We start from the raw sequence: 53,748 nt of genomic DNA on the forward strand, positions 1-53,748 counted from the left end.
TGAGTATTGTGAGTAAAGGTAGCATTTTATGCAAATATAGGGCCCTGAAGAAATTTCATAACAATGAATAATCTAATCATATATATTATTTGTTGAGTGTGTCCTAAACCACTCTGCTAATTGGTTTACATATATTACCTCATTTGATGTTCATTACAACCCTATATGTGGTATTTATCATTACTATTTGCCAGATGAGAAAACGGGGGCTCAGGGGAAAAAAAGTTAAATCACAAAAGTAACACATCTAGCAAGTGGAGATGCTTATGACCTTTTTTTTTTTGGGGGGGGGGGGAGAGGGTTTACATTTATACTAGACAATAAGAAACTGTTATGATTACATGGTGTGCACCAAGTTGGAGGGGTAGTCTGTAATATTATGCTCTTGGAGCTTTTTAGTGGGCAGTATCCATGCCTGTCCTTCCATTCTTTATCAGCCCAGTCTGGCTCCAAACATTAAACCTGGTAACATGATGCTCTGACAACATAGCATCCATTAAGAAAGTGCAGATTATCTCATTTTGTTTTTTCTGTTTCTGGTCACAGGTGGTGATGCAAGAAATCATAGTGATTATTTGAGGCATTAACCTCTCACCTTAACAGAATGGACAGGCTCAAGTAAACAACGCACTGCTGCAGTTCTGAATAATAGGGTAGAGGAGGATGGTTATTTTCTTAAATGTACAAACGGCATGATTCACTTCTTCCCTGCCCTAATCTTTTCACTCGTCATTATAACACTCCCATACATATGCCATTTTTCAGTTTACCTGGCACTAAAGGAACCACACTAACTCTAAAGCAAGTTAAACCAGGGCTCACTCTTACCTCCTTACCCACCATTCTTCCCTATATTGAAATCTTTGGCTCAATGGAACTAGGAGGAAAGGCAACTGTTAGATAAAATCATGTATTAGCTTTTTGTTTCCTTTAAGAAGATTAAAAGACCAAAATGACAGTTTGGGTTGTTTTTTAAGCATTTTACCTTTTCTACCAGCTTCTTTGCACTTTTCATAATGGACAGTCTTTCATCAAGTATTTCCACACATGCTGGCCAGGCTGTGGCCCTCAGAACCCTGAAAAGAGGCAGGGTATGGAGGCTAGTTGGGACTCACTGTGACATGCCAAACTGAAAACCATCTCCTTAGAAGGGTTATTATCTTGCCTAAAAAGCCCATTCCTAACTGAACTGGGGAGAGATTAGAAACATAGAATTAGATCTCTCAGATAAATGTCTGCAATAAAAGGACACTCTTCTGATTCATTGCTTCGTTCTAGAAAAATAATTCTTTCAGTCTTGCTCTGTATAACACATAGAAAATGGATGATTTTACTTTATCCTGGCTAATTCTACAACCTATGGCAAATCCCTTAAGTATTTTATACTGTTCCTGTAAGCATCCAATTGGATAGATACAAAAATGGTTCAAGAAGTGGGATCAAACCTAGTAGAAAATGGTTAAAGCAAAAATGGCACATTTCTAGTATTGTTACTTCCTTCTAGTTACATGGTTAAATATATCAATAAATAAAGCAAGTGAATTCAGTAATGTACACTTAAATAGTTACAAACATACATGTAGAAAAAAGGATACAATAGTGCAAAAAATAAATTATTAAAACCAATAGGAGTATAAATATTATTTTATACAATGCTTTATAAAACCTGAACTATTTGGAATAGGACCTCAAGTCAGTGAAATAATGCAGCAACATTATTAGTATCTTTGCTTCACATTTCAATCACACAGTCATTCACTGATGAAAGAAAGAGAATTCAAGCAAAACCACTTCAAACTTTCAGAAAATTTTATGTCAAGAGCAATTTTTTTCTGCGCTCTCTAACACCTCTGCTGTGGGTATAGTTGTGCAGCGTGTCAAGAAGTATCTTAACACAGAAAGTTTCTAACAAGTCACATTATTTGGTCTTTCAACTGAATTTCTCTCTGTAACCAACAGCAGGGTAATGCCTCTATTTGATACTTCCTTCAGTTAAGCTGTTATTGCAATTAGATATATTTACAAGATGACTCCCCTAGGCAGTAGAGAGGGTAAAAATTCCTCTTCATCAATCCACTCTCACTAGTTTTGGTTTCGTGCTATAAAGGCGAGGATGCGCCGAATGCCATTCAGTCTATCCTTCAAGGACCTCATTGCTAGGAACGGAAGCTGAGCACGGCTTTCCAGTGGCAGAACTGCTAATATCCACCAGCACCAGGCTGGACCATTTGGGTTAATCTGCAACAGAGAAACAAAATGATTTCATCTTATTCCTGTGCAATTGACATCAGTGTGCAGGTTTTCAAAGTAGCAAAGTAAATATCCCAGGTGAAACTGCTTCTGTGTGTAGCAGAGACTGATAATTGTTCCTGTACCTATTTCCCCTTATCTTAGCTGGGTACATAGCCACCCAGAAAAAGACAACAGTTTTCAACCTCCCTTGCAGCCAGGTGAGGCCATCAGACAAAGTTGTGGCAAATTAGATGTAAAGGGAAGTGATATGTGTGACTTCTGGGTCATGCATGCCCTAGGAAGGGGGCACATGCCCTCCACTTTCCTCTTCTCTCCTTTTCCCCTAGCTAGAACATGGACATGGTGGTCAGGAGGACTAGGGGAACAGTCAAAGGGTGGTAGAGCTTTGTGAGGATGAAACCTGTAAGGATGGAATGACCTCATAGAACAGAGCTGCCCTAGGCCTCCTGGACATATATGCCTGCTATCTTGTTTAAGCTAGTTATTTTTGGTAGTTGTAAAGGAAGCAAATCAGTATCCTAACAGATTCACTATACTTCCTAGCCAGTGTGATTTAAAAAGCTGGAATATCCACTACTCAGTCTCTTCCATTTCTAAGATTCTATTTAAGATCCTTCAGACTGATATATGCAGCTTGTGGGCCTTCAATTTCCATGATCCCTTAGGCTTTGCATGTCTCTTAACTCACTTCATTTCCCTGCTTCTGGCTGAAGGCACTATAGTCCACATATGCTATGTCACTATATAGGGCCACAGTTACAGTTAGCTTCTCTCCTGAAACCAAGCCTGTGGTGCATAGCCCCAAAGCCCAGCAATCTCACTTCACAAAAATTTCAAAAAGGGGACATCTGTAATACTTTCAACAACAAAGATAATACAAATAATAATAAAAATAAAACACATTCCCATAAGAAATGTATCCTGTGCCCAGGATACATTTAGTGAAATGGATCCTTTCACTAAAGACTTTCCCATCCCACACAAACCTTTCACCAAAATTCTGTTTTTCAGCAGCTGCCCAGGAATGCATTTTAGACATTAGTGATTTATCTCCTACTAAGCTCGAAATGAGCTTTCTGCTCCCAATTTTCTGAAGGCTGGTTTGGGGACTGTAGTGAACCACATTCTGGTCAAATTACCTACATGTGGGATTATCTGTCTCCAAACTGGTTCACTTAATTATGCCCCAAACCTCACTGCCCTCTTGGCTTCTCTGTGCCTCCAGCTTTAGTTGGATTAATTTTTGTCCCTCACTGCAGTCTGTAATATACTCTCCCTCCTATTATCAGTTTTGAATATTAGATGGACATATTCTGAACTTTCTTCCCTAGGATAGTTAACGAAGATATTTAAGCTGATGTTAATATCTGACTATTTCTAACAAGCCTTCTCCCAAAGCTTAGAACATTTTTATTAACGTTACCACTGGCACTGGCGCACTGTCTGGATCAAACTGGATGTAATTTTGGCTTTTTGTTTGTTTGCTGTTGCTGCCAAAGCAACACGATAACAGTCCCAATAAAAAAGGAAATGAAACCCCAAGTTTCAGCTTTCTGTTACGTATTGAGCCCTTATGAATCACTCTGTAGCATCTGTTTTTTTTTTTTTTTTTGGTAGAAGATGCTGTTATCATTGCTGATCGCTATTTTCTGCCTGACCCGTGGAGAATGCTTTCCAGAAGGTGAGTGAAAGGGAACATTAAGTTCTATCATGAGCTTCCTCAGAGCTCTGCTGTAGTCCTGAGTCACAGTGTCCCAGAACGCGGAGCTGGGTTATTTATTGGGAAGCACTAATTGGCCTTTCTCCCTTCAACATTCATGATGTTTTTTTATGGGGAAAAGTTGCCACCTTTGTGGTCTGGAGAGAGCAAGACGTTTCAGCCCAGTAGGAACAGGCTGGTTTTTTAAAGCCTCAGAATGCAAAAGAAATAAGAGAATTTAGAGATCTCTTAATCTATCTGCTTCAGTTCAAAGATGGGAGAAAAATGGAGAAAGGGGAAGGGACTTACCCAAGCTCACACAGCTAGAGAGGTATGACTAGTCTTTTGGCAGGGATGTCAGAATACACATATTCTATTTTATTATTGTGAGAGAGTCAGGAATGTGTGTAAGCAAAGAATCCAGAAAGTTCTGGAGGAGGTGATGATATAGGAGAGCCAGCTCAGAATGTGGGAAAGGTGACTGTGGGGAAATATTTGGATATTTAGGATAGTTCCAGTCTTGTCCTAGAAAAAGAGTGTCCTCTGATTTATACCAGGCAAGCAGAGCTTGGTGAATTTTAACCATCTCCAATTTCCTGGAGAACTTCTGGTCTGCAGCTTGATTTCTCAAAGGGAACTGTCCCCCTAAGAAATAGACTGACTCAGTAGATCCCAATGAACTGCTTTCTAGTATAACTCAGCCAATGGTAAATTTAATTACTGTGTCCATTTTCTCAGGTCCTGTTCACCCCTGATGAGGACAATGAAAAGGGTCTAGATCCACAGGACTAGGCATGGAAAGACCCAGGAGTGAAAAGTTTCTGTGGACTTGCAGTTGGAATGTGTTAAGGTAGCTGGCCCTATTTCCTAGCTCCTGAAACAATGTGTGTGGGGGGAAGGAGACAGATATGAAACTCACTGGAAGTGGCAGCCTTTGATCTCAGCTATCAGGACACCCTTCTCTCAAGCCTGGCCTTTATGTGAATCTTGTCACCTGAACACATTGCCATGGTGTGAATCTGGACTCCCACTCGAGGTTCTCCTTTTGATGGTGTCTATGTTCCCATCTCTCATCTGACTTATCTATCAAAACCTGTCTTGGACCCACGTTCTTCTGCTGTACTTTAGTTCCTGGAATTCTGACCTGGGATCCTTTTGGTCTTACCCCTGATGCCTAATGCCCAGCCACACAATACCAGATTAGATTTATCTTGTTCCATGCATTTGATTTGCTAGATGACCACACATCCATCTAATCACAAACCCCAGATTCTTTCATCTGCTGGGGGCAACCAATTAAAAAGAGACACATTATATACCTGAGGATCCGCATCTTTGTCTGGCATTGGACCAAAGTGATTGATTATCCGATTCCTAAGAGAATTTTTGAGCGAATGAAACCATGATGATGCTTGTTCATAGACACAGTTATGTAATCCCATGAGTTCATCATAATCCTCTCCTAGAACCTGAAAGTATCAAAGTGAAAGTGAAACATTCTGTACCTTCTCCATCACTCCTAGAGCCACTATTGGTACCTGACTCTTTCTGAGCATCCATCCTGTCCCCCCTATGGAAAGGCTCACCCACCCAGCTTTCTCTTGTGTGGAATGTGAAAAGCTCCTCAGCCAGATGATGGACTGTGTAAATACTGCTGAGGGTGGAGGAAGGAGAAATATTTGGCTGGGCAAACTGGCTGAAAGAGCAACACATATAGAAAACCAGAAATGCAAACTGGCCTGAGTGGAGGCTTGATCTTAAACTAGGTTATGATGGCTTATGCCTCTCTCCTTTTCATTTTTTACACCTGCTTTCTCGTTGCTTACTGGTAAGAGCGACACGAATGTGCCTGTGTCTCACTTTATAACTTTATCTTCTAAGTTGAATATTTTTTTCATTGATCAAATACTTATTAATAGTGTCCTACGTACTGACTGTAAGTATAAATGAACACAAGTTCATCTCCTCCTCTTCTGCCCATTAGTCCAGAAAACAAAGGATTAAATGGACATGTCATCTTGCTACCTTAGCAAATGATGTATTATTGGGAAGAGCTCTTAGCCAGGTTGCCCATTTTGAAATACAAATGCATGTGTGAATCTCTATGATTATCTCAAAAGAAAACATTTTAAAATATAAATAAATTGATAAAGCAATACACATGTGTAGACCCTGCTCCAGCTATATTCTTTGGTACCCCTGGCAGAGACCTGACTCTTAGCTGAATGGGCCCAAGGGTTGGTCTGGCTTGGCATTTATCATCCACGAATATAACTCAGCAACTAAGCAGGGAAAACCAGGGCAGGGGGAGTGCTCTCACTGCCACTCTACAACCCAGTGACAATCAGGCAGCATTCAATGTTGCGGCACCAATTTGATAAGAAATCCCAAGGCCCCCAAATATGTTAAGGGATCTTTTTGCAACCAATCCATCTGCCAAGCCACAGGAATAACCTGGCTTTGGGATTCTTGGCACTAGCCACCCTTACCTTTTGGTCTTCAATATATTCAATATCGGCTGTGTTGTAGCCATCCCGCTGGCCCTGACGAAGGACCCTAAAGCGCCTCTTGCCCACACTGTCAATCACTGAACGGCCATCGGCAAAGAACTGAACATTTCTGATTTCTAGGATGCAGCCATATTCTGCAAACCTGTTTATTGGAAATAAAGTCAAGAAACTGAAATCTTCATGAGTTGTCTCCCTGGCCTCACCAAGCCATTTCTACACCATACTGTGCCTCAAGGGACTTCTGCCTATTCACCTGTCCCAGGATCTATAGCCACAGCTATACAACAGGCAGTGCCTGTGTGAAAGTTTTTTTTAATATATTAATATGACTGCTGGTATTTATTGAGTATATTCTATGTACTACGATATTATGCTCAGTGATTTTTGTGCATTTTTAACTCACAAACCCAATGATGTAGGCATTCTTATTGTACCCATTTTACAGATAAGGAAACTGAGTCACAATCAAGGTTAAGTAACTTGCCCAAAGTCAAACTTGTTCCAAGGCTGAAGCCAAAACATAACTCAGGCAATTTGACTCCAGAGCCCACCCTCAAAAGAAGTTTTATAGTATATGCCACCCACTTAACAAAGGAATTATCCTGAGGTTCCTTTAAATAGGCAGCCTATCAGAGAGAAATCAAGATGGCGGCATAGGTAAACCCCTAAACTGCTGCCTCACACAACAATTTCAAAACTACAACTAAAAGACAAAATGAACATCATTCAGAACCACAGGAAAGCTGGCTGAGTGGAAAGTCTACAACTAGAAGGAAAGAGGAAAGCACACAGAGAATCAGAGGAGCTGCAGAAGGCTGAGGTACCGAGACATACGTGCAGGCGGTTGAGTGCCTGGTTAGCTTTCTCTAGCGGGAAGGAGACAAAAGCTTCTAAATGTGCTGAACCCCACTTCTGACTGCACTGAACCCCAGTTCCAGGCAAGACTCTGGGGACCCAGGCTTATACTGGGGGAATCTGGACTGTCAGGTGGAAACTCAGAGGAGCCATGAAAGGCAGAAGTCTGGAGGCACGCATGTGTGCAAAGAGAGAACTGACTGCCGAGTGCACTACTGGCTTTCTCTAGTGGGTGGGAAATGGAAGCTCCCCACTGCACTGAACTCCAGTTCTGCATGAGAATCTGGGAATCCAGATTCCTTGGGGGATAAACTGGACTGTCTGGCAGCGGCTGAAATTCAAGGACAACTTACTCTTAGAGGTGCTTGCAGTGATTACTGAGAGACACTGAGACCCAGGGGCCTCATAGGGAAGGGCTGGCTGGAAACCAAGACTGTCTGATCAGCCCTGAGACTCTGCCCCATATAAGCTGAGCAAAGAGGCTTTTGCAATTTTACAAGTCTTGTCTCATAAAGCTGTCTCCAGCACAGAAGTTCTCCCAGCATAGACACAGCTGATCCTCACAGGCAATTGGTCTGGAGGTCAATTTCTCCCAGTTGATACCAACAACAATCAAGACTGTAACTACAACAAGGCTGTAAACAATCCACAAAGGCAGTGTTTCCCAACCTTCTCTCATGATGAGAATCACCTGGTAGAGTTGTTAAAACACAGATTCCTGAATCCCAACTAAGAAGTGCTAAACTAGAATTTTTGGGAACATATAGGTAAAAAAATTGCATACCTAACTTAGTGCTCTGTATATAACATCTGTCTTAGAGCACTAGTTAAGTATACAATTTTACCTATATGTTCCCAAAAATTCTAGTTTAGCACTTCTTAGTTGGGATTCAGGAATCTGTGTTTTAACAACTCCACCAGGTGATTCTCATCATGAGAGAAGGTTGGGAAACACTGCACAAAGGGGTGCACCAAGAGTGTCCACCTCAGGTAACTGGGGAGGCCGAGCCACTTGGCCAAATAGGACACCTAGCATACAAAGCCACCCTACCAATTCAGGGAAAGAGCAAAAATGCGGGGACAAAGAAATAGATGACAAACAAAAGAAATGGAGGAAACCAAATGACTGGATAGAGAGTTCAAAACCATAGTTATAAGGTTTTTCAAGAATTTTTAGAAACCATTGATAAATTTAGTGAGACCCTCAAGGATATAAAAAAAAATATCAATTAGAAATTAAACATACACTGACTGAAATAAAAAATATTATATAGAGACCCAACAGCAAACTAGAGATTTGAAATACAAAGAAGCAAAAAACACTCACTGGGGAAAGCAAAAAGAAAAAAGAATCCAAAAAGTTGAAGATAGTGTAAGAAGCCTCTGGGACAACTTCAAACATACCAACATCAGAATAATGGGGGTGCCAGAAGAAGAGAGAGAACAAGATACTAAAAACGGATTTGAAGACATAATGACCGAAAACTTCCCCCACCTGGTGAAAGAAATAGACTTACAAGTCCAGGAAGCACACAGAACCCCAAACAAAAGGAATCCAAAGAGGACCACACCAAGACACATCATAATTAAAATGCCAAGAGAGCGAATATTAAAAGCAGCAAGAAAAAAACAGTTAATTACTTACACGGGAGCACCCATACAGTTATCAGCTGATTTCTCAACATAAACTATGCAAGCCAGATGGGAGTGGCAAGAAATATTCAAAGTGATGAATAGCAAGAACCTACAACCAAGATTACTCTACCCAGCAAAGCTATCATTCAGAATTGAAGGTCAGATAAAGAGCTTCACAGATAAGAAAAAGCTAAAGGAGTTCATTACCACCTAACCAGTATTATATGAAATGCTGAAAGGTATTCTGTAAGAAGTGGAAGAAGAAAAAAGTAAAGATAAAAATTATGAACAATAAATACATATCTATCAACAAGTGAATCTAAAAATTAAGTGAACTAAAAATATGATGTACAGAATAAACTGGTGAATATAATAAAATGAGGGACATAGAAAGGGAAAGGACTGAAAATTCTCAGGGGAAAAGGAGTGTGGGAAGAGACTGGACAAAAATCATACACCTATGGATGAGGACAGTGGAGGGGGGGAGATAAGGGCAGAGGGTGGGGTGGGAATCAAGTGGAGGAGAGCTATGGGGGAAAAAAGGAAACAATTGTAATAATCTGAACAGTAAAGATTTATTAAATAATAAAGAAAAAATAAAATTAAAAATAAATAAAAAAATAAATAAATAAGGAGGTAAGAAAGTAAATAAGCAGCCTCTCACATACTAAACTGGGAGCTAGAGGGATCCTGATCCTTACAAATGCCTATGGTCATGACCTGGCTAAGTCTCCTGCGTAGTACCTCCCAATCTCCTGGGAAAGTCCTAAGGAAAACCAAAAGCTTTCACCACCCACCTTCCTTGACTCACACAGCTCCTCACTTACCCCTTGACAGGATCTCCAAGGCACATGCCGAACTGTCTTGTGCCTGTCTCAATGCATCTACGAATCATCAGACGGTAGCAAGGCTCAAATATGTGTAGGGGACAAGGAACGGTGGGATAGGCCATAGTACACACAAAAATAGGCACATTCTTATTTAAGCTGTAAGGAAGAGTAAATGACATGATTCTCAATGCAATGGAGCACAACACAGAAAGGCTGGTCACATGTCACCACGTGGTTCCTCCACAGGAAGGTAAGGAAACATTAAGTGTTTGTTGTTGTTGTTTTAAAATATATATTTTTATTGATTTCAGAGATGAAGAAAGAGGGAAAGATAGAAACATCAATGATGAGAGAGAACCAATGATCAACTGCCTCCTACACAACCCCCACTGGTGATCGAGCCCACAGCCCAGACATGTGCCCTGACCAGGAACTGAACTATGACCTCCTGGTTCATAGGTCAGCACTCAAGCAGTAAGCCATGCTGGTCAGGCAGAAACATCAAGTTTTTATGGCTGATAAAAAATACTGAAATGCAACTGATGGTGTGGGCTGAGTCTCATGATGGGGTTACCCTAAGGGCTGAGGTAAAAATGGACATTCTACACAATCTAATTTGGCTAAAGTTCTCTATCTAGTACATTAGCATGGTAAGTGACAGTGATACTTCATATTTTTTTCTTCTTTCATGCTGTCCACTCAACAATCTCTCCAGGTGTCTTGCTGGCAGTATGGGGAAGGGTACTGGTGGTATAAGTGGGCCCAGATCTCCAGAACAATGGTGGGGTATTCCCTACATTTTCTGCACCTCAAATTTGCAAAGCCCCTAGAAATCTGCATGGCAGGTTCAGCTGGGAGGAAGAGGGAGGAACGGAAGGTGGGAGTAATTTAGCTTAGTGATGCTCAAATACACCTGTGCAGCAGGATCACTGAGGGCCCTTATATCCAGACCAGCAGGCTACAATGCCCCCTGAGACTCTTGTGCACCAGCTATGGAATCAGGACCCAGGAGTTTGCCCTTAACAAGTGCCATGAAGGTTCAGACACAAAGCCTGAGGGGGTTCCACCAACTGGGCCAGCTCCTCCTAGACCAGGGGTCCTCAAACTTTTTAAAGTGGGGGCCAGATCACGGTCCCTCAGAGAGCTGGAGGGCCGGACTATATGAACTACTAATTCCTACTGTAACACCTCGGCTGCGCTCACTGCCCAAAAAACCTGGCGGGCCAGATCAGACTCCTCTGCGGGCCGCATGTGGCCCGCGGGCCGTAGTTTGAAGACCCCTGCTAGACCCTGTTCTCATATGTGTCTAATAAATCCAATATAGGAACAGCTAAACCTATCAATAGGTATAAGACCATTTGTCCAAATCTCAAAAGGATTAAATTTAAGATGCCTTTAAATAGAAATGTAATATAGTTCTCTATAGTATATTCCAGTTTTTGTTAATAAGACGTTAAATAATATGTGAGAGGAGGGCTCAGAGAGATTCAAGACAAACTTAAGAATCAGAAATAAAGATAAAGATGCCCGGAGTAGGGGGGGGGGGGGCAATGGTAAGATATGTTCACATATAATACCTTAATAAAAAAAAATGCCCTGAGTAGATGTAATATAAGTCAATGAGGGGGGGAAAAAAGGATTTAATTTCTAGCTTCCCAGGAAAACATGTTCAAAGTGAGAGGGACATTTAGACAGTATAAGCTGGTGGCAGTATATAAATGGTTCTCTACAGGGCAGGCATAAAACCAGAACAGTTTTTGCCACATGGAACCTCATTCCCAGAATGCTGTGAGGATTCCATTGGAGTTGAGACAGGAGGGCAGCAGTATGAGAGGCAGAAATCAGTGACTGCCTCTTGCTTTGTCCGCTAAGTGAGCTGTTCTTCCAGCCAGGCAGAGAACCTGGAGCCCTACTTGCATCCCCATCCTTACCTTTCACCTCTCATCACCTGTACATGGCAGAGGACACAGCACTCTTACAATTACCATTTATTAAATACTTACTAGCCACTAATTCATTTGATTTTCATAACAAGTCCATGAGGTAAGAACTACTATCATCCCCAAACTACCGATGAGGAAACAAGGCCCAGAGAGGTGAAGTGACTTGCCTAGAGTCATGAAATACATTCACTTTGTGGCAAAACTGGGTCATAAGTCCAGGTTTGGCTGACACCAAAGTTCTTAACCTCATAGCACTTCCTTATGTATTTGAAAACAGTCTTCTGGACACTTAAGCTACTTCAACTGACTCCTGCCAGTGACACCTAGTTACTAGTGCCAAAATCTGACCTGGCAGTGGTTTGGCTTATGCTTCTTCACCAGTGTACTGGTAAATGTTGAACAACTGACTTTCTGGGGGTGGGGGAATCCCTGGTGTATAGCATTTGCCAATTTCCATAGTGCAGATACTCTCACCACGGCCAACTTCAAGCTATTGATATGGTATCACTGAATGAGAAGTTAGGATGAAATGTGCATTCAGCTCTATGAACTGATATAAGTAAAACTGAAAATAGAAACATGCATATACATACTTAGAAAGTTCTTCCATTTCCTCTTCATAAAGCCTCTTTCGTTCACTGAGTTCTTCTGGAAGGAATTTGGCTATTAGCTCTTCCATTATAACGTTTTTGTTGTACTTTCTTGATGCCAAGCACTATATGAGGAAGGAGGCAATTGGATATTATGCAGTCATCAGAAAAACACAAAGCACTTCTTATGCAATCAGTAGAACAGTCAAGTTACCCACATATTGGAGTAATTTGGGCCCACACATTAGCAGCTCATACTACAATATCATAATGTATGTATTCTCTGCGTGTTAGAACAGTCAACAATTGGGTGATTACCAGAGGGGAAGCAAGGGTGGAGGAAGTAAAAAAGGGTAAAGAGTGGGATAAATGGTGATGGAAGGAGACTTGACTTTGGGTGGTGAACCCACAATACAATATACAGATGATATAGAATTGTACACCTAAAACCTATATGATTTTATTAACCAAGATCATCCTGATAAACTCAGTGAAATTGATTATTCTTATAATTAGAAAAAAATATTCTAACAAGGGAAAAAGACCTGCATTTATGTTTTAAAAATCTCACTGCTTTCTCAAACACTGAAATTGAGATCATGTTCTTGTCAAAAGAGGGGAGAAATCCTTCCCTTTCCATTTTCCGATTATTGTGTTTATAAGCTCACAGAAACAGTCTCCATCTGAGACATGTGAATGCCTATGGTCAAAAGGTTCAGGGAACTAAAAAGTAATTTTTAATCATTGATACTTTCCTGCCCTGCCCCACCCCCATCTCACCCCAATGCTTGGCTTCTGGATATTTCAAGCCTAAATATTTTTTTGTTCTCTATCTTAAAAAATACACAACTAAATACTGGTGATTTTAAAAAATATATACCATCTAGTTATCACTGAAGTTATGTTATAAACCATGATTTCAGAACTGAACTCAGGCTCAATTGTCACTATTTCTCTCCTCCCAAACATCCCTATCACATGCAAATCCAGGAATCTGTAAGTACAGGGCATTAAACTGTTTGGACCTGGCAATAAAACATCTGCCGAGACTTGCTCACTATGGAAGCTACCCACACATGCCCAGCAGTGGGAGTTCCTGAGTATAAAATTGTTACCTTCAGACAATTTCTCCTTTCCCAGTATGGGCTATTCTGCACTGAATATGATTGAAATAAGATATTTATCTCCCTGGGAATGGTGTAAGTGTGACCTTTGTGAAAACAAAGTGATATATGATAATATCTTCTAGCCCCTAAGTCTGGGACCCCACAGCATCTATCTCCAGGATGTCTTATCAGCCACTGCCATTGTGTGACTGCAGGAGAACCACCTGCTTTGCCTAGTCCTGGTCTTGGGGAAAAGCAATGACTCAGGAGGTAGCCAAACCAAGAAGGAGGTGACTACTGATGCTCAAACAAAAACCAGGAAGGGCATATACTAAACCGTTAACAATAGTTTTCTCCAGGTGAAGAGCATAATGGTGGACTTTTCTTTTTTCTGTTTATCTGAGTGTTGCAGTGTTACCGTAACACAAACATATCACTTAAGTATAAGGACCATGGGCTTCTCACATACAATATGGCCAGCAAATCTCACCCCTTTATCTAGGCAAGGATGATGCTGACCCTTCCTCCAACCCAATCATGCCCTCAGTACTGTCCCACGTGATTATTTCACTCTATTCCCTTCATTTAAAAGTTGGGGTGTTGGGAAAGCTCAACATGTGATTTCTCTGGACCTACGTTCACCTAGAGGTAGTCTTGTGTCTCCACCCTCTCCTCAGGGATGACAGGGGTCAAGCAACATTAATGCTGATTGTAAAATGTGGCATACAAGTCCCTGAGGGAGGGAAAACAAGTTGGACTCCTGGATGTTCTTTTTCTAAAGAAAATCCCTTCAGGCCAACTTGAAAAACAAGGTGGCAATTTGTGTGATTCATTTCAGAGAACCTAGATGCTTCAGAGTTTTTCAAGTAGCCAAGGATCTGCTAATAAATATAGCAGCTTCTGAGGGCAGAACGAGGACCATATTGAAAGTCCGTGAGGTTTCTGCAGCCTTAGGAGTGATCTCTTCAAACCACAGTATATGAGGGGCAAGAGTAGGCCGGGAGAGGTCAATGGGGGGAAAAGGAAACATATGTAAAACTTTCAACAATAAAGAATTTTAAAAGCACACACAGTATAAATGTTGACAATAAAGGGACATCAGGGGTTGTCTAAGTGCAAGCCTAAAGAGAACATAAAATTCACACATTACAGTGAATTGGGTGCCATGATGGGATTAGAACAAGGATCCGTTTATCACCAATTTAATACTTTTGTTTCCAACATGAGCTTATTTTATTACCAACAGTTCATAAAAAGCTAGGCATTGCCTCATTTTTCTGAAGGACATAGTGGAGAGGGGAGGAATAGCTATAAGACAGGAGAAAGAGATAGATGGTCTAACGGAGTATTTTGCCCCAGCACAGTGCAGTGGCTTGGGATCCAATAGGACACTCTCTTAAATACCCAATTCCAAATAAGCCAATCTGACCAAAAAGAAATAATGTTTTACCTGTGAAAGACCATCTTTGCACAGTGGACATTTCGCATTGTGGTCTAGGCATCTCTCAAGACATTTCAAACAAAATGTGTGTCCACACGGTGTTGTGACTGGCTCATAGAATAATCTGAAATTTAGAAATCAAAATGGAAGAAAACTGCAATCAGACAAAAAAACAAAAACAAAAACAAAACAAAACAAAAAAACAGGGCTACTGAACATTAGGCTTTTATAGTGTTATTTGGAAAATTCTGTATATTGGGGTGAGGTGTGTGGATTTTTTATTTTTATTTATTTTTTTTTTTTGTCCAAGCTGTTTTTGAACTTCAAAAAGCAATTTGCTTTTTATTTCTGAGCTGAATTGTAAAGTAATGCATTTACTAAAGTTTAGAACATAGTTAGATCATTTTGTAACATTAGTTCTAGCCAATCTCTTCTGGGGCATCCATATTGTTTTCACTGTCCAGAGTGTCTGCATAGATTCTATTCTAAAACATTTAGCCAACCTATTCATCTGAGTGTATGTAAACACACACAGAGATAAAGACACATTTATACCTTAACCCATTTAAGTACTTCATATCACATTACAATGGAAAAACGACTTGGCTTCTTTGTTAACCTTTATTCTATTTTTCACCTAAGCAATGTCTATTCCCTGAAGAATCTTGAAATTGCACCTGTAACAAACATATAACTGCCTTTTTATATGGATGAATCATTTTCCTAGGGGTGGTAGAGTATTATTGTTAACTAGAGGCCTGGTGCACAAAATTTGTGCACAGTGGGGGGGGGGTGTCCCTCAGCCCAGCCTGCACCCTCTTCAATCTGGGACATCCCTCACACAATCCAGGATTGCTGGCTCCCAACTGCTCGCCTGCCTGCCCTCCTGATTGCCCCTAACCACTCACCTGCCAGCCTGATTGATGCCTAACTGCCCCCCCTACCAGTCTGTTTGCCCCTAACTGCCTTCCACTGCAGGCCTGATCACCCCCAACTGTGCTCCCCTGCAGGCCTGGTTGCCCCCAACTTCCCTCCTCTGCCAGTCTGATCATCCCTAACTGCCCTCCCCTGCAGGCTTTATCACCCCCAACTGCCCTCCCTTGCAGGCCTTGTCCCTCCTAACTGCCCTCCCCTACTGGCCTGATCACCACAACTGTCCTCCCTTGCAGGCCTGGTCCCTTCCAACTGCCCTCCCCTGCTGGCCATCTTGTGGAGGCCATCTTGTGTCCACATGGGGGCAGCCATCTTGTGTGTTGGAGTGACAGTCAATCTGCATATTACTCTTTTATTAGATAGGATAGAGGCCTGGTGCACGGGTGGGGGCCAGCTGGTTTGCCCTGAAGGGTGTCCCGGATCAGGATGGGGGTTCCCTTGGAGCGTGGGGCGGCCTGGGCAAGGGACCTGTGGTGGTTTGCAGGCTGGCCACACCCCCTGGTGACCCAAGTGGAGGCTCTGGTACCAGGGGCTTATTTATCTCCTACAATTGAAACTTTGTAGCCTGGAGTGGAGCCAAGCCTTCTGCTTGCTCCGTGGTGGTAGCCATTTCTGTTGGGATTTATGTATCTTCTATCATTGAAACTTTGTAACCTTGAGTGGAGGCCTAGGCTGGCAAGGGCAGGTAGAAAGCTTGGCTTCTTCCATTGCCGGAGAAAACCCAAGCCTCCCTCCTGTTCTCTGTAGCCATAGCCATCTTGGTTGGGTTTATTTGCATATTTGCTCCTGATTGGCTGGTGGGCATGGCTTGTGGGTGTAGTGGAGTGATGGTTAATTTGCATATTACTCTTTCATTAGATAGGATGTGCTTACTAATAGATACATGCATATGTACATATATACATATGCATGCGCATACACTTCAATTAAGTCCTATTTTAATTATTTTGGGAGGCTCTTTTTTAAAAGGAAATTTCAAATATGTTTTATTTTTTATTTTAGAGAGAGGGAGAAACATTGATGATGGAGAACCTCTGATCCATTGCCTTCTGCATGCCCCCTACTGAGGATCAATCAAGCCTGAAACCTGGACACGTGCCCTGACCAGAATCCAATGCAGTGAGCTCTGGGTGCATGAAAATGATGCTCAACCAACTAAGCCCACCAGCCAGGGCTGATCTTTTTAAAAACTATTTTGTACATTGAGAGATTCATGAATTTACTTTGCTTAAAGAAAGGCAGAACCACTGGGTTGGGGCAGCTAAAAATGATGGTTCAGAAGTGGGGCTCCCACTCACAAGAGGACAAAAGGAACAGAAAGATCCTGACCAGACTATTTTGACCTTACAAGTATGTCAGTAGAGAGAAAGAGGCGGCCAACTGCACAGCCCCCTCGTGTGGCCATGGCTGGGAAGTGCATCAGCTACCAGGTCAGAAAATAATATCAACAACCTACCAACCCTAAAACAATTATTGATTATTCAAGTAGAACAGAACATGTTTCTCTTAAGTTAGATACCAATTACTGCAATTAAAAAAATCTATCACTAGCATAAACAAAAATCTATCACACAGCACTAAAAAAGATCAAACGCACGAAAAAGTTAAACTGTATGTAAAAAAAAATTAGAGCTAAGGCAAATTTTATGTATATAATATCTTCTTTTCTAACAATTATGCAGAAGTGCTCAAGTAACATTTCATTGTGCATTTAATAATGACACATCTTTCTAATGAACAAAATTTCTAACCCTGGGTTTCAATATAGTATAACCACTATTTTTCAAGTATGTGAGGGAAAAAAAATTAAACCCACAAAACAGAATGAAACAGATCTAGGAGGGATTCGGTCACTTATGAACATGTACAGAGCCAACTGTTTGGCATATGAAAGGCTCTCCAACTTCTACTTCCAGTTGTGTGCTCTTTCTATTAGAACAGTGATTCTCAATCGTTGCTGTGCATGAGAATCACCTGGGGAGCTTTTTCTTTAAACAGCTTTACTGAGGTATAATTGACATGCAACAAATTTCACACAAACTGTACAGTCTGATAAGTTGTAACATCTGTACACATCTATAAAAACATTTCCACAATCAAATTGTGAATATACCCATTACCCCCAAACATCTCTTCATTCCCCTTTCTAAACTCTTCCTCCTGCTCCTCCCCACACCGTCCATTACCTGAGGGACTTTAAAAAACTACATATGTCTGGCACCACACCTGCAGAGATTCAGGTCAGTTGTTTCAGGGTAAGGGCCAAGCATCAAGACTTTTTAAAGATCCTCAGGTGGTTTTAATGTGCAACTAGGGTTGAGAATCACTGCATTACACACTCCTACTAATCTCTGCTGAGTTGTATATTCTATATTAGTCTCAGGACCTCATTGTCAATATCACCTGTGGAGCTTTAAAAATATGGACATGTCAAGCCTCGCAGGGTAAAGTTTATCATTAAGCAGGTCAATGGGAGGGGCAGAGATTTGATTTTTAAAAAAATACTCACCTGAGGATATTTTATCATTGATTTTTAGAGCAAGTGGAAGAGAAGGGAAAGACAGAGAGAAACATCAATGTGAGAGAAACACATCAATTGGATGCCTCCTGCACACGCCCCAAACAGGGCCCAGGAAGGGGCTGAGCCCTCAACTGAGGTATGTACCCTTAACCAGAATCAAACCCAGTACCCTTCAGTCTGCAGGCCAAAATTCTTTCCACTGAGCCAAACTGGCTAAAGATTTTTATTTTTTTAATATTTTTTTCCTTTAAAATTTTTAAAGTAATTGTGAGAGATTCATACAAAGGGACACTATATGTACACTAATTAAAATGAACAAGCTCTACATACCTGCAGTAACATGGATAATTCATTTTTTTAAAATATATTTTATTGATTTTTCACAGAGAGGAAGGGAGAGGGATAGATAGTTAGAAACATTGATGAGAGAGAATAATCGACCAGCTGCCTCCTGCACTCCCCCTACTGGGCATGTGCCCAAAACCAATGTACATGCCCTTGACCAGAATCGAACCCGGGACCTTTTGGTCCACAGACCGACACTCTATCCACTGAGCCAAACCGGTTTCGGCAACATGGATAATTCTTAATACTGAGGTAAAGAAGCCAGAACAAAAGAATATATTTTGAATAATTCCATTTATATAAAGGTGTTTAAAAAAAAAAAAAAACAGGCAAAACTAAATTAGACTTTTTAGAGATGCATACATAGTGGTAAAACTATTTTTTTTTTAAAGAAGAGATAAAAGTTAAGAGTGTTTTCAGGAGGAGGAAGTTGTGATTTGGAAGTGACATCTGTGGTTCTGACACTTTTATTTCCTGAACTGAGAGGGGTTGCATGAGTATCATCTTTACAATATATTTTTTAAAATATATTTTATTGATTTTTTACAGAGAGGAAGGGAGAGAGATAGAGAGCTAGAAACATCAATGAGAGAGAAACATCGACCAGCTGCTTCCTGCACACCCCACACCGGGGATGTGCCCGCAACCAACGTACATGCCCCTGACCGGAATCGAACCTGGGACCTTTCAGTCCGTAGACCGACGCTCTACCACTGAGCCAAACCGGTTTCGGCATCTTTACAATATTTTATTAAGAGAATGCATTTAACCTGGAGAGCATTATGTTAAGTGAAATAAGCCAGGCAATGAAAGAAAAATACCATGTGATCTCACTCATTTGTGGAAAACAAGAAACATTATAACCTGATGAACAAAAGGATAGATACAAAGGCAGTAAAGAACCAAACAGACTGTCAAATTACAGTGGGAAGGCTGGGGAGCGTTGGGGAGGGGGAGAAAGAGATCAACTGAAGGACTTGTATGCATGCCTATAAGCACAACCAATGGACACAAGACACTGGGTGGGTGGGATGAAGGCATGTGACAGGGGGTAAGGGAGGCTGGGGGAAGGTAAATGGAGGGAAAAAGGAGGTATATGTATTACTAATGTAGTACTTTAAATAATAAAAAAGAGAATACATTTATATTTTTATGTACTTTTCCACTGTGTACATTTCACAATTAAAATGTTTTTCCAAAGTGTGATTTGCAGTCTGATAAGGGAACCATGCTTAATTCTAACTACTAGAACAGTTAAACCAGAATTCTCATTTCCTCAGTAATGTGAGTCTCATGAAGCCAAATGCTTTTTTGTACATCCTATCTAATAAAGAGGAAATATCCTAAATGACCTCCACACCCTCACAAATATGGCAGTGCCCACAGCCAATAAGGAGGGTATAGGCTAATTGACTGTAAGGCCCTCAAAGATGATGGTGCCCACAGCCACAAGATGATGGCACCCAGTCCTCAGCCCCGCTGGGGTGACAGGCGCATGGCAGAGCCTGTCCCTAGGTGGGTCCAGCCACTCTATGCACCTGCCTCCAGGGTCCCCCAATCCCCTCAGCCCCTCAGGGCCAGCCTGAAGCACAGGCAAGCCTTGGATGGCAGCTGCCCAGCTGCCCAGGGCTACTCAAGGAGCAGGTAACCAGGGCTGTGACAGGCTTGCACTGCCAGCAGTGGCAGCAGCAGAGGTGTGATGGGGGCATTGCCTTCCCCTGATTGCCAGGTCACCTCCTGCCCCTGAGAGCTTCCAGACTATGAGAGGGGGTAGGCCAGGCTGAGGGATCCCCACCTCCAGTACATGAATTTTCATGCACCAGGCCTCTAGTTATTCAATAACACTAATGATGAAGATGATGGATAAATCTGCTTCTGCAGAACTATTTTTACAGATAACTTCAAAAGTGGGCCTTTAGTTCATTTAACAATGTAATCCACATAAAATAATAATGATATAGCTGGTCAATTAATTGCAATAAGTTGGGCAATGGGAGATACCTGTAATACTATCAACAATAAAAATATATTTTAAAAAATAATTGCAATTAATACTGACATTTAATGAGCAGATGAGTAAAACAGACACAAAAGAATACAGCAACTCTTTGTAAGGGCTATGATTAAAACACCTCTAATCTGAGTGGTCACAAACAAAAATGCTGCCACAGATTATGCATAATTATTGGTTTGAAATAATTCAAGGTTCAAATGATTAGAATATATCACATTTCAAAACTCAATTCAATATTCAGGGTGACTCTTCTACAAAAGCTAACTGAGTGACATGATTAGGAACAGATGGAATATATTTCTCTTGCTATTCTAGTGTATGTAATACTGTTTTCCACATAAATTAAGTTTGTATATTAATAAGTGGTAAATATGATTAGCTTCATTTTACTACTGAAGAAATTAAGAACCAGACAGGTTAAACAACTTATCTATGGTTCAACAGCTAGCTGGGGCTTGGATGTGAAGTCATATCTGATTTCCAAGCCCGTGTTCTTTTTCCACTATATGACATGGCCAAGACTGTGTGTACCTCTATACCTAGAACAGAAATCATCCATGTACTTGTAGAAGCACACATTCACACATACACACTTTTCTCTCCCTTTATGTCTCTCTTCCTCTTTTCTCCCTTCATAGGAGGGGTGGGAGAAAATTGAAGATTATGTAAGAAACCTCTGGGACAACTTCAAACGATCCAACATCAGAATTATGGGGGTCCCAGAAGATGAGAGAGAGCAAGATATCAAAAACATACTGAAAGAAATAGTGACAGAAAACTTCCCCCACCTGATGAAAGAATTGGACTTACAAGTCCAGGAAGCACACAGAACTCCAAATAAAAGGAATCCAAAGAGGACCTCACCAAGACAAATCATAATTAAGATTCCAAGAGCAAAAGACAAAGAGAGAATATTAAAAGCAGCAAGAGCTAAGCAGGTAGTTACCTATAAAGTAGCACCTATACGATTGTCAGCTGATTTCTCAACAGAAACCATGCAGGCCAGACGGGAATGGCAAGAAATATTCAAGGTGATGAATAGTAAGAACCTACAGCCAAAGATAATCTATCCAGCAAAGCTATCACTCAGATTCGAAGGTCAGATTAAGAGCTTCACTAATAAAAAAAAGCTAAAGGAGTTCATCACCACCAAACCAGAATTATATGAATTGCTGAAGGGGGTTCTTTCAGAAGAGAAAATAAATAAAGATAAAAATTATGAACAACAAATACGTAACTATCAACAAGTGAATCTAAAAACCAAGGAAACTAAAAAAAAAATCTGATGAACAATATTAACTGTTGAATATAATAGAATCAGAGGTATGGAAGGGGAGTGAACTGATGATTCTTGGGGAAAAGGGGAGAGGGGGACGTGGGAAGAGACTGAACATAAACTGTGCACCTATGGATGAGGACAATGGGGGGTGGGGAAAGGGCAGAGGGTGGGGTGAGAAGGGGGGGGGAAGGAACATTTGTAATAATATGAACAATAAAAATTTATTTAAAAAAAAGAAATAGAGAACTGTAGATGCTAGATAGCTAGCTAGCTAGGTAGATAGAGCTAGATATAGAGATATACTTGGATTCCTTTCCCTTTTATTTATAACTTCTTTAAAAGTCCTCACCCCAGGACATGCTCTTATTGGAGAGAGAGAGAGAGAGAGAGAGAGAGAGAGAGAGAGAGAGAGAGAGAGAGAGAGAGAGAGAGAGACATTAGTGTGAGAGTGAAACATTGATCAGTTCCCTCCTGAACAATCCCAGACCAGGATTGAACCTGCAATCTGGGTATGTGCCCTGACCAGGAATTTAACCCGAGACCTTTCGGTGTACATAATTATGAACCAATTATCTGAGCCACACCGGCCAGGGCTATTTACCACTTTTGATAATGATTTTAGAAAACACTTCAGGGAGATATTTATAAATCAGAGTAGGGCCAGATTTTTTAGCAAGAAAGCATTTTACATTGTCATATGAGGGATTAAGCAATAGTAATAATAAATGTTTTCAGTTAGATTTCAGCCGAGATAAAATGTTTGGCTTATTTGAAAATAGCTATCTTTTCCAACCAGTTACATCCTTTTAACGTGTTCTTTTGCTGCTATCAACTTGAGAGCAAAGGGGAATCCGAGAAGGAGGGGAGAGATAGAGAAAGGGAAAGAAAAAGTAAAAGAATAGAATAAGAATAAGAATAAGAATAAGAATAGAATAGAATAGAATAGAATAGAATAGAATAGAATAGAATAAACTGGCTCCCTAACACCCAGGTAGTTGAGTAGTTAAATCTAGGTTAAATATAAAGCTTTATGTTTCAATTGATAAAGAGGTCACTAGGCCATTAGGTAACTGGTTCAAACATCAAACATTCTTGCTCCACATCTCAAAATATCTTGTCACCCCAAAGGTGCTTCTGCACAGCAGCCCCAGAGGTGGCCCCAAAGGCTAGAATATCCATATCAGGCAAATCTCAAGGAAGGATTTTCAGTTACTAAAAATTGAGGGGCAGAGTTCTGAGATGTTGGAATTAGGAAGAAACCTCCATCAGCAGAGCTCCCCCAATCCAGCAAGGGAGACTTGGAGCCTGAAAAGGTCCTCGTGAATGCAGCTGCCAATTATTGTTCCATTCAGTCTTTCCACCCCTTCCCATGAAATTTACAAACTGCTCCTCATTTTCTCCCTAGAATTGGAATAAATTTGCACTCGAATTTGTCTTCTGCCAATGTAACACCACAGGACTGGAGTTCATTCTATAAACTCATATAGGAGATACAAATGTCTAGTTTATGACCTGTCAGATTGTTTAAAAATAACTGTACCCAAAAGACACATGAGGGTCATAAAAGAACCTAATAATAATCCTAACAATAAAAAGAAGAAAAACACTAAAAAGAAGTGAAAACAGGAACTTTCTCAAGACTATAATAACTTACCCGGTTGGTGTGGCTCAGTGGTTGAGCATTACCTATGAACCAGGAGGTCATGATTTGATTCCTATCATGGCATATGCCTGGGTTGCACACTAAATCCCCAGTGGGATTTCCCAGTGCAGGAGGCAGCCGATCCATTATTCTCTCTCATCATTGATGTTTCCACACAGATTATGATTGTAACAGCTTCCCTTTTTGTGTGGGGTTTGGGAGGAAGCATGTGGATGATTTGCCTCTCCAGAGATCTGAGAAAGTAGGAATAATAAGGCACTGGGTAAAGGAAAGATGCTTGGCCGAGTAGTACAGACCCACTACTAATCCTCTTCATGGCACAAAACAAACACTAGGCAGGTCCTCTACTTTGCTTCCATAGACACTAGAGCTATGGCACTGACATTAGCCCTTGAGTTTTGAGATCTTGATCCAGTAGTTGACATTAGTCCCAGAATCTCAAACCTAGATATCTATAAAGGCCAGGAAAGTGATGCAAATGTGAGATGCAGGCTAATGTAAGACAGTGAGCAGGGGAGGGACCACGACCAACTGGAAAGTGTATATCCTGTCTCAATACATTCAAATTTAGATAACAAAAATCCCGTGAGGACCAAACACAAGAAATTCAGCCTGTGGGCTACAGTTTGTGACCTCTGAGTAGACAGTTTCCTTCCCACTGTCCAAGTATTTCCAAGTCAGAAATATAAGGAATGCAATCTGTAAACAAGAGACACCAGCTAGCCTGTGTGACAGGCTGTGTTAAGGTAATTTCCATTCCACTATAGCCATGTTTTTATGTGCTGGTCAATGAAGCAGTATGTCACTGGAAGAAAGATCCACACACCAGAGAGCAAAGGAAGACCCCTCAGGCAGTAAATGACAACACACATCACATACCTCATACATAGGGCACATTCAAGGTCAGTTGCATCAAAAGATGGGAGTGGAATACTGACAGCAGGCAGGTCCTCCAAATCAGAAGGAGGTTCTGTGATTTAGAAAACAGTAAGTCAGAGCTGGACCAACCTTGGTTTCACAGACAGAACTTGTGAGGCAAAACACACACACACACACACACACACACACACACACACACCCAATTATTTCTCTTCTGGGGGGTTGATTTATTGGCCACCTGACCCACTGAGAATGGGATACCCTGAATTAGACTCTTGAGATGTCTAGAAGCCCCACAGAAAGAGAAGTGCAAGTCAGGGAATATCCAGAAGCCCGGTGGACTTCATTCAAATGCAACAGGCACCTCATGCAGCAGGAGCAGCAGTGACAACTCCATGGACTGAGCCAGGCCTTCAAAGCTGATAGTGACTCTTGGCACTGCCCACTTCTCTTGGAAAGCTATTGGGCTGCAGCTGCTGCTTCTCAGATGCCTGCCTACAGAAACACATCTGGGAATGAGCACAGTGTGGCCTGATCGCACAGTTCTGGTCTTCTGTTCCTGGAATAGGCATGGGGGTAGGGAGAGGTTGGCCTGGCAGGAAGTGACACCATTAAGGGCATTGGATATCATTACTTGAGTCTGTGCTTGACCTTATGCCTTGGCTTTCCATTATAATTATTCTTGAGCACTGGCAGTACGCTGGGAACTATGCATGCTCTCACAGAAACTTCACAGCAATCCTGAGGTGCCACAGCCAAGTTCCAGAGCTGGGCCACACACCCAGAGCCTAAAGAACCCTCATATGGACAGCAAGTAACCTTCTTATACTGGGGAGCCCAGCATCTCCTCCAAGGCCCTTTAGCCCTGGGTAGAGTCAGTACCTGGCTTAAAGACTTTAGTAGGAACGTCTGGGTCTTTGGGTTCAACTTGAAAATGTTTCCTTTTCCTTTCCTGGCTTTTGCTAGTCTGTCTGTATGCAGCTTCTGGAGAGGCAGGGTACCCCTTTTCCTCCTCTTCTTCCTGGTCTTTCATGGTGCCTTGCTGCCCATGCCCCTTTACTTCCGCAGGATTCATCTGGATGTTGCAGTCCCCACTGGCTGCTCCTTCCTCCTGTCTAGAACAATGGGGGAGTTCCTCATTTTCCTGGTGGAATAAAGAGCCAAAAGTCAGAATTTACTAGAGATCAATACTGTCCTCTGATATTCCCACCACAGGAGACAGAGAAAACTTCACAGTCCTGAGTGGACACATGGCTTAATGGGAAAGGGGCAGTCAAAAGGCATATTTCCCACTTCTGTCCACACAGCATCAGTGACAAAGGCATGCCTAGCTTAGGCAGAGTTGGGGGACTTGCCTAGGCAAGGACAGAAAGGCATGTAGGGAAGAGATTCCTTGGGTAATGGTGAAGGTGAGAAATGTAAGATGTAGCACCAGTCCCCTCTCCTATCCAGATCATTTCCCAGTTACTACATTAGGGAAACCAAGGCATGCAGAGAGGGTAGATCCTGTCACTCAGTGCTTCCTCTCACGCTATAGCACAGCTCCACAAGGACTTTTGGGAAGGCTCTAAAACAGGCGTGTCACAGACTTGCAGTTACCTCATGCTCCAGCTATAGGTTATGCTGCTCAAATGAACTAGGGTCCAACTATTTTCTTCACTAGACTTTGGGGGGAATGCTGAAAGAGAGGCAAAATCATTTGGCAAAATGATCAGTAATGTCTCTAGTCTTTTAAAGAATATTTGTCCAGGGTTACCCATTTTGGGAAAACTCTCCAGGCGTGAGTTTGTATACACTTGCAATAAGTTCCCACACCTTTGCTTAAAAAAAAGAAAGAAAAGAATGTTTGTCCAGGAGAGGAATACTTAAAAATGGACCTAGAAATAAGTCCAACAATACCTTGAGAATCCCTCTCTATTGTAAACCCATAGTCTACAGGTCAAAACGTCCATGTTCTTGTTTCCCCTCCAATCCGTACCAAAAACATTGATAGATAGATGAAAAATGAGAGCCACAGAGCTGGGAGAAAACAATGAGGTAAAGAGAAAAAGATGTGGGCTTTCTCAGTATCCAACCTGGGGAGCTGAGAGTTATTTAATTGTGTCCTTAACTTTCCATGAGCCCCAGGCATTGGCTACACAGGAGTACACAGGTTTGCAAAGCCAAGTCTGGGTGGAAACCCCATCCCTGTTCCACACCTGGCTCTCACTGGAAAGCCAGGGGTGCTCTTTTTTCTTCAGTTTGGAATGAGGAGCAATTAGAAGCCACTCCAGGCACTTAAGTTCAGTGTTAGTGTTCTCAATCATGTAATCATGACCTCAAATAATTATTGAAATGCACTAGGGCAGTGGTCAGCAAACCGAGGCTCAGAGCCACATGCAGCTCTTTGGCCCCTTGAGTGTGGCTCTTCCACAAAATACCATGTGCGGGTGAGCACGTACAGTGCAATTGAAACTTCGTGGCCCATGTGCAAAAGTTGGTTTTCAGCCTGGGCAAGTCTATTTTGAAGAAGTCGTTCTAATGCTGAGCCACACTTACAGGGCCAAGAACCGCATGTGGCTCGTGAGCCACAGTTTGCCGACCACTGCACTAGCGGTTCTCTGATTTCAGGAGATGCTCTTTCAGTTCTGCTTCCACCTCCCCCTATTTTTTTACTTGGACACACCTGCATTTTATTCCTTCTCCTGAACAGGAAGAGAAAAAGGGAAATGTAAGATTTCCACCTGCCAGAGAATCTAAGAAGCCACGGAGAACCCAGGGCTTACATACAGGGAAGAACACAGAGCACAAATGCAGTGGGGACTGCAGCCCCAAGGGGCTGAGGCAGTCAGCACTAAACTCTGCCTTCAGGGATGGATTTATGAACCCCAGCTGCTGTGCACTTGCCTTCGAATTGGAAAGCCAGGGTCTGGAACCCATCTCTCCGTGGTTCTGTTCCCTTGTTTTCAAAGAAAGGCACATATACCTTCCTCCAAGGACCTTAACCCTTCTCAAATCACTTCCCTCTTCTCAGCCTCCAATATGTACCAGAAATCTACTTATGTGTAAGACATGGTACAGGAAATTACCTCCACTTGGGGATCAAATGAGAGTTCTCTTTACACAAGGAACTCAGCTGGTGCTCAAAAGGCAACAGCTTGAACAAATAAAAAGCAGGAAATGAGGGTCTTTATCAACCCAGGCTCCACCCCTAGGTTGATAAAGCCACCTCATTGAATGGCTCCAGTGGAAATTGACCAATTCCTTTCTAGTTCTATCAAATCTCTCTCATCTGGATTTAACCAAGAACTGAAAAATGAATGCAACAAATCATAAACCCTGGGACCATGCCTGAAATTCAGTTTTTATCATCAAAAACTAACCTTCTGTCCAACCAGCATGGCTCAGTGGTTGAGCATCAACCTGTGAAACAGGAGGTCACAGTTCCATTCTGGGTCAGGGCACATGCCGAGTTTCAGGTTCAATCCCCAGTGTGGGGCATGCAAGAGACAGCTGATAAGTAATTCTCTCTCATCACTGATATTTCTCTGTCTCTCGCCCTCTCCCTTCCTCTCTGAAATCAATAAAAATATTTTTTTAAAAGAAGAAGAAATAACCTTCCAGCAAAGAGCATAACCAGTCCATTTCTTATTTCTCAGGAACCGAAGTAAGAGAGGTAGGGCTCACTCCCCAGGTTTGCCCACAAAACAGCCAAACGAAGCGTCACAAACGAGCTGGGTGAATTGAGTTTTACCTGTGACAACTTTGGTAGATTATGGCTGTCGCCTTCAGTAGCCATTGACTCTACTTGTTCCTTTAATCTAAGCTGAGGTGCCAACAGCTTCAGGATATCGGGAGAATGTTCCTGAGACTCCCCCGGGACTGATGGTGAAAAGAAACTAAGGAGAAGCTGTGATATAAAACAGAAGACTTCACTACTTAAGTTCTACAGGTACTCAGGTGAAGGGAGAAGGGGAGAAAAGGGTAGAGGGCAAAGGTTGCAAGGCAAAACCCTAGGTATGAAGCCTTGGACCAGATAGACCAGGGCAGACTTCACTTCACCAAATCACCCAGGAGTTTATTTAAAAGTCCAGGTTCCAAGTTCCCATGCCTGGATCCCCAGATCTGAAGTGTGGTCTAGGAGTCTGCATTCTGAAAAGGCATCCCAGATGCCTCTGGGACCCTGGTCAAACTTAAAAGGCTATCACTGCAGTGCTATCTTTCCATAGAAATATCTGCAGTAGGATTAAAAAACATGTGTAGGAGAAAAGAGTCAAAGAGGTGAAGGCAGGAGACAAAAACATCAGCTGGGGGACCTAGAGCCATGTCCACAACACCCCAGTGGGTAGAAGTCTACACTTGTCTTTTAGATTCTGATATTTCTTTCCTCTACCTACCCATTTTGCTCCCTCTTTCCCCAGCCATCATCCCTGGGCTTTTATCCTTTCTGCACTGAAGTGTTAGAAAAAGCAGAAGCCGACCTTCCTCTCTCTTTTCCCAACCTCTCCTCCCCCATTCTGACCTTCACTTTCCACAGAAAGTCAAGGAACTTCAAGTACTAATACTGGGGAAGACTGGTTCCAGTGTATGGCCGGTTCCTTTGCAATTGCATAAGCCCATTGAGTGAGAAGATCCAGAAGGGATTGGACTCAACAATGGGTGCCCACATTCTTGCCTCAATGTGCCAGCAGGGATTGTGACTACATGTGTGTATAACACAGGACAGGTCATCTGGCTTCCAAAACACACTCAAATTTTTCCACCCAGAGCCCCCTACAATGTTTGGAGACCCCACTAAAGGATTCTCTACCCCATTGCTCAGTCAGGGTATTAATTAATCAAGAGAGCCTAACAGGAACTCTGATCAAACTCTCCAGTTTGATTTGCTCCCTTGCTGTCCACCCCCTCCCCCCGAAATCCTTCCTGATGTTTCTTCAGATAACCAACTCTGCTTGGCCTTCAAGGCTCAGCTCCAGGGCTGCATTCCCCTACTACTCCAGTCTCCGTGATGCCACTTATCCTTTCATGTTCTCCACGGTACCATAATACAGCACCTTACATGACAAAGTCTTGTGTTAGCCTCAAATTGTATCGTAGACGTAAGTCTTTCTCTCTAACCAAACGACCAGCTTCTGGAGAGCACAGGTCAGGTGTCCAACAGATACTCATCATACTAGATGGAGTTGAATTAGCTCACTTATCCATCCCAGGGCCCAGGGAGAGGCCTTGGGTTCAGGCCCAACATCCTCAGACATCCCTGTTTTCCTTCTATTTCTGGGGAACCCACTTCCCAGATCTAAGTTGGGAAAAGAATGAGGTAGAAAGGCATTCACAGTGCCTAGGGTCATAAATGCCAGTTTTCAGAGCCCTCTCCTCCACAGAAGCCAAACCTGGCTCTCAGAAGCCCTCCTGAATGACCCAGCAGGACCAACCCATTTCTGAAGCAATCTCCCTTACATTCTCCCCAAAACGGCGTGATGTTCTTCAATAGTCGCCACATAGCACTAAAATGTGAGGGTAAACGTGCAGAGTGTGGTGCGAGGGAGCAGAGGCAGAAAGGAGAAATGGAAGGAAACAAGGCAGAAACAACAGCAGCTCTTCACTTCTCCCCTTTACTTCTTCAAATTCCAGATGCCTGGCTTGGGTCACCAGGGGGTGTGGCCAGCCTACAAACCACCACAGGTCCCTTGCCCAGGCCACCCCACACCCCAAGAGAACTCTCACCCTGATCCGGGACACCCTTTAGGGCAAACCAGCCAGCTCCTACCCGTGCACCAGGCCTCTATCCTATCTAATAAAAGAGTAATATGCAGATTGACCATCATTCCAACACACAAGATGGCTGCCCCAATGTGGTCAAAGATTCTGCCCCCATGTGGACACAAGATGGCCACTACAAGATGACCAGCTGGGGAGGGAAGTTGGGAGGGGCCAGGCCTGCAAGGGAGGCCAGTTGGGGTGATTAACCCTGCAGGGGAGAGAAGTTAGGGGTGACCAGGCTGGCAGAGGAGACAAGTTGGGGGCAAACAGGCTGTCAGGGAAGCAGTTAGACATCAATCAGGCTGGCATGGGAGTGGTTAGGGGGTGATCAGGCTGGCAGGCAGAAGTGGTTAGGGGCAGTCAGGAAGGCAGGCAGGAGAGCAGTTAGGAGCCAGCATTCCTATATTGTGAGAGGGATGTCCCAGATTGGAGAGGGTGCAGGCTGGGCTGAGGGATACCACCAACCCCTTCCCCTGTGCACGAATTTCGTGCACTGGGCCTCTAAAATATATACAGTCACCAAGCCTCAGCATCCTCATCCATCTCATCTGTAACATGGGGATAAATAACAGCACCTACCCCCATAGAGATGTTGTGGGGATTAAATCATATCTTCCACAGAGAGCCCTAGTTCAGTGCCTGGTGTGCATAGGATGTGCTCAATAAATGTGAGCTGCTATTATTGTTGTTGTTGTTGTTGTTATTATTATCCACATCATGGACTGCATTTAAGATTTGGAGGATCCACCAGTGCTTCTCTCAAGAACACCTTGTCCACTTCCCAAACCATTGAACTCCCCAAAAAATAAATCTGTCAGAGGCAGAACCTCCAGAGCTCCACTTCCCCTAGTTCATTGATTTTTTTTAACCATTTGTTTCTGGAGCCTTCAGCAACCAGTCCTGTCTCTTGCTCTCTTTCTTCATCACTGCTCTGCCAAACCACAATGGAACAGAAGTACTTGCATTGTGGTGGTGAATTGGCGGCTGGGCACAAGGCGAGAACAGAGGCCACCACTGAATGTCCAACTTCAGGCCAATTAGCCAGACACGCTGAGAGCACATTGCAGAAGAGTAAGCAACAAAGTCCAGGGAATGAGGATGCTTAAGCCTTTGCTAATACTCTCAGTATTTCATGCAGTTTTTAAAAATAACCACATTCTCTTGGGACTCAAGAGTTGGAATGTTTGTTTGGATTATACTGTAATGGTCTCTGACTTACATTTGTGAGACAGTGTATGTATTTTATCTCTAGCAAAGGAGGTGAAGGTTGGAGTTTTACATATGGCAAGTGAGATGGGGGTCAGCATCCTTTATGAGGAGCTGGCTTCCCTGTGTGGCTGATGAAGCTGTGACTTGGTCAAAATGAAGTCTACAGCTGTAGGCAGCCCAACACTCCGACCTCTTATCAACAGCCAGAATCTCCTCAGTGAGCTTCCATCCCCACTTTATCTTGTTTGCATTTATTTTTGTCTTGTGTCTTTTCCTCATCGACAACCCAGACCCTGAGTGAAAGAAACAAGAACATTCCTCATAGGCTCCTACAGAAATGTAGCAACTGCTCAATCTAATTGTATACCCCAAGAGGACGGTGACTTGGGGCAATCAATTAGAACTTGTGTCTCCCTCTTGTCCCCTTAACCCAGGGAGCCACGCACTCAAGACTCCAAATGCCCCGGAAGATAGTTCCTTCACTCGCCTCCCTGGAGAAGACAGTGAGGTGGGAACCCATTGGGCATCTGGACCTGATGTCATCTCAACTCACCCTTTGGGCTTCAGATCTTGCTCTCCTGTTCTTTCCATCCAGTGAAACGCAGTATAGAAACTCTCTTAGTGCTTCCTCCACCTTGCCTAGGGTGGCCAATGCTTGCGCCTTTCTGAAGTGTGCCTGGAAGAAAACGTTAGCATTCAGTCCCACTCTTATTCACCCTCCTGACACTATTCTTCTTAACACTTATTAACTTCATGAGTATTCTCTACTGCCTGAATCATTTCCAAGGATTATCTTATGCACAGCCCTATCATGCAGGCAACTACGACAAACCCTGCTAAGTAGGAACTTTGAATATCTCCATTTTATAGATGAGAATATAAGGCACGGAGAGGCTAAGTAATTTGCCCAACGTCACACAGATGATAAAAATAGAAGAGCTGGGACATAAACTCAGGCAGTCAGGCTCTCAATTCTATGTTCTAGAGTCACAGAGCCCAGGCTGCTTGCTATGCAGGTCATCAATGTAGAATCAAATTGCGGAAGAATCCAGTTCCCTTTGTCAAGGGGGACCGGCAACTCTGCAAAGCCTTCTCCCAGGTTTGCTTGAACTCTAATGCCCCATACCCCAAGGGCGGCAGCTCTTCTGGCCATTTCCTTTTAATACATAACCCCTTCCCATTCCACACTCACCTTAAAGCCCATTGGGCGGAGCTTACATGCTATTTCTGCATCATGCAGTGCATCTTCATGCGACTCCAAGGTGAAATAAATTTGTGACCGGTTACTATAAAGTAAATGGTCATTTGGTGCTGCCAAAATGAGAGAGGAAAAAAAAAAACCCTCATTAATGGCCCCCAGCAGAAACATGCAAATCCTGTATGAGGATGGATCTTACGCAGATGGCAAGTTTTCTAGGACTTTTCCCCTGGGGACCCAAAGGGTCATGCTCAATTTCTAGCCCTAATGTTGTCCTGCCAACCACATTCCCCTGCAGCCACTATGGGTCTGAGATGCCCCAGCTCTAAAGAAGGGATTTTTCCCCCCTCTATTAAGCAGATCCCTAGAGGGCCTGTGGTTTCAGGGGTGCTTCAGCGACTTTGACATGGAGAAAACTCTTGCATGGGGCTATATGGGGCTAGCTATATTGGGCTAGTAACTGACAGCCTGGCTTCTGAGTGAGGTATCGCCAACAAGGAAACAGGCCAGGAAGTGGAGAGCGGGAGCTGGCCTACCTGCTGGTCAAAACTCCATCATGCCTACCTGCTGGTCAAACTCCTGGTTGAGGGGAAAATTTGCATATTAGCCTTTTATTACATAAGATATACACTAAGTGGCCAGATTATGCATTCAGAGATCATAATAATCTGGCCACTCAGTGTAGATGGTCAAATGTGAATGAACCTGGACAAAGCTTCTGAGAATAAATTGAGATTGGCTCTCAACAACACTCTGAATCACTGCATGTCAGGGCTGGGCAAGCCTTTTAGAAATCATCTAGTTCAACCAACTGATTCTTCAGATGAGGAAAATCAAGCCCAGGGAGGGAAAATCAAGCCCAGGGAGGGAAAGGCATCTTCTGAAAGTCACACAGAAAGCTAGTCAGATTTGTTAACTGTCCAAACTTTTCATCTGGAGTGAGGGGGCAGGTTTCTTTTTTTCTGAAGGGTGGTACAGTATTTAGAACGAGGAAGAGAGCATGGCCATCTTTCAGTACAAATATACAAATATATTCTTTGTTGGAGAGGCCCCTTTCCTCCTAGAAGGGTGAAGTGGTCTAGACATTTTCACCCTGACTGCTCTGACCATTCAAGAAGGAAAAAAAAAAAGAAAAAGAAAAAGAAAAAAAAAAACAGAAAAAACTGGCCCTTGTCTGCTGGAAGGAATGGAACCTCTCTTGGAGCTTAAGTGGCCTCCACCTGTCTCCTTCATATTGCCCTGCTCTTCCCCCGGGGACCAGACTCCAACTTCTGTTGCGGGAACAGGTTTTGTTGGTTTGTCCCTCAGGGGTGTGCTGAGGGTTTGTGTGGGTGCCGATTACTTGCTCTTAAGACATTAGCAAACAGTTTAAAGTCTTGTCTATCTCTTCTTTTCTGCAGCACATGACAGCCCGGGGGCAGCTCAGTGTGTTTGTGTGAGCACAGGGTGTGTGTGTGTGTGTGTGTGTGTGTGTGTGTGTGTGTAGGGAGTCCCCATCTCCTTCAGGTGCCAGTCTTGCTCAGCCCACCTTAGTTCCTCCCCTACTCCCAATACCTGTTGCTAGTTCTGGTTTAGGCTCCACACATGGAGACTCCAACCCAGCCCCTCCTCCACCCATAGAATCCCAGAGTCCTGTCTGCCCAGCCCTGCTGCCTCCTTCCTCCCCACATGCTTCTCCAGACACCATGTCCCACTAGCAGAGCTCCTAGCAGTCGGCCTGAACTGGGCAACAGCAGCCACTGGCTCAGAGGCCACTTCCTGGGTTCAGATGTGGGGAGGAAAGGGTAGGGAAAGCCTCTCCCTGCTGGAACTCAGGGCCACAGGCATAGGGCTGCCCACTTTGTCCTTGAACCCACAAAGCCCACCCATCCATCTCCAGGCAGCAGGAGAAAGCGGGACAGAGGCATGTCCCCTTCTCAGCTCGCCCACAGCCTTGGGATCCCTGAGCAGTTTAAAGGCCAGGACGCAGGCAGCAGGCTGGAAGGGGAGGGGGGCATCTATTTCAGACAGGGATCCTGTGATAGGAAGCGGTGACAATGAGTCACAGGGCAGCGGGGCACGAGCGCTCTTCCCTCCTCCCTCTCCCCCCTCACCCCTCCATGCTCGCGGGATGGTTTCCGTGGCAAGCGTGGCCCACTTTGGTTACCTCAGCCGTTACACAATCCCGCCTGCCCGTCAGCCCTCGCGAAGGAGGGGCCACCCAGCCAAGCCTGCTGGCGGCCCTTATGCAACCAGTGCTCTCCTGACCTAATTCCACGCCGGACCCAGTCCACCCGGAGCCGCGGCCCCGGAAGGGACACTTCCCGGCCCGCAAGGGCGGCCTGGGCTGGTGGGACAGCAGACACAGGTGCCTAGAGAACACCTGGGGCTGGCGGAAACCCAGAGGAGCCTTGCGAGGGTGGGAAGGGTGCGAAGTTTCCGTCTGGGCAGGGAAGGTGCAGGCAGGTGTAAAAGGGAGCCCAGGCATGCAGAAACAGAGGGAGAAGGAGAGAAAGAGAAACAGAGTCGGTGACACTGAGCAACAAACGGAGTGACAGAGGTGCGAAAGACAAACAAAAGGAGAGCCAGAGCCAGTGTGCCACAAACTGAAACGGAGATGCAGAAACACAAGCTAACAGGAGACACAGAAAAAGACGAAGAGCAACAGAGACAGAGGGGCAGAGAGAGACACAAAGAAAGAAAGAGAAATTGGTAGGGACAGAGGAAAAGTCCAAGAGTGAACTCCAGAAACCCCTCCCCCACTCCGGTCTCGGTCCATCCCGCGGTCCCCTGAGCACTCCTGGGCTCTGGACCATCCCCCACCTCCCTGTGCCTTCACTGCCAGGAGATTGCGGTGGGCTCACCTAGTTTGACTGCTTCGTTGTATTTGAGTAGTGCCGCCTCCACCTGGCGCTCGCGGTACAGCCGGTTGCCCTCGTGGCGGAGTTGCGATGCCCGAGCTCGAGCAGGGAACAACTTGCCAAGGAGACCGCTGAGCACCACATTGACCCGCAGCGGCGGCGGCGCCTGCTGCCCAGCCCGCCGGGCTCCGCGCGCCAGCCCGGTGGCCACCATCAACGCTGAGAGCTTGACCCCGCACAAAGCACAGCGCCGGTCGGCTGCCCGCCCGCGTTCCAGGCAAACTTTACAAAAGGTGTGGCCGCACGACAAGGACACGGGGTCCCACAGAAACCCGTGGCACTTCCGGCACTTGAAGCCATCCCACAACTCGGTGGCCTCAGTGGCGTTTGCCACCCCTGCCTCTTCCGCCCCCACCACACAGCTCTCAGCTCTGCCCCCGACCGCGGGCGCTGGCGCCAGCTCCTCTCCTGTCCGGATGTTCTCAGCCAGGCAGCGCACCAGCTGCTGCAGTTGCTCAGCCACCAGCTGCTGCCGCTCCGACAGCTGTCGGTATACCTCGAGGGCTTCCCGGAGGCGCCCCCCGGACGCCAGGGCGTCTGCCTGTGTGAGCAGGACTTTGCACTCGGTCGTGGAAGCCGGAGGAGGCTGCTCTGGCTCCCGCAGAGGCAGAGGTGAGAGACCTTCTGTAGCTGCCTCCGGATGGCCGGAATCAACACGGGGCACTGATGCCGCTGGCTCCGCCAGCTCTAAGTTGTTGCCCGTGAGCTCAGCGGGCAAACTCGGCATCTGTTCAGCCTGAAATAAATCCATTAAAGGAAGGACAAACTCGGGAAGAGGCGTCTAGGGGCCGGGGACCCAGGACAGGGAGCGGTGGCTGGAGGGAATTGGGGCTGCCACTGCTGTCGTGCTGCCGCACACCGGTCCGTGCCGCGCCTCCAAGAGCTCCATGCCGGCCGCCTCGCGCCGCCTAATAACTGTCTTGTCTCAGCAAAGCGTTATATAAAACGTCACCACGTGACGAGCCGCCACGCTGCTCATTGGCCAGCGGCAGGGAAATTGTTACAAAACCAGACAGTTTTGTAAGAGTGTTGCGCTTGGGTTTTTTTGGCTTAGTTTTTCTTGGCTTCTTTTTGAGGTTGTTTGTGTTTACACTGTCTTATTTCCCCCTGGCAATGTGCTTCCTTTTCGGACGAGGGGGAGAGGAAAAAAAACAAACAGTTTTTGATCCAGGCTCGTCACTCCAAACTACCCTATCCCACTTCCAAACCTGGCAGCAAACACATCCATTCGCTAGCGGCCCTCTCCCCACTCTCCTCACCGCCCCTCGCGTCCCTCTCCCCACCTTCCCTAACCCCCAGGTATCTCGGGCAGCACAGTCAGCTAGGTCTTTTGGTATGTCCAAGTCTCGTCCTTCTAGGGTTGACCACCGCTGTCTGCAAAGAGAAGCGGGTTAGGAAATGTCTCCAGGAAGCCCCTCACCCCTGTTCCGGCCCCCTGCCCACCTTCTCCCGAGAGTCCTACAAAAGTAGTGAATACAGTTATGCGAGGGCGTTTGGTATCCAGTTCTAGAAGCGTCACGGAACGCTGGTGGTGTAAAAGTTCTGTGGCTGGAGCAGAGCTGTGGGGGACGCGTGAATATGTGCTCACCAGCTCACGCTAGGACGTTGGCGACCAGCGTGCCCAGGCTCTTCACCTCTGGAATCTGGAGAAGGATTTGGCCGGCAGGGGGGCACCTGCTGGATGGGCGCGGCCATGAGTACTCTGCCTGCCGGGGTCAGTGGGTACTCTGGTGGGTGTGGGAGCGCAGCGGGCTGAGAAGGACCGGAGAGCACCATTCCGAAGAAAGTCTTCTAGTCCTGGCTTACTCCAGCGGCCGGCCAAGCTGTCTCCAGTTTCACCACTCCAGAGCCCTGAGTTCAGACATCCTGGTGTGTGTGTGGGAGGGGGGGAAGGAGGGGGGTGTTGTGCGCGGGACAGTAGGGTTGCACACAAGCTGGGGGGATTAGGCTTGCGGTGGCTAGGAACCCTCAAGTGTGCCCGGATTACGTACAGAAAGCCAGTGTGATCCGCCCACACTGTCTCCTTCCAACCCTCACACTTCAGATGGGAGCCACAGGCACAAATATTCCAGCAATGCTTAGAGACCTAAAGGAATAACGCACTTCCACCAACTTCACGCTGAGCAGAGGAGGGAGGCGGGATCTGGGCTTGCCTCTGGCTCAGTCAGCCTCCAGATCTGCGGGCTCTGGACAGTGCCTGGAGCAGTGCCCAGGGCATAACGCTCCCCTGGGACCTGAGGACCTACAGTTGGCTCCTGCTGTGTCCACTTCTTAGCCAAGTGACCTTGAGCAAGTGACTTAATTTCTGGGAGCCATCATTTAGGCATCTAAACCAATATCAGGGAAGGGCTTAGTTGAGATCAAGTCATGGTTGAGGGCTGGGGACCACAGCCTCTATCTGGGCTCTTTGTTGTTTAGGTCATTAATCCCTCCTTGAGTCAACACCATGGTAACAGAGAGCAGGTACTGTGCAGCAAAGGGAAAATAGACCAAGAAAATAAATAGAAGAACTTAAGATGTAACCAGGAAGGCATAGGCACACATAGGAAAACTTGTGTTGCAGCCATATATATATTTTTCATAACCTTAGAACCCTAGGAAAGCCTCAGTTTCTCCTAATTTCCAAGGTTCCCTTCAGCCCTAATATTGAGTGGCTTCTATCTTAAGACCAGATTTAATGATTCAAGCTCAACTACTTAAGTGCAAAAGACTAGGCTACATGTTGTGGGTCAGGGCTTGGACAGGGTTGAAGTCTGCAGTCGTGTTGGAAGGGCAGGGGTGGATAGATAGATGGCTGTCAGGCCTGAGATAGATTTTGAAGGTAAGGAAGTCTTAGGACTGGCCAAGAGGTGGAAGAGATGAGTATACCTGGCAGTAGGGGAGAAGTTAGGGCTCCTGATGACTTGCTGTCTAAAGTGAGCTCCTTTTATCCTTCAGTTTTCCCTGCTGTTGATGAGTTGTGTTAGTCCTTTCAAGCTGCTATAACAAAATGCCATAGACTGGATGGATTGTAAAAAACAGAAATTTATTTCTGGAAGTTGGGGTTTCCAAGATCATGGCTCTTACAGATCCAGTGTCTGGTCTGAACTTGTTTCCTTGTTCATAGGTGGCTCTTTTTTAATATAACCTCACATGACAGAAAGGGGCAACTGATCTCTCTGGGGTCTCTTTTATAAGGACACAAATGCCATTTGTGAGGGATCCCTCATAACCTAATCATTTCCCAAAAGATTGGGTAACCCCCATTTCCAAATATTTGGGTAACCCCCATCTCCAAATATTATCACACTGGGGGTTAGCTTTAAAAGTATGAATTTGGGAGGGACACATTCGGTCTAATGCCTGCCCCTTCTGGCATCTGTATGGAGGGACAGTCTGTGGTACAGGTTTAGAGACTTTTATGAAAAGGCCATGAGATGGATAATGATGAAAACCTCTTAATTCAAGAGCTTTATCCATTTAACAGATTTTTAAAGAGATGTTGGTTACCCAAAATTGTTTTCCAGATGCATATCTGGGATGTACCTTCCTCCCTGGATCACCTTGACAAGTATGTATCCCAGGGTTGTTTTCCCTCCCATGCTGGTGAGAGGTGGAAAGGCAAGGAGGCCAAACTGGGAAGTGGGTCTCAGTCCTGTAAGCATGCATAGAGATTCTCTCATCAGGTAGCCCCCTCTAGCAGCTGCATTTGCCTAAGGCTGACCATGAACTTAGGAATGTTAGTAGATTCCAGTGTGATGCAGGGTGAGCTGTGCAAAAGGCAGCACCATCTACTAACTAAGCAGATTTCATGAGAGTTTTACATTGTATTTTCAAATCAGGACTGCTTGGAAGACAACATGAAATGACTTTCTATTGAATACTGGAAAACATTACCACTGTGGTTTTCTTTACTTCTTTATTTAAAGTAAACATTACATTGATATACATTTTTAGACTAACTTTGAAGTTTCCTAGTCAAAACTTTCTCCTCTCTGCCCTTACGAATTGGAACTCCCTAGAAGGAGGGGAGAGGAGAGATTGACAATGGTTTGTCTGATGACATATATTCCTTTTGGAGGGCCTGGTTATTCAAACCTCCATTTATTTTCCTAAGGTTAAGTAGGGAAAACAGCAAGTTAATCTTCAACTCCTTTCTAATTGACTGCAGTAAGTGACTGGGCTCTGAGGAACATCTCTGGTGCCCAGAGTAGACCTGAGCAAGCAGCGTTCGAACCTAGCTCCTCTTACCAGGGCTACCTTATATCCACCTGTTTCATTGAAGAAAGGCTTTCCCTTCTTTAAACTAAAAGGTTTGAAAACCATGGCAATTAGTACCTATTTTATGTATGTAGAGCACCTTCTATGTGTCAGGTACCGTTCTAGGTATTCGATATGTATCAAAGCAACACTTGACTCCCAGGTTCTCCCTTACATATGGTAGCACATTCTTTCCCCACACATTTACGTCCCCACTTACCAGGTAGACTAGAAGTTCCATGAGGGCAAGGACTAGTGTCTTGTGTCTTTCATCTCCTTCTCAGAAGACAGTACTTGAACTGACTGTAACAAACGTGGAAGTGGATGGGAGTGTGCAGAGGGACAAGAGTAAACCAGCTGGAACTGTCATACCTTTTTCCTGTGACATTCATAGAAGAGACAGTGGGCATGCATATAATTAAGGGTTGACAGTCCTATGCTTGGGAATTGCTGCTAAACAGCTCTGGGATGGAAAAATATAGTCAAATCCAGGGGCCTAGGGTGAGGAGTGAGCAAAAACCCCCACCCCTACACATGCACACATACTAGGCATGGAAGCTTGGCCAAAACACTTATTTTCTCTTGTATTTCTCATTTTATATACTGGGGGTGAGCCATCAATTAGGCAGTCCTTACAGGGGGAAAAATTCACTGTGGACATTAATAGCAATGACATAAAAAAGGCTGTCCCTTGCTATCTAGAGTAGCCCAAACACAGAGCTAAAAGAAACTTTACAGATCAACTCTGGTTTCACAAAGGAGGGAACTGACAGTAAGAGAAGGCAAGTAGCCCTAGCTGGCTTTCTTGTTGTTTTGTTGGTTTCTTTTGCTGTGCAGAAGCTTTTTATTTTGATGTAGTCCCGTTTGTTTATTTTTGCCTTACTTTCCATTGCCCTAGTAGCTGTATCAGTGAAGATATTGCTTCGGCATATGTCTGAGATTTTGCTGCCTGTGGATTCCTCTAATGTATTTATGCTTTTCCATGTTATGTTTAAGTCCTTTATCCATTTTGAGTTTATTTTTGTGTATGGTGTAAGTTCGTGGTCTAGTTTCATCTTTTTGCATGTATCCAATTTTCCCAACACCGTTGATTGAAGAGACTGTCTTGACTCTATTGTATGTTCATGCCTCCTTTGTCAAATATTAATTGAGCATAGTGGTTTGCATCAGTTTCTGGGTTCTCAATTCTATTCCATTGATCTATATGTCTGTTCTTGTGCCAGTACCAGGCTGTTTTGAGAACAGTGGTTTTGTAATACAGCTTGATATCTGGTATTGAGATCCCTCCTACTTTGTTCTTCTTTCTCAGGATTACTGCAGCTATTAGGAGTCTTTTTTTATTCCAGATGAATTTTTGGAGAATTCATTCTAGGTTTGTGAAATATGCCATTGGTAATTTAAAGGGAATTACATTGAATCTATAGATTGCTTTGGGTAGTATGAATATTTTTAATGATGTTGATTCTACCAATCCATGATCACAGTATGTCCTTCCTTCTGTTTGTGTCTTCCTATATTTTATTTATTTATTTTTTTTATTTTTTTAGTGTCCTGTAGTTTTTCACCTATGGGTCTTTTACCTCCTTAGTTAATTTTATTCCTAGGTATCTTAATTTTTTGGTGCAATGGTAAATCGCCTTATTTCTTAGAGTTCTTATTCTCCAGTAGGTAATTAGGAACACAAAAGGCAAAGATTTGAATGAGTTAAGTAAAAATAACAGGCAGCATGTGAGAAAGGAAAAAATTGGGGAACAGTGAGTCCACAGGAGAGCTGAAAGGAGAGATTGCAATGCTTCTCATCTCATAGAGAAGGTACCTTTAACCTAGTTGTAAAGGACTTAAATCAGAAAATTAAATACTACCCCGCTTGTCAACTCAGGTATTCTCTTCACATTGGCGGCCTTGTGGCTGGGAGAATGGAGGAGGAGTCCAAGAAATTTGGGCTGGTCAAGGCCCTGTAATTTGTATTTTTATTCTATCCATGTGATAATGACATTCTGCTAAGTTTGAAGTTCACCGGTGTAGTGGATTATGCAGATTAGATTGGATAAACGTACCCCAATCCTCTCTTTAGCTCATCCAGATTCTTTTGGTGTGTATCAATAACTCTTGTCCACATTTTACTGAGGGAAAACTGATCCAAAGACTTTCAATTATGTGTTCAAGGTCATTCAGCAAGACATGGGGACTCTGGTTTCCTGTCAACCAATGGAAACAGGAAGATCAGAAGATAGCATCCCAAAGAATATTTTTGCTTTATTTTTCTGCAAGATAAGTCAGACTCCCTTAGTTAGCCAGAGAGTTTGTTGCCCAGAGTACAAAATTCAGCAAGTTTCTGGAGCTGCCAGGTGTGTAAAACAGAGCCCAGGGTAAGGTTAGTGGCTGGGAGCTCTGAGTTCTAACTTTGCTGTGTGACTCAGCCCAAGCCACTTCCCCTCTCTTTTGTCTGTCCTAAGCCTATTAATAATGATGCCCAACATCTCTGTTGGGATTAGCTACCAGTGATGGAAAATGCACAGTGCAATTAGTTCCAGTGTGCTTCCTGAGAACGGAAGGGATCCACAGCCTTCTGCCAGTTGTTTTGAGTAAAATATGTGCTGGCTGCCTTCAGAGTAGAGGCATTTTCTTCCCAGGAGGAGAGTGAACTAGAGCCTGAGGCTAGGTCCTCCCCTGTCAGAGGCACTGATCAATGTGGAGGCTCTAAGGATCCTAGCAGAGAGCAGCCTGGTCTTAGGAGGAAAAATAAATAAAAGACAGGTTACTTGAAGAGAAGGCAGCACACTTTATTTCTTTTTAAAATTTAACTTAATTTTTATTTTTTAAATTTCTTCATTGATTATGGTATCATATAATTGCCCTCATCCCCCCATTCCCATCCCAAACCTCTCCCCACTTATGCACCCCCTGTTGTCCCTGATCACTGATTAGGCTTATTTATATGTATGCATTCAAGTCCTTTCGTTGATCTCTACCCCATCCCTCTCTCCTCCCCTACCTTCCCTCTGAGGTTTGAGAGTCTGATCGATGCTTCCCCTGTCTCCGGGTCTGTTCTTGTTCATCAGTTTATGTTGTTCATTATTTCCCCTAGATGAGTGAGATCATGTCCTACTGGAAATACACTTATAAGAACCGAAAATGAGACAAGCCATAATGGTTATGCTGAGAGGCAAATGAATCAGTCTGTAGTGAGTTTCTTTCTGGGCCAATAGTTATTTTGAGTCCCAATATCAATGTTAAACAGTTCCTTCTGTGTACATGTCAGCAATGATATTTCAGTTCTGGATGGTGGACAAATAGTGATGATGCAGGTCCGACCCTCTCTGGTTTGGTCCTGGGAAACCTTCACTGATGTAAAACTGCTGTCTGCTAATATGGAAAGGCGTCATCAGAGTCTTCCATCTCTGGCCTGCTTCTCTTCTGCCTTCATAGCTGGAGAAGTCCTGTCAATTTCTCTCTGTTGCAGGAATCCACATGGTCTTGGAGGTGTTTTCTAAAAATATACAAACATATTCTTGACCAAAAGTGAATAAAGGAAAATTTTCTATAAATATGACTTGGGATCCTTTTTCATTTTTTGCCCAAATGATTTTCCTCTGGCTTGTTTTGACACCATGTGTGTTTTTTCCTGGGTGTTGTGCTATTAGCATTACAATTAATTTTCTAAAGTAGAAATTTTCTAGGTGTAATTTACTTACAGGATATTTTTCCTTACGTGATATTCTTCTACTATCCCCCCTTTTTATTTAAATATTAGGAGGCTTTTGGAAATTTTATAATGTAGTCTTGTGTAGAGACCCACCTGAGAAGGCACATGGACATTCTTTTAATTCTGATCAGCTGAGCCCAAGGGCACTGGCAGAATCCTGTTATCAGTACTGATTTCTTAATCCATGTGCTTGGAATGAGGAACAAATAGGACCTTGACTCACCCAGGTCTTCATATGCTAAATCTTGTACCAAAAAAATAAGGTGCTTACCCAAATTTTGATGAATAGGATCTGGGCACACCCCAAACTCCTTTTGACCTTAAACTCCCCTTTGGAAGCCAATAAATATGCTGTGTTGTCTGTGGTGAGTGTGACTGTCTCTCCATCAGAGAGATGGCATCCACCTAGCTCCCAGCTTTATGAATCTATTTCTGCCTCTTGTCTCTTTCTTTCTCTAATTTCTTAATCCCTAGCTCCTCCCCTCAGGAACATGTCGGTTTTTCCATGTGGGACTCAGAAAAAGGAGAAACACCACAAAGACTTGATAACTTTTAAATTTTATTTTTTGCACTATAATATGACTGCTTTAGGTTCATTACATATTATGCAATTTTATTATGAGATGAACTACCAAGAAAAATTTTGGTTAACACTCTAGGAACAGCTTTTTGTCAAGTACGATTATTTTTTCTAGAATATTTGCTTATTTCAATTAGCCAATTTAAATTACCCTGAAAACTGGACTTCTATTCTACTATCAAACTCAACACTCTAATAGCAATCTTATTTTACCCTGTGTATATTAGTGGAAAGGATTATTTGCCTTCTTGAGTAGGCCCTGAGCATTCCTGGTGGTAGGCTGGATTTAAATATCAAAACCAACTTCCCCACACCATGTTTACAAGACAACTCAAACAAGTCTTATTGTAGTAAGAGGGCAGCTGCTGTTGGCCAAGTCTCTGTCTGTTACCCAGGTCCAGATTTGAGCTGTGCATGGAAAGTTAAGCAGCCATGGGGGCAGGAGACTTCCCTCAGAAGGGGTGATTGTTTAGGCCCCTGCAAAGTTGGGGAGGGGTGACGGTCTGTGCCCCATCTCTGTTGACCCCCAATTTCTCTCCTGATGGCCCCTCTGTGACTGTGCCTGTCTTAGGTAGTTCCTTCCCTGAAGAATCTTACCCGTCTCTGGCTAACCAGCTCTCCTCTGGGGCCAAGCAGGGTGATGTGAGGTTCAGTTCTGTCTCCTTGATAGCCTATGCCCCTGTGGGCTCTATACCCAGCTCCTGCCTTGGAATCCCCTCACCTGATGGCAAGGCCCTAGCACTGATCACATATCTTGGGGAACCAGTGTTTCTTCTCCATGTATCTCTCACAGTGGGGCCCAGCTCGCCCCACTGTGAGAGATACATCCATGGTACCAGTCATCACGAGGCTTCAACCTCCACATGAACTGAAAGCTCACGCAACAGCTGTGGCAATTGGATTGAGAAGAGGGTCCCTCTTGGCCAAAAGGGCAAGAGGGGCCAATATGGAATGCTCAGGTGCCTTCCCAGGAGGCCCTCTATACAATGGAGGGAATCAAATCCTTTCATGTCCTTTTTAAATTGCTGACAGACATTCAAAGTATCAGTTTGTATGTTTGCTTGGGATAATTATTATTTTGTTGAGCTGCATGAGTTCCCTGTAAATGTTGGAGATTAAACCCTTATTGTTGATATCATTGGCAAATATGTTCTCCCATGTTGTGGGATTTCTTGTTGTCTTATTGATGGTTTCATTTGCTGTTCAAAAGTTTTTTATTTTGATGTAGTCCCATTTGTTTATTTTCTCTTTAGCTTCCATTGCCCTGGAAGCAGTATCAGTGAAGTTCTTTAGACATATGTCAGAGATTTTTCTGCCTATAGATTCCTCTAGTATTTTTATGGTTTTCCTTATGTTGAAGTCCTTGATCCATTTTGAGTTTATTTTTGTGTATGGTGTAAGTTGGTGATCTAGTTTCATTTTTTTTTTTTTTTGCATGTATCTGTCCAATTTTCCCAGCACCGTTGATTGAAGAGACTGTATTGACTCCATTGTATGTTCATGCCTCCTTTGTCAAATATTAATTGAGCATAGCGATTTGCATCGATTTCTGGGTTCTTTATTCTATTCCATTGATCTATGTCTGTTCTTGTGCCAATACCAGGCAGTTTTGAGAACAGTGGCTTTGTAATATAGCTTGATATCTGGTATTGATATCCCTCCTACTTTGTTTTTCTTTCTCAGGATTGCTGTAGCTATTCGAGATCTTTTTTTGTTATTCCAGATGAATTTTTGGAAAGTTCGTTCCAGGTCTGTGAAATATGCTGTTGGTATTTTAATGGAAAGTGCATTGAATTTATAGATTGCTTTGGGTAGTATGGACATTTTGATGATATTGATACTTCCAATTCATGAACATGGTATGTTCTTCCATTTGTTTATGTCTTCCTCTATCTCTTTTTTCAGTGTTGTGTAGTTTTCCACATATAGGTCTTTTATCTCTTTAGTTAAGTTTATTCCTAAGTATCTTAATTTTTTTTGGTGTGATGGTAAATGGGATTGCTTTCATAGTCTCTCTTTCTGTAAGTTCATTATTGGTGTATAGAAATGCCATATATTTCTTGGCATTTATTTTGTATCCTGCTACTCTGCCAAGTTCACTTATTAAGTCTAGTAAACTTTTAATGGAGCCTTTAGGGTTTTCTATGTACAGTATCATGTCATCTTCAAATAAGGACAGTTTTACTTCGTCTTTTTCAATTTGGATGCCTTTTATTTCTTCTTCTTGTCTGATCGCTATGGTTAGCACTTCCAGCACTATGTCAAACAGAAGTGGTGATAGTGGGCATCCCTGTCTTGTTCCTGTTCTTAGAGGGAATGGTTTTAGTTTTTGCCCATTGAGTATGATGTTGGCTGTGGGTTTATCATATATGGCTTTTATTATGTTGAGGTATGATCCTTCTATTCCTACCTTGCTGTTTTTATCAAGAAAGGGTGTTTGATTTTATCAAATGCTTTTTCTGCATCCATAGATATGACTATGTGATTTTTATCTCTCAATTTGTTTATGTGATGCATCACATTTATTGATTTGTGGATATTGTATTATACTTGCATCCCCAGGATAAATCCTACTTGGTCATGTTGTGTGATCTTTCTGATGTACTGCTGGATCCGATTTACTAGAATTTTGTGGAGGATTTTGGTATCTATGTTCATTAGGGATTTTGGCCTGTAATTCTCTTTCATTATGTTATCTTTATCTGGTTTTGGTATTAGGGTGATGCTGGCTTCATAGAAGAGCTTGGAAGTGTTCCTTACTCTTTAATTTTTTGGAATAGTCTGAGGAGAATAGGTTTTAGTTCTACCTTGAATTTTTGGTAAAACTCCCCTGTGAAGCCATCTGGCCCTGGGCTTTTGTTTGCTGGAAGCTTTTTGATGACTGCTTCAATTTATTCCATAGTTATCAGCCTATTGAGATTTTTAGCATCTTGTTGAGTAAGCTTAGGAAGGTTGTATTTTTCTAGGAATATGTCAATTTCCTCCAGGTTGTCTAGTTTGTTAGAATAGAGTTGTTCATAATATTTTTTAATAATCCTTTGTATTTCTGTGGGGTCTGTTGTTATTTCACCTCTTTCATCCAGGATGTTTTTAATTTCTTCTTTGATCTCATTGTTAACCCAATCATTGTTTTGTGTTTTTTTAAAAATTATTATCTGTGTACATATCTTACCATTGTCCCCCCCCCATACATACCCTCCCTCCCCAAAGTTATGTGTCCATTGGTTGTATTTATATGCATGTACACAAGTCCTTCGGTTGATCTATTATCTCTTCCAGATCTCCCTACCCTCCCCGCTGTAATTTGACAGTCTGCTTGTTGCTTTACTGTCTCTATATCTATCTTTTGGTTCATCAGTTTATAATGTTCTATATTATCCATAAATGAGTGAGGTCATGTGGTGTTTCTCTTTCATCAACTGCCTTATTTCACTCAGCATGATGTTCTCCAATTCCATCCAGGTTGCTGCAAATGATGGGAATTCCCTCTTTTTTATGGCTGCATAATATTCCATTGTGTAGATGTACCATAGTTTTTTGATCCAATCATCTGCTGATGGGCACCTCGGCTGTTTCCAAATTCTAGCTATTATATATTGTGCTGCTATGCCAATCATTGTTTAATAGCATGTTATTCAGCTTCGAGATGTTTGAATTTTTTGGAATGTTTTTATTGTATTTTATTTCTAATTTTATGGCATTGTGGTCTGAGAAGATGCTTGGTATGATTTCAATCTTCTTGAATTTGGGGATACTTTGCTTGTAACCCAATATGTGGTCTATTTTTGAAAATGTCCCATGTGCACTTGAGAAGAATGTATATTCCATGGCTTTGGGGTAAAATGCTCTGAAGATATCAATTAGGTCCATCTGATCTAGTGAGTCATTTAGAATTGCCGTTTCTTTTCTGATTTTTTTTTTTTTTGTCTAGGTGATTTATCCAGTGATGTCAGTGGTGTATTAAAGTTCCCTACTATGATTGTATTGTAGTTGATTTATCCCTTGATATCTTCCAGTTTTTTGTTTTTTTTAAATGTATTTGGGTGCTCCTGCATTGGGTGCATATGTTTATTAGGGTTATATCCTCTTGTTGTATCAATTGCTTTATTTTTATAAAGTGACCTTCCTTATCTCTTGTTATTGCCTTTACTTTGAGATCTATTTTGTCAGAAATAAGTACTGCTACCCCAGCTTTTTTTAAGTTTCCATTTGCCTGAAAGATGTTTTTCCATCCCTTCACTTTCAATCTGTATGAATCCTTTTTTTTTCTGAGTTGGGTCTCTTGCAGACAGCATATATATATATATATATATATATATATATATATATATATATGGGTCGTGCGTTTTTTTTTTTTTTTTTTTGTGTGTGTGTGTGTGTGTGTGTTTTTCCCCCCCATTCAGCCACTCTATGTATTTTGATTGGAGTATTTAGTTCATTTACTTTTAAAGTTCTTATTTAAAGGTACTTGTTTGAAGCCATTTTTATTTTTTGAGGCTGTGTTCCTTCTTATCTTTTTATTTCTTCTTTTTACTCAGTCCCTTTAGCATTTCTTGTATTGATGGCTTGGTAGTGATAAACTCACTTAGCATTTTATTTATTTATTTATTTATTTATTTATTTATTTATTTATTTATTTTTGTCTGTGAAGGTCCTTATTTTCTCTTCAATTTTGAATGATAACCTTGTTGGATAGAGTATTATTGGATTCAGTCACTTGGCTTGCATCACTTTGTATATTTTCCTTCCATTCTTTTCTGGCCTAATGGGTTTCTGCTGAGAAATCATTTGATAATCTAATGTGAGTTCCCTTGTATGTAACTTTCTATCTCTCTCTTGCAGCCTTTAAGATTCTCTCTTTGTCCTGAATATTTGCCATTGTAATTATGATGACTTGGTGTGGGTCTTTTCAGGTTCATCCTGTTTGGTACTCTCTGTGCTTTTGGGACTTTTTTCTTTGCCATATAAGGGAATTTTTGTGACATTATTTCTTTATAGTTCTTCTAACCCTTGTTCTTTTTCCTGTTGGTCTGGCACCCCTATTATTCATATGTTGCTTTGTTTAATGTTGTCCCATAGCTCCCTTAAGGCTCTCCTGTTTTTTAACTTTTTTTCTCTCCAATTGCAATTCAGTTTGCCTGTGTTTTGCTTCCCTGTCTTCTAGTTCACTAATTTGGTCCTCTGCTTCTCCTAGTCTACTGTTGAAACTTTCCATGGTGTTTTTTATTGCAGCTGTATCACTCTTCATTTCTTCTTGATTCTTACATAAGTTGTTTTTTTCACCCATTTCTTCTTGACTTGCATAAGGTGTTAATTTTTTCTTCCATCTGATTTATGAATTCTATGACCCTTATTCTGAATTTTTTTTTCTGATATATTGTATACCTCTGTTTCACTTAAGCTGCTTTTCTAGCACTTCCTCCTTTTCTTTCCTTGGGGTGTATCTTTGTCTACCTATTTTTGGTCTCACTGACTGTTCTAGATGTTGCGCTGTGCAGGGGCTACTCCTTGGGTGGCAGTAGCTTCTCTGGCTGCAGTTGCTCCTTGGGTGGTTTGGTAGCAGCTGCTTCTCAGTTGGCAGCAGTTCCTCTGGTGGGTGCTGTTCACAGCATTGGTACCTACTCTGGCTGGTGGGGGAGACTTCTCATTTAGCTGCTGTTCCTTGGATGGGGGTGGGCTGATTATGAGGTTGCTGTGGAACTGGCTGCTCACACATCTGCTGCTCCTTGGACAGGGGCAGGCCATGTGAAGCTGCTGCTCTTAGGCCTGTGGCGGGTTGTTCGCGGGTCTGCTGTTCCTTGGACAGGAGCAGGATGCTCATGTGACTACTGTTCATGTTGTTGCAGTGCCCTGGGCTAAAGCATTGGGCTGGTCAGAGGGGAACGTGCTTCCAAACTCACAGAAGCCTGAATCCTGGGCAGCTGGAGCTTCATTGACCATGGTATTACAGCCTAGGTAGTGTGTCCCTGTAGAGTCCCAGGTGTTATCTTAGGGCACTCTTGGTGAAGTTGAGGCTGGGAACCTAGTTACAGCAACTCTCTTCTTCCAAAAGACTAGGCTCCTAAGGACAAGCTGGCCTTCTGGTACTGTTTGCAATGGTAGCAGAAGCTGCCTAGTTAGGCGATCCTGATTAGCCTGCCCCTGAAGGTCCTGTGGGATCTAACTGTCACACACACACACACACACACACACACACACACACACACACACCACCTGACAACACGCTCATCTTTCACTCCTTCCCTCACTCATGCTCTTTCCCTCACTGCTGCATTCTTCCTGCCTCTGTAGTTCAGTCTGGGGTGTTGTTGACCTTTTCATGGATGGAGTTTCCTCTCCAGGTGTCTGGTTATGTGGTTTTTCTCTCAAGGCCTTTGGCCTGACTGGATAAAATTCACCTCAAAAGACACATCACCAAGGGAACTAAGTACAAATGTACTGACAACACCAATAACTCTAATATAAGTGACCACCTGAGGAAAGAGAGAGGGCAAAGAAAGATAGCACAAATGCTATGGAAGAGAGAGGAAAAGATATGGGATAAAAGACAAAGGAATAAGAGGATTGGGGCAGGATCTGTAGAGGCTGAACTTAGTGAGAATAAGATTAAGAATTGGGCTGAAGCCGGTTTGGCTCAGTGGTAGAGTGTCGGTCTGCGGACTATAAGGTCCCAGGTTCGATTCCGGTCAAGGGCATGTACATTGGTTGCGGGCACATCCCCGGTAGGGGGTGTGCAAGAGGCAGCTGGTCGATGTTTCTCTCTCATCGACGTTTCTAGCTCTCTATCTCTCTCCCTTCCTCCTCTCTGAGAAATATCAATAAAATATATTTAAAAAAAAAAGATTAAGAATTGGATGAATATGGGGAAGACCTCAATTTAGTATTGAGGAAGTATAAAGGGAATAAGTGGATGAGACGAAAGAGAATGAGAAGAAAAAATAACACATTTACAAAAACGATGATTTAAAAAATGGTATAAAAAATTAAAAATTGCAAATAAAAAATAGTGATGAAAAATAATGTGAACAGAAATTTTAAAAAGCAACAAACCAAAGCAGGAAAACAAGAAAAGAAGAAAAAATAAAAGAAAAAAGGGATAACAAAAATAAAAGTTAAAAATTGAAGTGTCTTCCTTTGTCTGGCTTATGATTCCATTCATTTGTTCTGTACTCTGTCAGTTTCCTGGTTGCTGGGGCTAAAGATTACTCTTTAGGCCCATCCTATGTCCTCAGGGAGTACTGTATTCAGATTCCTTGTATTACTCAAGCGGTGATCTGGGTGTGTTTATATTCAGGTGTTGCCTGGAGACTGGAGGGAGGGGCTATCTTTCTGGAGAAAATGGCGACCGGGGCTTAGATATGACTCAGCAGGACTCAGTGTGAAGAGGAACCGGGTCCCCGTGAGCTCCTCTCTTGCTGGCACTGTGTTCTGGCCAGCCTTTCAGACCTGCCTCTGAGCTCAGATCCAAAATCCAGACTCCAAGGTCCAAAATCCCCTACCTTCCACAGTCTTGTGGTCCCTTTCTTTTTCATAGACAGATGCTTTGCCTGTTCTCAGGGACGAGGCTTGGCACCCTTTAGGTTCTCCCTAATCCTCTGGCCACAGAGGCCTGGAAGATTCTCCTGCCTAGATCCTTGATTTTACCTTTATCCAGGGGACCTCTGCCCTTCCCAGGTGCAAACTATCTCACCAACTGCATCTCCTCGCCAAATTCGGGCTGAATTCCACTTGTTTCAGCTGCTCACTCTACTTGCTCCAGGACAATGCGCAGGACACGTCTGTTTATTCCACCGCCATTTTTCTTCAGTGTCAACTCACAAGACCTCAGAAACATCCCATCTGTAAGAGTGGACATAGTTGGCACTTTTTATCATCTTACTGCTCATAGGTAGCAGCCCTTCTTTGAATTTTGCCTCAGCATTTTGTGGGTGCTCTGGAGTTCTGTTGTACTATTTCTGCTACAAAGGCTGGGCCATTATCGGACCCTATGGTCAGGGGCATTCCATACCATGGAATATCCTTCAGCAATGCCTTAGTGACTTCTCTTGCCTTTTCAATGCAAGTGGGATATGCCACAATCCAACCTGAAAAGGTGCAAACAAAGACTAGCAGGTATTTATTCCCTCTGCTAGGCCCGATTTCTGTAAAATCTACTTTTAAGTTTTATTAGTGGATTTTTATATAGGAGCCCTTGGTAATGAGTCATCTGAGCATGAATCAGCCAATGTTGCCCCTTAGCTTCCATTAGGATGACAACAGCATAAGGCACTTTAACATTTAAGTTCTGTCCCAGAGTGAGTTTGTCTGCCTCTGTGACTAATAAGGCCTTGGCTGCAAGGGCCCTGAGTCACGGGGGCCATCCAGAGGCAACTGGGTCAATCTGTTTGGAGAGGTAGGCTTCTGGTCTCTGCCAAGGTTCCAACTCCTGAGTCAGAACACCTAGGGCTACCCCATTGTTCTCGTGAGCTAAAAGGTTAAAGTCCCATGTCAGATCTGGGAGCCCTAGGGCGGGTGCCTCTGTGAGCTTTATCTTTATCGTCATGAAGGCTTTTTCCTGTTCAGGATCCCAGTTAATTGGTGTCTTTTCCTCTCCTTTTAAGGCTTCATAGAGGGGTTTAGCTAGATTTGAGAATCCTGTGATCCAACTTCAACAGAACCCTGTTGCCCCTAGCAATTCCGGAATCTGTTGTCAGGTGCTGGAAACTGGTATGGCACATATTTCCTGTTTTATTTCAGTCCCTAATCTTCATTTCCCTTGAGTAATTCGGAAACTAGGTATTTGACTTCCCTCTGACAGATTGAGCCTTCTTTTTGGACACCCAGTAAGCTGGTTCAGTTAAAAGTCTTAGAAGGGTTTGTGTTCCTTCCCAACTCTGAGTTCATGTGGAGCTAGCCAGTAGGAGGTCATCTACATATTGGGAGAACACACTCCATGTCCTGTCCTGGAAATTTGGACAAATCTCTTGCTAGTGCTCCACAAAAAAGAGTTGGGGAATGCTTGAACCCTTGTAGCAGTCTGGTCCAGGTGAACTGCTCCTTAGCCCCTGTGGTTGGGTTTTCCCACTCAAAGGCAAACAGAGGTTGACTGGAGGGTGCCAGCTGAAGACAGAAAAATACATCTTTTAGATATAGACATGTAAACCATTTCGCTTCTAACAGAATGAGCCCCAGGAGGGTGTATGGATTTGGCAGAGCCAAATGCCTTTATAACATCCTTATTAACAGCCTGTAGGTCTTGTCCTGGGAGGTAATCATTGGTCCCAGACTTTTTGACAGATACAACAGGGGTGTTCCATGGAGATTGACACCGCTTAAGAAGTTCTCATTGAAGCAGTCGTTCTAGGCAACCCTGAATACCTAGGTGTGTGTTCCTTGGAATTGGACACTGGTAAAGTTTTACAGGCTGTGCCCCAGGCTTCAAGCCAATTGCACTGGAGTGTGGTTCTTAGCCAGGCCCTGGGGATTTCCTTCTTTCCAGACCAGTGGGAATTCCTTCTGTAGTTCAGGCTCTAATGGTAAGTCCTTTGAATGGAAGATATGAAGTCTCCATTCTTCCTCCCTAGGCACTGCTAAAGACAGGATCATTGGAGAGGTCTCCTCACCTAAGTGCAGTTGTGCTGAGCCATCCGGGGCAAAGGTGATTTCTGCTCCCATTTTTGCTAAAAGGTATCTTCCCACTAG

At 43.3% G+C, this 53,748-nt stretch overlaps 1 protein-coding gene across 2 annotated transcripts; it reads right to left on the bottom strand.

The window, feature by feature from the left end:
• Positions 1–287: 287 nt before the first annotated feature.
• Positions 288–36,720, bottom strand: LONRF3 (LON peptidase N-terminal domain and ring finger 3). 2 transcript variants are annotated; one of them, XM_084870366.1, is made up of 11 exons: positions 35,486–36,710; positions 32,637–32,755; positions 31,998–32,120; positions 25,379–25,640; positions 24,497–24,587; positions 14,872–14,986; positions 12,319–12,440; positions 9,780–9,938; positions 6,442–6,604; positions 5,272–5,421; positions 288–2,238 (listed from the first exon to the last, which is right to left on the bottom strand). In XM_084870366.1, the coding sequence occupies exons 1-11, from the start codon at positions 36,291–36,293 to the stop codon at positions 2,083–2,085; spliced, it is 2,268 nt and encodes a 755-aa protein (XP_084726492.1). In that variant the 5' UTR covers positions 36,294–36,710; the 3' UTR covers positions 288–2,082. The 2 variants fall into 2 exon arrangements, with proteins under 2 accessions (XP_084726492.1, XP_084726493.1); XM_084870367.1 differs by lacking the exon at positions 9,780–9,938 and having other exon boundaries at positions 35,486–36,720.
• Positions 36,721–53,748: the final 17,028 nt, after the last annotated feature.

This window comes from Pipistrellus hanaki (genome assembly GCF_964339955.1).
Source record: "Pipistrellus hanaki genome assembly, chromosome: X".
NCBI classification, from domain to species: Eukaryota; Metazoa; Chordata; class Mammalia; order Chiroptera; family Vespertilionidae; genus Pipistrellus; species Pipistrellus hanaki.

Coding starts and splice junctions, on each gene's coding strand:
- LONRF3 (XM_084870366.1), bottom strand. CDS start 36,293: ATGGATTTATTTCAGGCTGAACAGATGCCGAGTTTGCCCGCTGAGCTC. Junction 6,605..9,779: donor CTTGGAGATCCTGTCAAGGG/GTAAGTGAGGAG, acceptor TCCAATAAACAG/GTTTGCAGAATATGGCTGCA. Junction 2,239..5,271: donor ACAAAGATGCGGATCCTCAG/GTATATAATGTG, acceptor TCTCTGTTGCAG/ATTAACCCAAATGGTCCAGC.